This window comes from Cajanus cajan, chromosome 10 (assembly GCF_000230855.2).
Source record: "Cajanus cajan strain Asha chromosome 10, NIPB_CcT2T_4, whole genome shotgun sequence".
NCBI classification, from domain to species: Eukaryota; Viridiplantae; Streptophyta; class Magnoliopsida; order Fabales; family Fabaceae; genus Cajanus; species Cajanus cajan.
Window position 1 is genome coordinate 44,584,640 of NC_138526.1, and position 58,061 is coordinate 44,642,700.

Below are 58,061 nucleotides of genomic sequence, written 5' to 3' on the forward strand. Positions count from 1 at the left end.
CTTTTTCACAAGTGTCTCTTGTGACATTTTTATTTATTTGTCCAAATTACTTTAATATTTATTTGTCATTTTTTTTCAAATACATGTTACTTAAATCTTTTTTCATTTATATTTTATCTTTTCTATTTTTTAATTACATATTCATCTTAACATTATCATTTTTGTTACTTTCTTTTAATATATATCAAAAATAAATTACAAGCAAATTTATAGCCAAGCACATTGTATTTAACAATAATATATATATATATATATATATATATATATATATATAATTTTGAAAGTTTTATAATTTTAATGATATAACATTAAACAAAATTTGATGGTATGAGATTATTTTATAGTATTTGTTTGATGGGATATTTTATGAGAATTATTTTTATAAGATTATTACACACAACTCTACAATGATAAGATATTGTCCGTTTTGGGTTTAAGTCTTCATAGTTTTACTTTTGGCCATCACTCAAAAGGTCCCTCTAACATTAAAGTATGTGTGTGCTTTATAAGTTGTTATTTTTTTTCTTATTTTTTTAATATAAGACTTGTTTGTATCCCAATAATACTAAAAAAAATGGTAAAAGTAAAAGAAAATAGAGACTTAAAATCACTTGCTTTAGCTGCTTTATTCTAAGACCGGCATGTTCATGATACCTTTTCGATTTCGGATTCTTGCTTAGAATTCATTATCTATGGTGGCTCATAGGAATAGAAGAAAAATATTAACAGAGGCAGTTTGTAGAATTAATCCTTAGAATTGTCTTCAATTACAAGTAAAAAATATTTATTATATATATCTCTAGCTAGCTCCCACACAAGACAAAGTTATTCTTCAGTTTATTAGAAGTGGCTCCTCCTTCTTGTCCTCCCATGCTTTCAACCTCTTGGCTGCTTCCTCCACCTGCAATGAACAAGATTAATTCTCATTACACAGTAACAATACATTCCCCATTTCCTGCATAGTTATATCAAAATAAATTATTATTGCAGAGATGGTTTTTTACCTCCTTAGTCCAATCCGTTCTAAATGTGACCCAAATTAGAATAATTGTTTGCATAACGGTGCCACCTAGCATTCCCACCCATATTCCCTGCCACAAATACACTAGTCTCGTTTAAAAAAAAAATGTATTTGTTTTCATTGAAATATAGATTACTTTTAGCAAAATGAAATGCAAAAGCATGCTTAAGATACACGTTTAAAAATTTAACACACTTCAATTTATACATACCTTGGCACCAAATTTGAAATAAAAGCCGAGAACCGCACCCAATGGTATGCCAACTCCATAATAACAACCCACGTTTACATAAGCTACGAAAGCTTGCCATCCACATCCAACAGCCACCCCTTTATTCACATATATGTTTAAATATATTAGTTTCTAAGAGTGTAATAAGTAATAAACCAAGGTTATGCATGTCCACAACTAGGAATTAAAAAACCAAAATCTTGAGAAATTTTCTTCCGAATGCTTTTTGGCAATAAATAATTGAGTTTAAAGGTTTGAGCAATATGAAGCAGTAATTAATTACCAGATAAGACGGGCTGAATGCCATTGAGGACAAGAGCAAGAGCAAGCAGAGGGCAAAGATCTGAAACTGCAGCAGCAACTTCTTCACCCCCTGTGAAGGCATAGCTAATGACATCCCTTAATGCAAGAACCACCAGTGCTGCAATAACTGATATTATTAAAGAAATCAATGTCACCACCACCACCGAAAACGAGGCTGATTTTGGATTTCTTGCTCCTAGTTCGTTGCTCACTCTCACGCTGCATCAATTGTTGTTCAATATGAAACTCACTTTTCATACTTTTGTATGTTTGAAAAAGACGAAAACTATATACGTACGTGGGAAGTAAAATATGTTCTTATGTGATTAATGTTTTCAATTACGTAAGCTTGCAAAAATCAAATATAACAACCATTCAAAATCATACACTCCCTATGTTTTAGAAAAACTTACTATAGCCTACAGATTATCTTTAAAATAAGAAAGTACTGAGCGTTAATTAGTTTGATGGTTTTATTCAAAAAAAAAAGTATAAAAATAGGAGAAGAGCAAACTTAAAAAGAATGTTAAAATAGAGGGAGTATTTAGTAAGTTAATTTGATTAGTTTCATGGACTTGTATTTATTAATATTACTCATGATTTTGATTCGTGAAATGGTTAGCACTAACTGGCATATAAGTGTTTTCCTTATGTTCATCGAGAAATCTAAATGAAACTTTTTCAATAAGTGCCAAATAAATTGAAATGCCAAAAATTGAATTATATGGGAACTACATTATGGAATTTCCAGCTGTTGAGTAATATCTAATCTAATGGAAATTTATAAGAAATAAAAATAAATAAAAAACTATATTTTAAGTACCTTGCAGCTGCGTTGAACCCAACAGAGATCATGAACACCCATCCAGAAATTGTGGTACTACAATAACAAATAAAAAGAGTGCTAGCGTGATTAGATCAATTTTGAAGAAAAAAAAAAATTAAACAGTAGCTTCTTCGAAGAAAATAAATAAGCACAATGGCATGCCCAACTAATTCATCCGAGTTGGCACGTCTGATTTGGGGTCCAAAATGTCTAATAAAAGGATAAGAACTCTTAAATGCATCATAAATTCATAATCATTCAAATCATAAATGTTTCTTTTGGTTTTCCAGATCAGCATTATATTTAATTAAAAGGAAAATGAAAGAAAAAGAAAAAACATAACTAACTTTTCAATATTGTAGTGGTGACTGTCAAAAAATGGTGTGAATCCTCACAATTTCTCTCCTTTTTTTTTCTTTTCATTTCTACAATTTTAGATGTATAAATAATAGTAAATATTAATTATTATTTTAATATTATTTATTAATATTTAATGTTATTTATACACTCAAAATTAGAAAAATAAATAAAAAATAGAGAAAATCTCAATTCCTAAAAAATGGTGATCGGTGGTGGTTAAGACATTAAATTTGTGCACGTCTTATTCCAGAACAGGATGGGTGGTACCGTGGTGGTGGGGTACATTAACAAAAGTACAACACTGGCAATTTTGTTTTTCCCTGCAATCCCACCCAGTGAAAAAAAAAAAGTTTCTTTTATTTGCTTGGATAAATAAACAAATAAAAAAGTCAAAATATCTATAAAAAAAATACTTATAATAAAAACATTAATCTACAAAATTAAAAAGCTTGTTCCATTAGTTTTTCTTAATAATTTTAATTTTTATATTATTTTTAAAATAAAAAGAAAAACCTATTATTTATTCATGTTCAAGTAAGAGTGATAAAGTAGAGAGAAATTCTATGGTATCCATATTGTTTGAAAGGGTACTGGTACAGTTATAATTATAATTTTATTTTATATTTTATATTTTAATAATTTATTTTAATAATATTTATAATATTTTATTCTTTCAATTTTTAAATTATGTAGTTATTTTATTTTTATTTTATATATTCTAATTTTATTTATAATAATATTATTATATATTTATATAGTTTAATTTTAATAATTTTTTAACTATATTTTTGTCTTTTCACTTAAAATTTTTGAATTTCTATATTTTAATTTTAATAATTTTTTAAGTATATTTTTGTCTTTTTATCTTAAATTTTTGAATTTTTATATTATAATTTTAATCATTTTTTATTTCTATTATTTATTAATTATTTTCTTTTTTAATATTTTATAACATTATTGAAATCTTATAATTTTAATTTCTATAATTTTATCTTACTTTTCATTTTATAAATATAATTTAGATTATTTATTTTATAATTAAATTAATTTTTTTAGATCTTTTTATGAGTTTACATAAAAAAAAAATGTATTGAAACCCTTCAATCTTTAAGGATACCGTAGCAACTCTCTAAAGTAGATCAATCCACTTAAAGTGGAGTGGAACGGGTTAATCCATCAAAAAAACAAAGCGATGTGGAATAAGTCATAAGAGAAAATTGGTTAAAAAATGCAACTCATCTCACTTAACGGTGAGTTAATGCGTTGTTTCACTTAAAGTGAATTGGTGAGTTAAAAATAATGATTTATTAAGTTGACCTACCTTCAACTCATCTAATTTTTTTTAAAAAAATATGAATTGAAATATTATAATATACAATATCACTTCAACCTATATTTTATTATTATTTATAGAATTAATTAGAAATATTATATTTTTCATGAAAATGAATATAATAATATATATTTTTATTAAAAAAATATATTATACATAAAAATATATTAGTAAAAAATATGTGATTAAAATAATATAGTTTTATTTTATATAAAGTAAAAATAACTACTTAAAAAAAAGAAGAAATTAAACTATAAAATAAAAATATCAATCTAACATAAATTCACTATAAATTTATTTTTAAAATATTAAAAAAACTGTATTAACAAATTAACTCATCAAATTGACCAATTAAATCCACATAAGATTATTTGCTCGTTCTAACCCACCAAAATTAGATCACGTTGAATTGTATCCAAAGAAACAGTAAAAGAATTGTATCCTATTTTTTTATTCTATTTCCTTATTTGTTTCTCCAAACAAACAATGACCCAGCACTAATTGCACTTGAATAGTGATTAGTTTTATGTCCCATCGTGGAGGGTATGCTAATGGAGAAAAGAGAGAGAGGAAGAACTTGTTTATTTTATGAATAAGTTTATTTAAATTTATTCTATATAATAGTTCGTGTTTTATATTAAATTTTAATAATTTAACCGTTAAATTTAAAGTTCTTAATATATAGATTAAATTTGTAAAATTTTAAAAAATTTTAAAAACTATTTGATACTTCATTTCATTAATTTAAATTGACGAATAATTAAAAATTATTTTATACATTAATTTGAATTAATGAAATAAAATATTAAATAATTTTTAATTTTTTTTAAAATTTGTAAACTTGATCTATGCATTAAGGACTTTAAAGTCAATGATTGAATAGTAAAATTTGATGTATAACATGAGTTATTAAACGGAGTAAGTCTAAATATACTTATTCCGGGAGTAAACGGATCCATCCTCATATGAATTTAAGTTAATTTTTAAATTTTATAATATTAAAATATAAATTAATTATTTTAATAATTAAATTATTTAACTTATAACAATAATTAAGTAACAAACTTAAAATTATATGTTTAATTAAAAATACAGTTTAATTCTTAAATTGTCTATTTATAAGTTCTTTCTTATTTATCATTTTTTATGTATTATTTATATTGTGATATAATTATTAATTTATAATTTAATTTATTTAAAATATATTAGTAAATTAAATTTTTTTAAAAATGTGATGAATCCACGTGGATTTATCCAAATCCGATAAAACCCAATGGAGATGAAGATGACTTTTAAAAATATAAACACACCTTTTTAAAACTTGAACTAGAACTTGCTCCACTTTTATGGGGTGCGGGGATGGGAGAGTAAAACTCATCCTGACCTGTCTCATTGCCACCCTAATCACAAACTTATCCAGTCTACACACTATTCATAAATGAGTACACTCCCTAATGTAAAACTCTCCAACCCAACAAAATTGAGGCCAAAGATGCCCCATTAACGTCAACAAAATTATAATTAATATTACCTCCACATTATAATTAATATTAGTTTTGTTTTTATTTATAAGACTTAACATAAAATAATTATTTTATATATATATAAAACTCAATTCATATTATTTTATATATTAATTATTTTTAGACTGAAATATCTTTAATTACAATATATTTTCTTAATTTAGTAAAATATATTAATTATAAAATCTTTTAAGTGCATGCCCTTTAAATGGTTAGGAAAAAAACGAGTACTAATCAAGAATGATAAATAGTATAAGAAATACACTCTAATTGATTTAAACGATATATAAATATGAATTAAAAAAAAGTATAAGTGTAATTTTAAAAGAATATATATATATAACAAATTTATTATTATCAAATAAATTAACTTTTTTTTTAATTTTAGTTAATTGGATATGGTATATATAGAAATGAAGATAATATATATTAAATAAACTTTTAATTTTATTACAAAAGTCCTTCAAATATTAAAAGATCTTTAAAAAGATGTATAAATATTAATTAGGAAAGAAAAGTATAAATGTAGTTTTAGAAGAATATATATATATATATATATATATAATATATAGAAATGAAGATAATATGTATTAAAATAAATTGATAAACTTTTAATTTTATTACCAAATTCCTTCAAATATTAAAAGATTTTTAAATTAATTCTTTGGTCTTTAAATTATTAGAAATGTATGTATTGTCTCAGGAGAAATTTAAAAAATTTGATTAACTAAGAAAATTAATTAATATTATTTAATTTTATAAATTTCAAATTGAAAATTATATCTTTTTCTAATATCGTCGTCATTGAAACTTGATAGTAATAATTAAAAATAAAATATCATTATTTAAATGAATGATATTTTAAAATAATATTATTAAATGAAATAAAAGTAATCACAATTTACTTATATTTAAATTCTCAATTCATTAGATTTTTTATATTTAAATTCAAAAAAGTATATTCAATACTTAAAAGCATACTTCTTTAAGAATTATTTAGAAAAAATTACTAATACTTAGTGAACTATGTTTATAGTTTATTGAAATAAATTACTTACGAGGAATATTTTTTTTCTTTTTTTAGACATTTGATCAACACCCATATCATATCAACATCCATATTTATATATACTATTTTTTCACGTTTCTATTCATACGCAGACGCTTACATCACACTTTTATGGCCAAATGAATTTTGTCTACGTCTTTTTGTAATCTTTTAATAATTGATGCTTTGATTTTGATATACTTTCAACAGTCAACCCAAAGGCTAGCTAGAAAATTAAATGGAAAAGGTGGTGAATGAAGAAAGTATGAGAAGGGTAGAGATATTCAAAAGCATGTGGTTATAAGGTAAAATGATTAAGATAAGGAAGTTACCAAATAGAAAGAGAATCGAGCGCCAACTCAGGTTGAGGGAGAAGCCCGGCGAGCAAAACGAGAATCTGAAAATACCACGTCTCCAAACACAGCATAACCGCGGAGGCTGCGGACAGCTTGAAAAACCCGGGCAACCCGGAGAACGCTTGCCACGTGAAGCCCTGCCACGTGCGCCTGCAGCGCTCGCTCTTCACAATATAAACAAACTGGGCTATGACAATGATCCACCAGGAGAGGCTGAGAACGAGCGAGGCGCCCAGCAGGCCCAGCCCAATCTCGTACACCGCCACCCAACTCAGCGCCAGGTGGAGCAACAGCGTGGCGGCTGAGATGTAGGCGCTGGGCGCCACGATGCTCTGCGCCTGGAGGAACTTCTGGATGGGGAAGTTCACGGCGTAGGCGAAGATCTGAGGGATGAGACCGTAGACGAAGAGCGCCGCGGCGGAAGCGATTCTCGGCGATTCCCCGAGAAATATCAAAATCGGTTCGCTGAAAATGTATATGATAGTCAAAAGAATTCCCGCTAGGGAGAGGAGGATCGTTGAGCGTTGCATGTAGACGCCTAGCATGTCGAACTTCTGAGCACCGAATGCTTGGCCGCATAGCGTCTCTACCGCACTCCCCATGCCTAACTGAAATTAATTAATCATAGTTAGTTAAATTCAGCGATAATTGAATAAAAAAGAGTAGAGTAGGATATGATATGATATTTACCATGAGGCCGTAGGCGAAGATTTGGATGCCGGTGTTGCCGAGCGAGGCGGCGGCCAGTTCGAGGTTGCCGAGGTGGCCGGAGAAGATTTGCGTGGACATGGACATGACGTAGTTGATGAGGTAGACCAAGACGGCGGGGGCGGCGAGGAAGAAGAGGAGCTTCAACTCGATCCACGTGGCGGCTCCCACGCGGTTCAGCAAGGGTAATGAGTTATCGGTTAGGATTCTCTCGAGTTTCCCATCGGAGGCGTCTTTTGAGTCTGAATTCTCCAAGAGTGGTTGTTTCTCCGCTGAAGCCATCGGAATCGGAAACCCTTTCTAGTTTCTCCTATCAATTTTGATTTCTTAAGCGGTAGCCGCCGCTAGTTCCCACTCACCAACTAGAACACCAACATGTGTATATATATTATATGCAGTCATATCATATCCTATAACCAACCAGTCTCCCACAATCATCTGTAACATCACAGCCATTCATTCGCTACGCGTTTGTTTGAGAACAAAAAAATATATGAGAAATAAAAGTGAGTAAAATTTTAATTATTTAATTCATAAGAAATATATAAAATTTATATTTTAATTTTTTATTATTTTATTTTTCTTCGACTAGCTAATTATTCACTTTCTTATTATTACTCTCACAACCTTATCTTGCATTTATGCTTAATCAAACAACACATCTTTACATTATAACATCATTAAAAGGTGAAGCACTGTCATCCACCTTTTGTATTCACGGGCATATATATTTTTATTTTATCATTTTAATTAATTAATTGATGTTAATTATTAAATTAAAAACATTATCTAATCACTGTATCGAAAAATGTTACGAATATTTGGCTGTCATTCTTCACTATTGTCATTTTTTTTAAGGGATTCATTATTGTCATTTATATTCATCATTTAAGAATTTTTGAATTTATGATGTATCACTATTAAAAAAATGTCATTTTTTTTGCGAATTTTCCTGTAAAAAAATATTCACATAAATTTTTTGCGAATTTTTCTACAAATAAATATTCGCAAAAATTTTTTGTAAATTTATTTGAGAAAAATAATTTATAGGTATTTCTTACAAATTTTGCTACAATTTTAATAATCATCGATTTTTTTTTCCATGGTAAAAATTTGCAGAAAATATTGTAAGAATTTTATTTTGTTTCTTGCAGATTTTCTTGCAAAAATAAATTCGCAAGTAATATTTACTAAATGGTAAGAAAAAATTTGCAGGTAACTTTTCCTGCAGATTTTCCTGCAAATTTTAATCCGCAAGAAAAATAAAAAAAATATTTAAATTTATAAGTTTAATATTTTAAAAAAACTTCAAGTCCCACATCGATTGAAAATAAAGCAATTAAAGAGTATATAAGTTGGGGCAATACTTACCTTACAAGTTGATTTGTATGGTTGAGTGTTAGGCTTATAATCTACAATCTTAGAATTTAAAAGATTATGTATCACATGTTGGAGGCATGGAAACAAATGCTTCGGATGAATTCATTGTGAGCATTTGAAATTTTTTCGTAAAAAACTTTCCTGCAAAAAATTTTTTGTAGGAAACTTTCTTGCTAATTTTAAAATTTGCAAGTATATATTATCCACGAAAGTATTATCTGCAGATAAAATTTTGCAAAAAAATTTGCAGGAACAACGTTTCCTACGAATTTTTATGAAAAATTCACAGGAAAAGTCGCATGTAATAAAAGAAATTCTAGTAGTAGTGTATGTTCAATTCAACTGTTCAAGTACAACATGTCATGGTGGATTCTATTTAAGTTTGAGAATACGTGTTGGGTAGATATACGTGTTTGATCATCATTTTGAATTAGTTTTTCTAATATCAGGGGATAAACAAGTAGTTGGAAAATGAAATTAGTCATCGTTACCTTCAAACTAAAAGGATAATTTATTTACAAAAATTTAGCCAAAACAAATGATTAAGTTATATGTATTTATTAATTCTCCATAATATTGTGAAGAATCTCAAACACATATGAAGTGTAATAAATTTATTGGTTTCAAGAATATAAAAAAAATTGGTTAAAAAAATGAACTAAAAAATAAGATGGTTGAATTAAGGATATAGAAATTTTAAATATTTTTTATTACATAATTAACAAGTTTTAGAAAAATTCGAGTATTTAAAATTTATAAAATAAAGAGATATCAAATTATTCATAAATAAAATATGATAAAATCAAAGTAAAATGTTGATAGTATATTTGCATATAATGTAAAGCTAGTGGTTTAAATAATAACGAGGATTAAGAATTATATTCTATTAAGAATTGAAAATAAAGATATGATTGGCCAAAGGTTCCTAAACATATTTCTTTTGTGCAAGAACAAAATGAGAATGATGAGATTATGACATATAAAATCTAACTTGTTGATCAAAGATTTTTACAAGGATTTGACATTGATTTCGAATAAACATTCACATGTAGTGAATGTAAGTATTTTTTTAATATTTAAATAGTCAGGATTTTTTTTTGTCAAACTTTTTCTTTTTTCAATTTCTTTGAACTAGACCACCATGTCATCTATTTGAAGACTCATTTTGATCATGGTTAGTTTGACACTAATCTTAACCATTTGATGAGTCACCAACTCCACTACTCTTACCATCTTTTCACTTGCCTTTTCCTCTCTTGTTCCAGCCACTTGCACATTTCTTCTTGTGGTTAGTTTGAGCCAAGATTTATTTTTTAATCTTTTCACCATTTCTCTTTTCATTTAGCCTTTGTTCACAAGCTTCATGGAAGTTCTACAACTCCCATGAATATCTTTGGATTCCTTAATTGCCACCACAATTGATTAAAAAAAGGAGTCAAAGTTCTCAACATCTTGTCTATAATCTATTGATTTGTAAACTTCTCATTACAAGATTTTACTGAATTAACGAGGGCTTGAATTCAATTGAAATAATCAACTCTAAACTCCTATCATTCATAGATAATAATTCATATTGTCTTTGAAGAGATTGAAGCTTCACTTTCTTCACTTTATGAACACCTCCAAAAACTTTACATAAAATATCTCAAGCTTTTTTTGTGAAACTAGTTAAGCAAATTTTATCAAAATTTGCAGAATCCATACATTGATGGATCAAGAAGAGAGCTTTACAATCTTTCTTCTTGGACTCTTTGTAAGCTACCTATTGTGCCACTATAGCACCTTCTTCCATGTCTTGAATATCATTCTTCACAATTTCCAGCACTTCTTAGAAGAAAAAATAAGTAAGTTGGCAGGGAAAATCTATTAGATTAAGCACTTACCATTAAGACAAAAGTTATAGTTGTTAACTATGACTTGATCCACCTAGACCTCCGTCACGGGACAATTGATGACATCAGATAAATAATCTCCCTCTCAGTAATTGCTCCCATTGGGAATCGAGCACGTGACCTTGGCTTTGATACCGGTTGTTAGATCGAACATTTATCACTAGACCAAAAGTTATAGTTGTTAGTTAGTGCGTAACTCTTTTTACTTAACTGTAGTGGCCCAAGTGTAACGTGTTGACTATGACTTAACTCACCTAGGACTCCATCATGGGATAATTGATGCTACCCAACAAACAAAATCTCATAAGAACTGTCCATGATTCACTCTTCCAACACCACGGAAGAAAGTAAAAGTATCCACATATAGATAGAAGAAACTCACAAAAAGTTTCTCTCAAAATAAAAACACCTTGCAATCTAATGAGTTTCACACACACCACCTATAGGTCCCTTACAATCAACAAGCTCTTAATACCAATTTGTTGGAGATGACATGCATAGAAACGCTCGTACTCGTGATAGATAACAAAGTGAAAAATGAGTAAAGAAAAAACTTTATTCTCACACTTTTTCATTACAAATGACTACTTATCATTCATTATTGAGTAGTAATACAAACATGTATTTATAGAGTATATTAACAAATAATACAAACATATAACACTAACAAATTAAGGTATACAAATGATACCTACAGACTATACCATTAGACTATATCTACAAACTAAACCTTCGAACTCTATATGTATAGACTAAACTTGCAAATCATACATATAAACGATACATGCAGATCATATATTTGAATTACACTACTCAATATATACAAGCATAGAGTGAGATAAATAAACTTTAATATGTAATATAGAATTGGTGGTGATTAACTTAGGATGTCTCCAACCTTAAAAGATATGTAAACAGGAGTCATAAACTATTAGTGGTAGTACAATTTATATGAAAAATTATCATTTTATAAAATTTACAAAAACTTAGTAACATTATTAAAATGTTTTAAAATATTACTTTGATAAATTTTTTAAAATGATGCAATTAATATGTAAAAATGTTGTTAAAAGACTTTAGTAATATAAATTTTATTTTACAATTCATAAAATATCGCAAAAGTATATTTGTGAAATTTATTTATAATTTGACAATATTTTTTCAAAGTTGCTAAAAACACACTTTGCAGTGAGAATTCAGGTAGGCTTGATTATCTTCTTATATTTTGGTTCAATTACCTGCTTGGGATGTCATCTTTGGCTATTCGGCAATCCGAATACTCGAACCCTTTTAAGATATTTTATTGTCCTTGGTTGATCAATCAAGAACAGGGTATTTGAATATCAACAGTTGAATATTCGATTATCTAGTGGTCTAAATACTCAGTTATGGGTATTAATCAGGTTGCTTAGTAGTTTGAAAGCTCAGTAGTAGATATTATGCTATCTGGAATCCAAATATTCAGTGATGGGTATTTGACTACCTAGTAGTTCGAATACTTTGTAGGTAGGTATTTGGTATTTCCATCCAGTCTGATTTTAATTGTTTAACTACACAGCTCTTGATTATCTTTAGAATGATTAACAGTTAATCACTGTATTATTTGTATAACTTGGAGGTTTTAGATAAAACAAAATGAATTATTGGGATTTAAATTTGAAGGACAAGCGTTCCTTTAATTTATTGTAAATTCAATTATGCGTATGTCATAAAATAAAAAATAAAAATAAAAAGGAAATTACAATTTGGTTGGTGCATGCACACTAAAAAGGCTAGTAATCATATTTACAAGGTTGATTATTCTCGGTGTATTGCTCATTAATTTATACCATATCCAAAGACAAAGTTTGGTTCATCTTCTTTTGATGAAATTGAAGTACAAGTTTGCTTCAACAGGTAATGAAAAAATACGGCTGGCCATTTAAAATTGGTTACCAATATTGACCCCCAACTGAATCCATGGGAGATTGACCAATAATAAAGTGATGTATTCAACGTTGTCGTGCGGTGCCAATATATAACCTTTCCTGCCGAAGGAGATGTACCTCTTTTTGAGCAGTGATTAGAGGGCATCAATTTCGAGTTTAAACCCTTTTTTTTGGACTATCCTTATATCTAAACACATTATTCTATTCATTATGCTGTGACAAGCCACGGTAAACTCCAAATTGTAGCATTCTTAAAATAATCCTTTCTTCTACAAAAATCAAATGAACCAAAGTTAGCAAACGGCTTATATACTAGTAAAATATTCATAGTATAAAACAAATTGGAATCCAAAAGCACAATTCATCATGGTGTTGGTTTCAAGCAAGAGAATCACCTTTCTTTATTTCAAAAACCCGGCGTAACAACCGGATATTCCATGTGCTTTCTCTTCCTCACTTTGTGTGTGTATATATATATATATGTTGGTCTTGTGGAGTTAAAACCTAAAATGCTTCAATATTCATTGCCACAACATGTGGAACTGCTGCATGAGAAACAACCAAGTATCAGCACAAGATGAGAATGAAGAAGGGAAGAAGAAAGTTGAGGAGATGAAGGTGTTTTCATCGTTCAAGTTGGAACCGGCAAAGCGAAAGGATTGCTTGAAGAAGAAGGTGAGATTTGAATTGCAAGATAATGAAGGAGGAAGTGATGGTAATTCCAGAAGTGGTCCTGTGAGGATTAGGCTGGTGGTGACTAAGCAAGAATTGAAGAGGATGTTGAGAAATAAGAATGAGAATGATCTTCAGTACACTTCGTTGGAGCATTTACTAAGCGATATGGTGTTGAGAGAAAAAAGGGTGTGTGAGATCGGAAAATATGGTGGGAGCATAAATTCTTGGAGACCAGCTTTAGAAAGCATTCCAGAGGAACGTTGAATGAAGTAGTTAGATATGTTATGACTTATGATCATTCCCCTACATTTGTAAATAACGACAATACTTTCCCTTTATTTCATGCAGGAGTTTGTATTGGTACTTCATATGAATTGAGTAGTTTCATTTGACTAATTAGAAATGTCGAATGAAGTTTGAGCATGTGATTTTCAGTAGGTAGGGTCGTATAGAATATGGCTCTATGTTGGCCGTGAAAGAACCATTTCATATTTAGATTATGTATTTTTATGATTGTGATTAGTCTTTTATTTTTTACGGAATACTTGCATGACATCCATTAAAAACATGATTAATAATGTTCTTGGCCAGTGATGACAAAACATGTTTTGACCCTCCAAGAAAGAAAGAGTTACCATGACTCAACAAACAAGAGTACTCATGCTCGAAACTCCAAAGTAGATCATGACTTAATATAACTTTCTGTCGGTTTCAAATAAAAGATTTTGGTATATATTCTCAATATGTCAGAGTCAGACGACGATAATGAAATGGAAGTGTGAGTCCTTTTTGTTAATAACGCTGTGAAGTCAAGCTCAAACAGAACCCTCTGCTTTCTTAGCTGTGCTCTACCAATTGTTAACATTTCTCGAACCGGAAATTCTCTCTTTTGGTTATTTAATAGTTTCACTTAGATGATAAATGTTTAATAAAAAAATAATAACAAAAAGCTTTTGGCTATCAAAATTTGATGAAACTTACTTGGGTGAAACTTTTGAAGAATGTATCGACCTGACTTCATCGTCACATTAATTGGAATCATTACTATTAATAATGAAAACTAACCTATTAGAACATTTAAAATTATATGAGAAAATGTGTCAAAGGCATATATATAGTAATCTTAAAATAATCTTATATCTTAGTGTCGTGTGAGTTTACATAACATCATTATCACCAAAAGATCACACTGCCTACTAACTGTAACTCTTCTAACTTAGCTTTGATTTGTTCTAACATAACATATGATCATCATAGTTCAAACTATAATGGAAACAGAAGAATAAATTAGAGTTTGAGAACATGTAAAATGATTTTATAACCTACAACATCATAATAAGACATACATGCAAGCCAAACAATCCAAAGGAAACATGTATCTCATCCACGTCATATCCAACAAGACATTCATCAATGCCTATGAACATACCACAACATACATCATATGCAAATACCTCAATTAATACATCGTAACGCATTCATCTACGGAGATCTCTTAATAACATGAGCAATCTAAGTGACTTTACCTTATCGAATTGACCAAATTATTTTCGCACCCAAAGCATTTGCTCGATCATTGCAAAATGGGATACCAATCCATCCTCTGATTTCTCTAGTCTTGTCACTTACACTAGAAAAGCATACTTTCATCGTTAGGAGTGACATAGCTAAGTATAGGTGTACCATAACCTTACCAAGTCACTTGGATTTAGCCCACTAGTCATCCTCAAGGAATCACGCAACATTTATAGGTATTTGGTCAAAGGTTGTAGTCCTTGACCTCCTATCTTACTCAACTACTAACGAAGGACCTAGAGGAGACTCAATACACCTCAAAAACCTACTCCAAGAGACATACCTACTCAATGAGGATTTTTCAATAATGGTCTACTCGAGTACCACTCTAAGATTCCCTATGTGGAATCTTCAGTTTGCAAAACAATTTTCTCTCCTCAAGTCTTTAGTTAGCCAACATGCTTTGATGTCTTACTACAATCTCAACATCTACACCTAATCATACATCTATTATATACATAACATTTAGCCAATGCATATAGAGATCAACAACAACAACATCCATACATGACCTATCTATGCTCTCCAAAATCATACACCATACATATGTACAACATACATATATTCACCATCATCCAACACTGTACAACCATCTACTTATGTCATATCCAATCAGCATATGCAGAACAATCATCATACAACATACATCACCAAAACACACTGAACATCCAAGCATCACGCGCCCAAAGCAACTTACCTTATGTCCAACAACATTGAGGTAGGGGGCTCTTTACCTCGCTCATGCCCAACGCATCCAAATCACGCCTGACATGACTGAGCTAAAGATCTCCCAGGACCTTGTGCCTAGTATGGAAAAATCCACGTCCAACCTTATATTAGGCAGAAAATCTCTACCTAACTCACGTTCGATGTCACCTCAGTGGTGTTCAACGTCACCAAGTTAGAGACTTCACATTATTCTCACGCCCAACATTATTCAAATCATGCTTGATGTCATCCCAACCCAAGATGAGTCTCTCTTTTCACGTCTGACGTCACTGATCTTGCGTCCGACGCGATTGAGACAAAACTCTCTGGTTGGAACTGTGCCCAACGCCATGAAGGCACACCTAATGTCATATAAAAAGAATTGCACTTGCAAATCACAAAAATTGTCTTCAAGACATAAAATACAGACAATCCAAGCATGCAAAGCATCATACCATACGTTTACAACACTCACAACTTAGTTTTGACATCACAAACCACATGTAACCAATCAAGTGAATCACCCAATTCCACCCCCATAAACTCAAAACACCAAGAGTCCACACACATCAACCCCTATTTTAGATTTTTATCAAACAACCAAGAATTCAAAGTGATTCTAGATCTATCTCTCTAAGATTTTTTAAGAACAAAAAATTATGAATTCTATTCAAAACAGAAATTTTATGTACTTTTCCTTCCGATGTCAACTAAACCACTGACTAGAGACTCTTACCAATAACCTAAGCACAGTATTATAGAGAAGACATTCATGAGCTTGAAAAAATTATTATAAATATCAGTTACGACAAATAAGTGGATGTCAATCAACTATGATGAATATTCAAAAATCCAAAACCTAAAAGAAATTAAGGTTAGTTTTATTGAAAATTTTGTTAAAGATATAAAGATGATTTATCATCGAGCATGCGAAAGAAAATATTCTTAGCAACAACTCTTTAAAATGTTTGTTGCAATTTGAGAATGACAAAAGTTTTTAAAAATAATGAAATAAATTCTACCTAAATTTAAATTTACTATTTTTTTATATTTCTATTTTAATGAAACATTAATTTATGATATTGAAAGGATATATATATATTTCTATATGGATTTTTCTAACATCTATCATCTCGTCAATTTTTCAAAATTATTAATTATATAAACTGGTCCAAATTGGGGTTATAAAAATATTATTTTAAACATACATAATTTATCAAGTATTAAATTATAGAAGTTTATTCATGTACCCAAAAAAATATTATAGAAGTTTATCTAAAGTAACAAAGTAAAAAGACATCTCAATTTTGAAGTTTATCTGTGCTAATAATCTCATACATATTGACAATTACTTCATTGATTAATACTAGCACTAAAAAAATGTCCATTCGATATCAAGCAATAATCATTAAAAAATTTAACTCCATGAAAGTAATATAATCATACAAAAACTTTATTTACAACAATTAATAGTCATTCAATACTTGCACTTAAACCAAAAAAAAAAGTTATAATCTCTTTAATATACACCAATAATATTTCCCAACAGCTAAAAGTTAAATAATTTAAAAATTAGATTTCTAAATTAAATTTATAACTCTTCCAATAAATCATTTTCCAATCAATCAAAAATAAATCCTAATCAACTTGCGTAAAAATCCTTTGTCAGGCTTTGTTAAAAGTTCATTTTATCTTCATAAGTATATATAAAATTGATATTTCTAACTGCTATTCTCAGCCGTTCATCAGAAAGCAACATCCTACATAAATTCTTTCTTTATTTTCCATTCCGAATTAACAATTTTATATTTTGGCATAACAAGTTGCAAATCTTTCTTCCTGGTCTTTTCGAGCAAATCATTGTTATTAGGGCTGATAACCTCAATGATCTCCACCTTGATTCATGTTCAACTTCACAGGCAATTCCAAGGACAATTGCTCTTTTGGTACGTAATTATATTTGGTCAAAATAAAATTATTAGAAATTAATATAAAATTTACACCCAAAAAATATCGGTACGATAAATTCACTACAGTTGTAAGAAAATGAACTGGAATATTTAAATTAAAAGAATATTCACTGCCATCGGATGAAATCAGCTTATATAAAATACAATTGTCCCCATTGTTCAAATGGGCACACAACGCACAGACATCAAAAATCGAGAATCAATGCACTGGATGTTTACAGGCCTAATATAAACACCTGGAAGTGTCAAAAAATTGCCTTCTTTAGAAGGGGTCTTTCCTATTTATTGAATTTATTCTAATTTCTCACATTTTATTACCACTCGAAAAGTGTACACGCAGTGGCAACAGCATTTAACATTTCCCCTCAACGATGACTTCACTGCTTGGTGAGGTTCCTGATGACATATGGAAGTATGCCTCCATGGTTAAAGTAAGCAAGCTCCACCTGAAAATACAAGCGTGTTACACAATAATCCAAGGACGATAAAATGTTTGGAGGCAAAATTTCGAAGCGCCAAACCCCAACAATAACCAGACAAACAAACATGGAACACGGACAGCATTAAATACATGAATCATGGAATATCTTAAATTACCTCAGTGTCAAAGCGAACTGTGCAGGTGAAAGATTTTCCAGTATTGGTTGTCACAGTGACATCTTGGCCAGGCCTTATTTCGCTGATGTTACTTGGGAGGTCAATAGTGTAACGTTCGTGACCAGTCAATCCCAATGTGTCAGCGTCCTCACCAGATTTAAAGCAGAGAGGAATAATACCCATTCCTACCAAATTACTACGATGAATTCTCTCAAAACTTTTGGCTATCACTGCTTTGACACCCTGTCAGAAAAATGTAAACATCATCAAGCACGTCAGAAATGAGTCTTAACCTGTCAAGAAAACCAAATCACGGATTATATAGGACTCACCAATAGCATGGGACCCTTGGCGGCCCAATCTCTGGAACTTCCACTACCATATTCAGCTCCAGCCAAAACAATGGTGTCCTGCCCTGATGCCTTGTATCTCTGGTATAAAAGAAAATTTCAAGGGGATTAGAATGTTAAAAGGGCTAAAATCAGACCATTTATCACATTAGCCTAGCACAACGGTATACACTAGCTTTTCTTTATAGGAGGAAAAATAATATTTTACTTTTTACATTCTGATAACCAGTTGAATTTGATTCATGATCAAGATCTATCTGGCTTGGCCATTTTTTTGGCTTAAAAGCTATTTGAAGTTGAAATAAAAACTTAAAAAGTAAAAATTCAGAGGTAGTTTTTATTTCTTTTATAACTAAGAGATAATCTGAGAGTGTTGGTTGGGGAGGGAAAAGCAGGGAGAGGAGAGAGAAACATAAGTTAGTTTTTTTTATTCCTAAAAGCTTCTTATTCAGTTCTTTATTTTTTTAGAAATTACTTTTTTTTCCTCCCTTTTCTTCATTAAAAATTAAGCTGTTTAACTTTTTAAAAACTTTCAAGAAAATGCGCTAGTGTCCTCAACAGAGGAGGTCCAATAAATGGAGATATTGTCGCAATAACAAGCCTTGCAATCATTGCAGAAGGTAGTGAATTTGTGATCAACTATTTTAATTTTTAATTATTTAATAACCAGGACCAAATACTTGATATATACACTGAAGTAAAAGAATTCACATAATAATATTATAAATAAAATTCAGCAACGGTTTTCCTCTTTTAGCAAGAGGTTGTTAGCTTAAATTTTTTAAAGCAATTTAGGAAAGACGAGGTCAGAAAATTTCATATGAAATAAAATGTAAAAAGTTCAAAAGCAGTAATAAAAAGCATGCTATACTTGTTTAGTGCATCACTCACCTGTGCTGCATCAAACACATAAAGCTTCTCCCCAGTCGGAATGTGAACAGTCTTGGGTCCAACTTCCCCATTCAAGAGCTTGTTAACAAGACGAATGTTAGCAAAAGTTCCCCTTGCCATCACTTCATCATTGCCACGACGACTTCCATAAGAGTTGAAGTCCTTTTGTTCAACACCTCGCTCCAGAAGGTATTTTGCAGCAGGACTGTCCTTGTTAATGTTTCCAGCGGGAGAAATGTGATCAGTAGTTATACTGTCACCAAAATTCAGCAGACAATAGGCATCTTTCACACCATGAGCTCCAGGAGGATCCATGGTCATGCCCTTGAAGTATGGAGGTTCATGAATATATGTTGACTTGGGGTCCCATGAGTACAGCTTCTCAGCAGGAACTTGTAGTTGGTTCCACATAGTATTACCTTTGGTAATGGCTTCATATGTACTTCGGAACATGTCAGGCAATACACTGGATTGGACAGCCTATGAATCAAGTAAACCGAAGTTAATCTCACTATACACACTATCAAACATGTAGAGTAAATTTCATACAATGAGAAAAGCAAACATCATTTACATCTGCAATTTCTTGAGTGGATGGCCAAACATCCCTCAAGTAAATATTCTTCCCATCCTTCCCTGTCCCTATTGGCTCCTTCTCAAAGTCAATGTCAACCTGCAAAATTCAACCAAAAAAGTTAAGTGATGAAGGTTAAAAACAATTGTAGTAGAAAAAAATGATGTTTACAAATAACGTCCTGTTATATTGTTATAAAAAAACAATATAACAATATGTTCTCACTGTATCCTATAAAAATATTTGAAAACAAAAAACAAAATGAACACATGGAATTTTTGTGGTTATACGAGAAAACAAGAAATAGAAACAGAAAACATTTTCTCAATGCAACAGGCCCTAAATTTCATCAACCTTTGACAGAACAGTAAATAAAATATGCATCCAGCCACCTAAACAAGGTTCTAGTTTAACTGTTTAAGTTAATAAAGTAGAAGAACTGCCTAAGCCAAGATATTAATGTGTGACATGGACATGCAATGTCAGAAGGGAAAAAAATATCAAAACTGCCTAAGCCCATAGTGCAAGTCAAGATCCAAAGTTCTGGATGTGAGTATCTTAAGAAATTGATAGAGAGAATTGAGAAGAAAAAATATATCCAACAATGGATTTGAATTTAGCTTTAGTCCATTATATTACATATAGCACGAGACTGAACATTTATATAAATGAAGTGGGTGGACCAGACAACATCAATGCTAGTGATTAGCCTCCACACCATCAGTTTTAACATTTGTCAGCTTTGTTTCTGCCAACAAAGTCCTTGGCATTTATAATCTTATTATTATTAACAAGACATGAGAATCAGACAATATGAAAGAAGCATGAACCAAAAACCTTTCATATGCACATTAGAAATATGAATTAGCCAAACATACTGTGCCAGCGAGAGCATAAGCAACAACTAGAGGTGGTGAGGCAAGGTAGTTAGCTCTAGTCAAAGGATGCACACGGCCCTCAAAATTACGGTTCCCAGATAACACAGCAGCGGCGACAATGTCTGCCCAAGACAATATGAGAACACAATCAGTTTGGCAAATATAAAGCAGAATATGATCAAGCATTTATTAAAAAGTTATACAAGACAATTGCAAGAATAACACAGAAATCAGCTTCGACTATAGAAGTTATATTTGATATCACAATTACCATTTTCAGAGATAGCAGAAGCAACTGATTGGTCCAGATCCCCTGAATTACCAATGCATGTGGTACAGCCAAATCCAACAATATTGAAACCTTGTTCATTTAGATACTTTTGCAGGCCACTGCAAAAAGCATATAAAATCAAATCCAAAGTACATTACAATACAAATAACAAAATAGGTATTCTGTTATGAAGTATGAAATACCTCTTAAGTAGATATTTTGTAACAACTCCAGAGCCAGGAGCAAGACTTGTTTTTACCCATGGCTTAACCTGGCAAACAGTGAAAACATCTACCATTACTATCAAGAAAAGGACAACATAAACAGAATACAATTTGTCCCTTTAATTTGAGGCAGGAAAAGTGGACCACATAAATGTAAAAACCTAAGCATAAAACTTGGATTTTGGTTTAAAAGTAGCACAATGACAGTTTCTAACATGTATTTTGGTTTCTAACCTTCAAACCTAGCTCGTGAGCCTTCTTTGCTACAAGACCAGCTCCAAGCATAACACTTGGATTTGATGTATTTGTACAGCTTGTGATTGCAGCAATCACAACACTGCCATGCTTGAGCTCTGCTGGCTGCCCATGGAAATCAAATTTTGCAACTTTGCCTTGTACATCTTTTGGTATAGCAAATCCCTGTATTCAAATAAAACATTTGGGAAGATTAAACTGCTGCAGCTTTATGATTGCAACTACGTCAGCAAGTTGAAGGTCTACAACTAGAAACAATCAGAATGACTGATATTAAATAGAAAAATGGATAAATTTCTTGCATTGCAATTAGCAATGCTTTCTGGAATCCTGATACAGTGATTGATGGGTTCAAACAATAAAAAGATGAATAATACTTATTTGTATTGATATCAAAGGCTACTGTCACTTGATTACAAGGAAAGTGAAGAAATATTCTGATAGAATGACTATCAGCCCAAGCCAAACAGCCCCCCTCATCAGAGATTCACCCTGTGTGATCCTTCTCTCTCCTTCAACATAATTCCCTCCCCCCGCTCACCTCTCTCTTATTACTTATAATATATAACTAATGTCAACGTCACTTCTCTCCTTCCCTTGCCAACTCAGCACCCTTATTCCCTTTGAAACATTTTCTATAATAAACCTTCCAAACTTTGGTGGGCCTGTTTTCACTATTTGTCACCAACTGGCCCATTTCCTCCTCACTGTTCCTAACAGTGATCATAGGAAGTGGAAAATATGGTTGAGAAAGAGCAATATTCAGGAAATAGGTCTCACTTCAGGTAATATCGAACAAATTTGTAGATCCAAGTTTCACGATGCAAGGGCAATTTTTTTTTTCTCCACATGATATTGCCATTTCATCTACCCTCCCCTGCACATTTGTGGTAGCCTTGTGCACTAGGTGATCCTATTTAGAATGTTGCCATTTGATTGTGCAAGTTTGCAGAAACAAATCATATAATTCGCTAAAAAGTAAAGCAATTTTTGTTAGATGCAACGATTTAAACTTTTGATTGTGATGATCATTTTAGGTATGCTAGTTTTAAGCCACCATAGACACAAACAAAAAGATACCAAACTTAACCTAGTTACCATTTTAACTGAAAAACCACCAAATGGCCACACAGTAACACTTGTTTAGAGCAAATGGTTGAGAGTTGAGAGTTGAGAGCAAATGCAAGATGTAGTAATAAACTATGAAATCATTTAAACATCTTTTCTATAAGACAAAAGTATGAGAAAAGCATTTGAACATCACAGCATTGCTAACCTTAAATCCCACTTTGTTGTCGAGACAAGCATGCCAATCAGCCTTCATTTCCTTCAAAGGCACCCGATCATGAGGTCTGGAAAGAGTATCATTCAGTATGAATTATCACATATTATAAATCAGAATTTTTTAAACCCACATAAAAATACGACATGTCATGCAAAAGAGCAGTGTCTTACCTCTTGGGTCCTGAGATGCATGGTTCAACTTCGTCAAGATTCAATTCAAGATATGATGAATAAACTCTGTCTGGTTGAGGCTGAATTTATAACAAATAAATTAACACTCCATATCCTTGTGATACACACATCTGTTTTGTTCAAAAGGAGTACATAGGATATTCAACTAGTATTACCTCATTATAATCAATAAACAATTTGTTTGCCCTGAGATAGGCCTCTATCATTGCCACCTATACAATAAAAAATGAAGGTCAAGTAATGCTACAAGCATTTCACAAAATTGAAAAATAATAAATGAATTCATACTCACAGTCTCATCACTTCTTCCAGTTAATTTGAGGTACTGTAACGTAACATGATCTACAGGGAAGAAGCCCATGGTTGCACCATATTCAGGAGACATATTGGCAATAGTGGCCCTGTCAGCTAATGATAACTCACCCATACCATCACCTATAGAACAACATGAAAATTGGTAATTAGCTGGGACAGACCACCATAAATTAATAAAAATAAATAAATATATATATATATAATTTAAAAAATTAAAAAAAAAATTAAAAAAAAAAAAGAGGAAATACAAGAGAACTTAATTACCATAAAATTCAACAAATTTCCCTACAACACCATGTTTCCTAAGCATTTGTGTTGCAGTTAGAACCAAGTCAGTTGCTGTCACACCATTGCGCAATTTTCCAGATAACTTAAACCCAACAACACCAGGTAACACCATGCTCATAGGCTGTCATTATCACAGCACACAGCATTAAGGACCACTATAGCTAATCAGCTCCATGAGCTTATTTTGAGATGAAGGACAAATTATCAGAATTCATTATACTTATGGGGAATTGGGGATATAATCAAAACACATTCATTAAAAATAAACCAAAATTCAGAAGTTAATTTACTTGGCCAAGCATTGCTGCCTCTGCTTCAATACCTCCAACACCCCATCCAGCAACTCCAAGCCCATCTATCATTGTTGTATGTGAATCAGTCCCAACCACACTGTCTGGATAGAGCAAGCCTTCATTGTTGAAAACAACACGTCCAAGATATTCAAGATTGACCTGAAATGAAACATCACATGTCCCCAGTATTAACAATAAAAAATAATAAACATAAAAAAATATGTTCCATAACATCATTTTAATGCCTGGTTCTGAACTTACTTGATGTACTATACCAGAACCAGGAGGGACAACAAGCATGTTATGGAAAGCAGTTGACCCCCATTTAAGAAAAGCAAATCTCTCCTTGTTCCTCTGGAACTCAAGTTCCATATTGGCCTGCACTGCATTCTCTGACCTAGCTACATCAACTTGAACTGAATGATCAATGACAAGATCAACAGGAACCTGACAAATATTAAAGCTCAGAGTCAGAGCCGCTTATACAATAGCAAACATAACATATAGGGAAAATATGGCTAAGTGGGGATGTTTGTTAATTTTCTTCTGATCAAAATAACTAGGTTCAGATTTTTATACGTTATTTGATCTTAAACAAGATCAGATTAAAATTTTGTACACTTTATGTATAATATGATATCAATTTGAATTAAGCAATATTAGAGAAACTAGTTTTGAATTGAACACAAAAACTCTCCAAAAGTCATTTTAATAGTAGATTAGCACAGGCCGCATCAACTAAATATATCAGAAAATGGTTTTCGCTATGTATCACCCTGCTAATATCTTGTCAACTTGAGAACATCTTCAGAATGTATACAGTAAATCGGGAGAAAATGTTATCCAGATATATGAAACTTACAGTAGCAAAGCATACTTTTGTAAGACGGTCAGTTATACATGACAGTAAATAAATAAATAAATAACTGTATAAAAAACTAATAATTACTTATGGTAGCAATTACAAGTTGAAGGCTCGTATGGCACACTACATAACACTAAAATTAGAAATCTCTTTGGTAACTACCATCAAGATCTTCAGAGAACAAAAACACAGAAAAATGATAAGAATGATATATACCAGGGGATTGATCTTATTAGAATCACTGCCAAGCTTATTCATAGCATCACGCATGCAAGCCAGGTCAACGACAGCCGGCACTCCAGTAAAATCCTGAGGAGAGGAGAAAAAACAGGTAAAAGAAAGAACACAAATTACTTTATATCACCCATTCATGACAATAACACTTTTGCCGCAACCAGAATTGAACAAGGTACCTGCAGTAGAACACGAGCAGGCTTGAAAGGAATCTCAACTTGCTTGACAGAAGAGTTTTCCCAGTCAATAATCTTCTCAACATCCTCCTTAGTAACTTGGAAACTGTCACAATTACGAATGGCAGATTCAAGTAGAATCCTGATAGAGTATGGCAACCTATCTGTTAAGCACCCACAAAATTGACACCGTCAGCAACAAAGGTAGATGCAAAGAATTTTAAAGAACGAGAAACCAATCCTTCAGCATTAAACATATAATAATGGAACAAAATCACCAACACCACACATTCCACCCAAAATTCTAGCAAACAAAATAAATTAAAATTAAACCAGGCCAAACCAAGCTAGCAAATTACCAATTCTTGGATCGTTGAGCGACGGAAGGCTGTAGAACTTTCCAAACTCGCCACCACCAGGCTTAGGGAGACTCGTCAAGTTTCCCTTGAAAGGATTCTCAGTAGCTGCAATGGCACTTACGTCAGATATCCGGAACACGAAATTCAGCACCAAAAAAATCAGAAACTAAACTACATAATATAATAAGATAAAGCAAACTTCATAACATAACACACTAAACACGCTCTTAGCGGCGTTGGCAATAAAACAGATAATTCCAGAGAGAGAGGGAGAGGAAAAAAAAAAAAAAAAAAGCAAAACGGAATACACATTTTACATTCGAGCAGAAAACGAAAAAAACGTAGCTGAAATGAACGATTCTGAGCTGAACAGAACAGATCAAAAAGAAAGAAACACAGAACTCCAATATGATGGGAGTGAACGGTGAAGTACCGCTGGTGGCGATCCTGCGGTGGAAGCGTTCGATGAGAGGAGCGACGGCTCTGATCTGATTGCGGAGGCCGAGCGGAGACCTCCAATCGACGCCGTGGCTCCATCGGGGGACGGCGGAGGCGAATGAGCGAGCGGCGGTGGAGGAGCCGAGGGATCGGCGAGGAGAGGCGCGAGCAAAGGTTCTAGAAAGAGAAGCGGAGGAAGACGAGGAGAGCTTAGACCTGGAAGCTCGGAGGAGTGAAGATACAGAAGAGGCCATGATCAAAGCATTCGAATGAGAAGCGTGTGGAGAACGAACGCAAACTAGGGCTTCTAGAACACATGAAACACCGAGCAGTGACCGTTTTATTTTATGCAGACCCGAACCTATTCCTCTGCGGATGACTCCACGCTCCGCACTCCTCGTGTCCAATCAACTCCGCTAAACCCGTTGCTTTTTTTTACGCAATTTTTTTTTTTTTTTACACAAGTTTAATTCTCATTTGGTACGCTTACCTTTTATATATTATTTTAATGATACTTTAAAGATCATAATACTTTAAAGTTAAAGTCCCCTAATTCGATTAATTAATGCTTAGTCCCCATCTGGAAATTATTCTAACATATACTCCCGGTTCGCGGCAAATTTTGCGAAGTTTCGCCAAGTGGCGTGGTCAAGTTGTATCCTTCAACTATTCGCAATTTCGCATCACTGGCGACTAACGAACACCACACCATGCTCTTATTATTATTAGCTCTCCGTGACTAACGAATCATTCCACGTGCCCTCCTAGTCTTTGATTTTTCATTCTCCTCCTCCTAAGTCGTAATTCAATGGAAGGAATTTTTCTTTTTTTTATTTTTTATTTTTATTTTTTTTATGGCTCTTCATTATTCGTGTCGGTATTCACTTTAAGGTAAGAGAGAATCGCGAGGCAAGTGCCCCCTATGTGGTGGAGAGAAACTATTACATGTGATTAGCTATACTTTCTGAGAAATTTCTGTGACATGAAAATTAATTTTATTAATGATTTTAATATGTTTTAAATTATTGTAAAATATTTAAGTTTGGATTGTGATTTATTTAAAAAATATTTTTTATTTTTCTAAAATTTAAAAAATTATGTTTTGATTTTCAATCCGAATGGCGAGGGTGGATGGTAAGGCATGCATCTGCGATGTACCGTAGTTTATTATGTTTGAAAGGATTTTTACTTTTTCTTTTTTGTCCATGTCTGAAAGAGTTTCAGAAAGTGCGAAATACTAATGTTCAGCCATCGAAGCAGACCGAGAATAAATACTGGATGGTAGGCCCAGCACAAACGTTGACGATTCCCAACAGGCCAACATTTTGGATTTCTTTTATAAAGACCATCATTCTAACTTCTAAGTAAATAAATATTTACATGGAAATGTTAGTGAATGTATGGTCAAGATATTAACTAAAGAACATTATCGTTTAGTTTAGTGTATATTGCTTTTAAATAAGCTCGTGGTCTGAATAACTGTGAAGTCTTATCGACTCAATTCTATTTAATTATATTGGTTCAATTTTTTTTATTATTTAAGTCAAATTCGAATCAAATTTATTTATGTAAAAGTTAAGTTTGAATTATAGTGTAATTATTGTAATTTTAATTATAAAAAATGAGAACTTAGGTAAAAAGGTTTTTATTACTTCTTATTATAATCATTGGTTTAAGATTTTTTTTAGAATGAATTTTGAAGATAAAGTGTTTTTTTTTATAAAGTACCTCACAATTTTTGTGAAGTATAGTATAGGGGTGGACAAAATTTTGTAACTCGATTGAAATCTGACATACTGTCTATTTAGGATCATCTCGGACAGTGCATTATTAAATTTCAAGTTAAAGAACAAGTAAAATCAATTTCAAGTGAACAAAGTCAAACAAATTTAAATTCATAAAATATTTATTGAGTAAACTCGTACCTTTTGATTAAGAGTTAATTATCTATATATTATTAATGTAAAAAATAATTTACACTAACAATCAATTATATATTTTAATAGTATTATGTCAATTGCTTATTTAATGAAAATAAAAAAAAATAAAATAATTTAAAAAATTTGATTGGTTATCGGTGTAAAAAACTTTACACTGAATGTATAAATGATTACTCTTTGATTAATATATACAAAGAAAAAACTTTTTTATTCTCATTTTATTTACTATAATTGTATAGTACAATCACACACATCATTAACAATTTTCAGTTTTTAGTTTTCAATTTCCTTTCACATGTGTTTTCTCGGTATTGTTTTCTCTCCCTTCCACAAAGGTGTAGACATTCCTACCCATCAACTTACCACTAGTCTACCACCTTCTCCCCCACACCCCATGACTCCTCCCTCCTCAATTTTGAAGACACAAATCGTTAATAGTTATGAGTGTTGGTTTAATTTTAGACAATGAATAGACATACCTACTATAGATTCAAGGAGCCTCTTTACCCTCCTTAAAAATTATCATCCTTGTATATAATAAGCTCTAAAAATATGAAATGACCTTTATTATGTTGAGATTCATAGTATAGTATTTTGAACTCAACTCGTGAATTTTCACCTGTCTAGATTGATACTCGATCAACTTAAACCCAACTCACTCGATAATAAAACGAACAACAATGATTACATTAATTAAGAGGTTGAATTTGATTGAATTTTTAATTATAAAAATAATTAATTGTACAATAGTTATTTTTTTTGTCAAAACCTAATAATTAGTTATTATTAATTATAAGAAGAAAAAAATAAGAATTTTGTTAGTCAATACTTTAATGTTGTTATAATTAATATAGATGTTGTACAATGTTATTAAATGGTATTATTGATCTCGATTCAGAATGGTTAAACCATAATATGATTAAATTGTTAGAGTCATAGATATGATGGTCATGGCAATGGAGCAACAAAATGCTTAGTTTGCTTAGATGGAGACAGACAAGGTTACGGTTGAGGCAACTAGGCCAATTATGGCATAAGAAGGGAAGGATTTGGCTGAGTTGAATAAGTGACACCCTTCCTAATTAAAAGAGGATGCAAACTCATGTGTAGCCAACCACTAGATTTGTGAAATGGAGAAGATCTTTGGGGTGTTGGGATGCACAAGTGAGAGAAAGTTGGTATAGGCAGTTTTATATGCTAGTGGGAGATGTCGAGTACTGATGGAAAGACACCTGTCAAATGTTGGAGAGTAAAGGAGTGGAGGTTAATTGGGAGTGCTTAAAGAGTGTTTCTTAAGAAGTATTTTCTCGATAGCGTGAGATATGTTAAAAAGGTGAAATTTATGCGGCTATACCAAGGGAACATGAGATGTCAAAGTATGTTATGAAATTTGAGCATTTGGCTCAATTCTACTGTTAAGTTGTATTTGAAGATTGGAGACGTAGGAAATTTGCCGAGAGGTTGAAAAATGATTCAAAGTGTGTGGTGGTGCCTATAACCATTACAAAATTTATTGCCATAGTAGAAAAGACAAACACAATTGAGCAACTAGAGAATAAAGGCTAAGTGGGGATGAATCAAAAGGGACCATCTGGGTCCAAGAGGGGAGTGATGGGAGAAAGCCCAATACAATAACAACTCAATAAAAGCGCAATAATACAACAAAAATTAAACCCCCTACTTGCAAGAACAAATAAAGAGCACTAATAAAATATAATAAAAATAGATAATCCAAGCACAAAGATACACAATTTTTTAACATGAAAAATCCTTCAATGTAATGGTAAAAATTATGAGTTGTCTAAACCAAAGAAAAACTTCATTGTGATCAACAAAGGGTATAAACGAGACTCTAAAGAATGCATCAAACAATACTTACAATCAACCAAAGCAAAATCAAACACAATTGCTTATAGTTGAGAAATAAAAAAATGAAAAGTCCAAAAACAAAGTTGTTAATGCAATACGTTTTTCTCCCACTCAAGACTTCCTTTCGACGATCCAACCGTTAAATATGAAATATCACATCGTATGAACCTATTGTCCAAAAATTAGTTTGATCCAACAAAGAGCGTATCTCTAGTTTCAATTCAACAAACGTTACCTGGTGGATATGTGACCTGAACAATGAAACTTTCTCTATTATCTTCTATTTGTATTTTGCTATTGTTTTCTCTCAAAATGAGTCACCCTCTCTACCTTAACTTGACCCCTCTCCATTTGGTTAAGTGAGACATTATGGGTTTACACAATTTGGACCTATTCTTCACATAGGAAGGGGGCTCAAACCCTACAAGGAAGTCAGTAAAGAAGACCCTACGATAGACCTCCTTAACAACAAGGGAGTGTGTCGCAACCGAGATCGCAACGGGATAACAAAAATAAATTTTGAAACAATGAAGTCGTCACTAATGTTTATTTTTATAAAAAAAAACATTAGAAAAAAAACCACAAAATAGAAAATGGTCTACAAAAATCATATTTTTGAGTCGGGAGTCGATTACGTGTGAGGAAGGTATTAGCACCTCACAACGTTCATCCTATGACGATTACCTTTAATTAATTAAACAACTTATTTATAAAATATTTATCTCACCCTAGATTAATTAAAAATAACTATAACAAACAAATGTATTTTATTTAACTAATGCATTTATCAGAAAATATAATATTATTATTTTTTGATTCAACAAGATTTATTTCCTGCTCTTACTTATCTTCACATGCAATGGAGAATCAGAATCACGTAGTTCTTTGGTAAAAAATATTTGTGTGTTGATAGTTTTTAATTAATTTTTTTTTGTTAAATTTAGGATTATTGAACTGTCTCAGCTCATTCACCCTAAAAATATAAAATTGACTAAGGTGTACACTAAAGTCAACTCAATAAAATTTTAATTATAATTATTGCTATAGATATTATTATCTTAAAAGATTTTTTTGGTTGAATATTTTTGTTTTTGGAGAAAAAATTTAAAGATATCAAGTTGTTACAACTTGTATTTTAAATTCAAAGGTTAAAAAGATGTCACATCTAATTAACCATTCCTCCAATAAAATTTTTTATACAATAACTTCAAATATTTATATTGAATGTTGTAACACTATATTTTGATATTTAATCATATTTTGAATTTAAATAAGGACTTTAAAATGATAAATATTACTAATATAGAAAGAAAATAAAAAGAAATGAGTTCAATATACTCACTATTCTTCGCTCAAAAAGTGGTAACTTGCTGGTCTCTTCCTCTGGATTCCCTTTGGTCTTCAGAGAGTGTAGAAAAAGAAGAAGAAGTCCAAAGTGGAGATGTGTGAAGCCCATTTAGGAAGGCCAAGGTGCTGCTATTTATAGACTTTCAGGAGTGACCGGAATGGCCCGTTCTGGGGTTCCATCCTTGCTCACAACGGTCATATTTGGAATGACCTGTTCAGGGCTAGAATTTATAGGTCTTTTTGGTAGGTTGGAATGACCCGTTCCAGTTTGGGAACGGCCCGTTCTGGGCTATAATTTATATGTCTTTTTAGTAGCTTGGAACGGCTCGTTTTGGACTACTAAAATCACATGAAAATTACTAAATTACCATCCATAAAAGTATGAAATTTGAGGTGTTACATTTAGCTTCCATATTTTTGTCTTTTTTATTCTTTCTTGTATATATTGTTGAAATTTAAATCTGGTTTGTAAAATATTTTTATTATTAAATCATTGACTTGAAAACTTTGAGAGATAAAATAGTGGAAAGATTAATGGAACAAAATTGGTGTTTATAGAGTGCTATTGCTAGGAGAACTCCAACTGCTACTCCTTAAGGTGAAGCTCGGAGTATCATATTCTACAAGTGTGGAGGAGCTCACCTTGCTATAGATTATTCTCATGTTGGGAATAGGTGTTTCATATGTGGCAGGCTAGGCCATATCTCTACAACTGCAAGGAGAGTGTTTACCTTGTCCAGTGTAGAGACTTCCACTTCATCAGATCTTATGAATAGAAAAGGCAAGGCGGTTGGTAAGAAAGTTTTAATCCCTTTTTTTTAGTTCAGAGCTACACATTCCTTCGTCTTTGTGGATTGTGTAGGGAGATTAGGGTTATCTGTGAGTGCTTTGCATGTAGATTTGTTTGTGTTCTACTTTTGTTGTTATGTCTATAGTTACTTTTGAAGTGTGTGTGAGGTGCCCAATAGAGGTTTTTGGTAGGAAGTATCAGGTGAACTTGTTTTATTTGCTCATGGTTATGGTTGACGTAATCTTAGGAATAAATTGGTTATCTATCAATCACATTCTAATAAATTATGTCATGAGGGAATTGGTTTTCCCAAAGGTGGAAAGTGAGGAGTTTTTGTCTGCTAAGTAAATGGAGGATTGGTTGAGAGAAAGAGCTCAATGTTTCATATTGTTTGCTGATATGGGTGTGGAGTATGAGAAGTTGTTCAGTGAGATTGTGGTGGTGAGAGATTTCCTATAGGAGTTTTTGGATGAAGTGCTTGGGTTACCTTTTATTATGGAAGCAAATACTAATATTAACTTAGTACTAGGTGCAAGACCAATGTCAATGGCTCCCTATAGGATGATTTATTAGAGAAATAGGTGGTGAGACCAAGTGTGTCTCCTAAAGTGTTCCAATTTTGTTGGTTGAGAAGAAGGACGATGGTGTCAGGTTGTATGTGGACTGTTATTGAGTGTCTTTTATGCATGATTTGCACTCAACTTTTGGTACTCTTTTTGGTAATTGTAAATATTATATATGTTATTTTACCCCCTTAATTTAAAGAATCAAGTTATACTAAAAGAGTAGAGGAGTAGTAGCAAAATCTTAAGGAATTTTCTCAATTTTTGCAGTTTTTTTAGGAAGGCAGAGATCCACAACCTTAGCTGTGGATTTGGAGCTCGAGCTGTGGAAATCTGGGAAGGAATTAGAAATCCAGAAAGTTGAAGCTATAGTTGTGGATCTGGAGCTATAGCTGTGGAAATCTGAAATGCAATTTGAAACTCTAGAGAGTTGAAGCTAAAGTTGTGGACTCACAACTAAAGCCATGGAAGCACCCAGGACCCAGCAAAAACTTCATAGATCCACAGCCATAGCTGTGGCTTCACCGTTGCAGCGCTGGAGGTTCTTTAAGCTTGAAGGAGTTGCCACAGCTATAGCTGTGAAACCACAGCTGCAGCGTTGGAGGTTTCTTCACTCTAAAGGACTCTCCACAGCCATAGCTGTGGATTTACAGCTGTAGCTGTGGGAGGAAAAATCACTTTTTGCCCCTGTTTTAAAGCTCATATAAAAGGGGGAAAATCTGGAAAATAGGGGACATCACAAAATTAAGGAGAAAAACGAGATTGAGACTTCAGAGAAGAGAGAAACAGAGGAAGAACGAAGACTTGGGCAGCTGGGTCATTTGGGAACGAAGTCCAACCCCTTGTTCTCATCTCCCACTTTGTAATCTCTTCTTTTACTTCTTAGATCTTGTAATGGCCATGTGTGACTAAACTCATTAGGATTGGTTGAATGTAACTACTAACTCTTCTTCTTCTTAAATATATGCATTTTGATCTCATTATTTGTGCTTGATTATTCTCTTAATGCTTATATCGGCTTGATCACCCGTTGTATGAATATTTGGTTTTTGAATCCAGTTGAAAAATGTTTTTGAAAACCCGAACTGAATCTTGCACCTAATCATTTCTCGTTCTAGGAATAGACTTGATTTGGTTAGTCACATTGTTCAAGACATTGTTCCTAATGCGAAGTGTAAACTCAAAACATAGAGGAATCATGTTTTGAGATTAATGACTTTAGGATTCAACCTTGAGGAATCTTGTTGGATTACTAAATGAACGTGAAAATAATGAAATTAGAATCGCATTTATTTTAAGAGGATCTACGAGTTAACAAGTACTTCTGAACCAATCCTTGTTTCTTAACCATAGTTTTTACTATTTTCATTTTATTGTGTTGTTATACTCTGTCTTTACACATTTGCAATTATAACAACATTCTCATTTAAATCATTAGAGCAAGAATTACTAAACACTCAAATCCTTGAGGACAATATTTGAATAATACTTCGAAACTTGGTCCGCTTGCCAAGTGGAGAGATTGCAAAAATCTTCATCAACTGTAGGTAGTTGAACAAATTGACCATTAAGAACAAGTATTCACAACCTTGTACTTATGATTTAATGGATCAATTGAGGGGAGTTTTATTTTCTAAAAAATTGACTTGAGGTGGAGTTACCACCAAATTCAAGTAAAGGACAATGATTTACTTGAGACTGTCTTTAGGACTAGGTATGACCATTACGAGTACATAATGTCATTTAGAGTGACCAACGCCCCCATTGTTTTCATGGAGTATATGAATCAAAATTTTAGACTCTTTTTTATATGTTTGTTGTTGTGCTCAATGATGATATCCTTATCTACTCAAGATCTAAAGAGGAACATAATGAGCATTTGAGGCTAGTGTTAGAGATTTTGAGCAACAAATAGTTGTTTGCCAAACTCTCGAAGTGTGAATTTTGGTTGGAGGAGGTGAAGTTTCTTGGGTGTGTAATTTTGGCTAAAGGGATTACGATGGATTTAATAAAGGTGACGTTAGTTTTGTAATGGGAGAGTTTAAGGACAGTTATGAACATTAAAAGTTTTGTTGGGTTGATAGGTTACTATGGGAGATTCATAAAGGGTTTCTCCAAAATAGTAGCGTCTCTGACTCAATTAACTATAAAGGATCAACCTTTCATTTAGATAAACATCTATGAGGAAAGACTTACAAAGTCGAATAAGAGGTTGACTGCTTCTCCTGTATTGGTGTTACTTGATCCTAATGAGTCTTTTGAGGTGTATTATGATGCTTTTCATCAGGGTATGAGTTATGTTTTGATGCAAAACATGAGAAATGTGACATATGTTTTAAGGTAATTGAAGGTGATGAGAAGAACTATCTTACTCATGATTTGGAGTTGATGGTGGTGATATTTGCTTTGAAAATATAGAGGCATTATCTGTATGGGACAATGTTCAGTATCTTTAGTGATCATAAGAGTTTAAAGTACATATTTTATTAAAAAATAAACGATGAACATGAGACATGGGAGATGGATAAAGTTCTAAAAGATTATGATTTTCAACTGATGTATGATCCCAAGAATGCCAATGTAGTGAGGGATGTTTTTAGTTGAAAATTCATCCACATGTCTGCATTGGTGGTTAAGGAGTTGAAATTAGTGGAGAAGTTAGGGGTGGGCAAAAAAAACTGAATTGGACTGAACTAGTGGTGAACTGAACTGAACTGTACTATAAAAAATTGATCTATTTGTAAAATAACTGAACTGAACTCTTTAAAAAAAACTGAACTGAACTACACTGTTAGAAAGTTAACTATACTGAACTATAAAACTGAACTGAATTATAAAAATTGAACTATTTTTATAAAAGGATAAAAATTAAATGTGTCTAACATGTTATGTCTTAATGGATTAACTCGATAGTCTAATAACCAAAACTTAAAAAAAAAGTGATAAAAACAAATTATATCAATTTTGTCGAACCTAATGGATCAATTGAGCTATGTTAGACTACTTATTTTTAGGCTTAAAATTCACTTAGTTTGTTTAACTTAATTTTATATTTTTTTTCTTTGAAAAATTTAAATAAAATGGAAAATAAAGTAAAGTTGGCAAATGTGTCTTATTTTGATAAATTAATGAGTCAAAATTGTTCAATTCAAAATATCCTAACAGTTCAGTGCAGTTTAAATTGCAGTTCAGTTCAAGTTTTTATAGTATAGTTAAGTTCAGTTCAATAATACAAAAAAATAGTTCAGTTCAGTTCGTCTGAACTAATATTTAGTTTAGCTTAGTTCATGAGAATTACTTTTAAGTTCAATATAATTTTTATAAGTTCAATTCAGTTTAGTTCATTTTGTCCGCCCCTAGGAGAAGTTTAGAGATTTGAATATCAAGGTGGTGTTGACTCAAGATCACATTAGTTATGGAATAACTACCATAGTTAATGAGTTCTTGAAACATGTATGGGTGAAGTAGTTGCGAAATCTCAAGTTGTTGAGGATCTTATGTTTATTGGGCACAAAGAAGGTGATTGGTTTTGAGTTAGACGATGATAAGATGTTGAGGTTTAAGGGCAAAAATTGTCTATCTTAAGATTGAGTTGAGGTCCTTAAGGAAAATAGTCTTAGAGGAGGGCCACAAGAGTTGGCTTAACACACATCTCAATATGACTAAGATATATTATGACATTAAAAATAAATTTTAGTGATCTAATCTAAAAAAAAAGGTGACGAAATATGTTACAACTTGTCTAACTTGTTAGAAAGCTAAAGTTGAGTACAAAAAATTAAAGACTTCAAAATTAAATTAATAAATAAAATTAATTTCTTTACTTTATAATAAAAGAAAAAAAAAAGAGCGTGGCTGCTATAACAAATAAAAGATTAAAATATATTAAAAATTTTATACATGAAAAAAACAAATCACCTTTATTTATTATTATGGATATAAGTAATAGTTATTTAAAAAAATAAAACATAGACAATAATATTACTATATACAATAACAATCATATACAAATCAACGATATATAATGTTAATACACATGTATCCTAAATATATATATATATATTTATCACAATTGTATTATATATATATATATTAAATGTATTTTTTTTATCAAACTAATATTTTATTTTATATTAAACATTATTTTTATTTATGCACTTCAACTATTAATCCACAAATTTGATCATTGACTTGTTGAACTAGTATGTCAATTTAGTTGATAATATGATAACATTGAGTAGAACACAAGTCCCTTCAATTTACGAGAAATGATGTACCACAACACCAGTGTGACTTTGCAAGGGGTATACTCCCGTCCCCCTTGTGAGTGCTAATAGTTTTTGACAGAGATTAATCATTATTTTTCGATTATCCATGATTATCGAAAATATGACAAAACCATTATATAATAATAATAATATCATCATATTCATATAAATTAAATAGTGTCTCATTGATTTAATTATGACCCAATGTTTTAACTAAGTTTATCACCGGTCTAATTTTGATAAAATGTTTGAAAATGATTTGGTGAAAAATATGTATAAAAAGCATTTATGAAAAATTATATTCCTTAAAAATATTTTTTTATAGATAATACACCAAACATAAAAAAAAATAAGATTTCCAATTTCCAATTTATGAAAAAACAAAAAAAAAATCCCACGTATCCAGTGACGGATCTATAAATTTTAGATAGTGGGGGCAATATTTATTTATATATTTATATTATTAAAAATTTTATATATAACTTTTAAAAGTATAAATATATATTATAATTATTTTTTTAAAAAAATTATATCAACTATTATGAAATAAATTAGGTCTGACTATGTTATATTATAATTTAGTAGGTTTGAACTTAACTTTTTTTTTAAATGTGTCATAAATATGACTTATTTATCTATCATAGACATTTTTTAAATGTTTGGTTAGAATTACAATCCTAAAAATATAATTTATAATAATTTAATACTAATAAAAACATAATAAACATGTTAAATTGTATAAAAATCAAGTATAATTTATTTATGATATAAACATATTTTTATATCTAATATAATTTTTTGGATGATAATTTATTTCAAAATATATTTTATAATAAAAATTTTAAATAGAATATAAATCTTCCAATATTTCCTATTTTAAATTTTTTAATCAATGTATATAATTTTTATTATTTTGATTTTTTAATCAATGTATGCATAAATAGAAAGTATAAAAGGTAAAGCATATATGTTGCAAATTTTATTTTTATCAAAAATTAAAAAAAAAATTTTAAAAATTAATTCGTTATTAATGAGTATTTTTTGTCACATATGAGAATCGATCTCTTTTAAAAGTTTGATAAATATCAATTAAATGAACAACTATTTTAAATTTATATTATATATATATGATAATTTAAATATATTTATATATATATATTTATTTTATTAAAATATAATATTTATTTTTAAAAATATATTATTATTTTATAAAAAAATATATGTGTATAAAATGATAGTGGGGCAAGTGCCCCCACCCTCTTACACATAGATCTGTCGCTGCACGCACCCTACATGTGTTAACGTGAACACAATTTTACGTATTTTTTTAATTATATTTATAATATTTTTATTTGAAACTCAATTGCGTTTTATAATTTTATATAAATATTTTTTTCAACTTTGTATTAATAAAAAATAATTTAAAATCATATCTCAAAATAAAAGACAAATATTACTTTTAAAAAGACCATATTCATCCAATTTAAAAAGTAAATTATCAAAATAAAAACTTTAAGGAAAAAAAGTGTCCTATTTCTAGAAAAACCAAACCTACTTAAATTATTCTAAAGATGTTAACCAACTAACAGAATGAGTTAAATATAAAAATTAAGTTAAAAAATAAAAAATATAATTTAAAATATTCATTACAAATTAATTAATAAATAATATTTATTCATTATATATTTTAATTATAATATAGTTTATATATTTAATGATATAATTGATTATAATTTTTAATGGTATATAAATATAATTATTATTTTTTATAATTATATTATTGATATAAAATATTTATTAATTTTATTGATAAATAATTTATGTTGAAAAATAAAACATGTTGACTATAAGAGTGCGATGAGAAGAAGAAAATGAAAAAAATTGGGTAAAAAATAAAAAGATCTAAAAATCCCGCCTCGTTCAGCCTCTGTTTTGAAACCCTCACCCAACCACGCTCTCTCCCTTTTCCCGCCTCTCTCTCCCTCTCCCTCTCCTTAAAATCCCTAATCCTCCTTCATCCCTCCATTACCATTCACCATTCACCACTCTCCACTCACCACCACAACCTCTCTCTCTCTCTTCCGCCATGAACCGCAGAGCCAGACCAACCATCCCTCACCACTTCCACAAGTACCTCAAACCCGGCGCTCTCGCCCGCATCCGTGACTCTCGCATCAGCGCCAGATCTCACCGCCTCAACGCTCACAAGATCCCGCTCCACCGCGCTCCCTCGACGCCGCCCGCCGCCGATCAGCCTCAGGTCACCGCCACCGCCGCCGACGTCGGCTATCCTTTCTTCGCCCCGAGGATCTACGGCCCGCGCTGTCCGCAGCACAAGAAACTCATGGCCGCCAAGTCCGTCTTCTTCGTCCCGGTCAGTCCCGCCGCGGACTCGCCCGATCTGGTCATCGACGCTTTAGGCGCAGATCTTCTCCTCGCCAATTGAATTTTCATGAAAAGAAAACTGTGCGATTCTTCTCTTGTAGGACGTAGAGCGGTTTAGATGTGCAGATGCAGCACTCTTGTTTAATTCTGTGAAGAAAAAAAAACTCAGATAGGTCTGAAATTAATAAAGCGAAATCAATTTTCCTATTGCATATGTGTTTCCGCTGTTTTAGTTATGTTTCTGTTTGCGTTACTAATTTGCCTATTATGACGGCTTCATAGCTATCTCCAATTTCGGTATGTTTTACACTTTCGCGAGTTGCGTTGATCTTCCTATAAGATGCGATGATCCGCGTATTTGCTTTGTTCTGACATTAATATCTGTCTGATTAATTTGTTTGCGACTTATGGTGCAGTTTTGACCTTGCTAGAGCGTTTATTGATCTTTTTATTTCACGATTCGTGTATGTGTTCTGTACTATGGTAAGTTAATGCCTACTTTACTGTTCTGTACTTCTGTTTCAATTAGCAGTTACTGTGTCTCAATGTGTTTATTATTCTGTTTTAAAAGCATTACTATCATAAATCAATACGTCGTGTTAGTGATTACTTACGTTATGTTTTTTTTTGTTACTACTTAGGTTATGTTTGAAGATAAGAATGTAAGATGGATTGAATTTTTTGAACAAATTAAAATTAGTTTATGTAATTAATTTTTATAGAAGTTTTTTTTTTGTTTTTTTTTTTGACATAGTCTATGGAGAAGTTCAATGTATTTCTTTTTTTCTATTTTCTATACACATTATGGAAAAGTTTAAACAAGCATAATCATATTTGTGCTTCTAGTAATGCTTTTCCTTGTTATGGTGGCAAAATGTGATGCATGACTTTGGTGTTTTTGTCCTTCCATTTAACGCTATACTTGGAATGTTTGGGTTAGGGGTCTAATATATACTGTTTTTGTTATTCCGTTCAGTCTTTGTTAGATACTTTTTATGCATGTTGTTACCTGGTGTATGCATTTATTTCTGTTAGTTAAATTAGTGAAGAAATAATCTGTTCGTGGAGATTTCTACATGACTGCTTGATACTTAGAGCTTGTCCTGGCTGTGTGCATTTTGCCAACTTGGCAAGCTTTTGGATAAATTGTTAAATTGAGAAGTATTGTTGTCTTATTTACCGATACATATCGAAGATGCTCTGGGTGTCATTCACTGCTTTTCACTCATGAAATGAATATGTTCAGTTAGTTTTGCATTCTGGTAGTTTTAGTTAAACATGGATGGTCCAAGTAAGAGGCAATTGCTTATAGCCAGACTAAGCATCTCAGGAATTGCTTGTAGTTTGAAATAGACGAGTAACTTCACATGGATAATTTGGGCAATCTAAAGTTAGTGTTTGTGTAACAGGTTAAACTGTTTTCTGATGCCTCTGATCTGTTGCTGCAGCATAGCATCATAGGGATGCATCGATCTTCATCCGTGCACATATTTTTCAGTATACTAGAGCGTGTAGATTATGGTAGGTTTGTGATAGTTAATTGCGATGAATTTGTATTCTGTTCTTAGAAATGTAGTAAATACTAGAAATTGCTACTTGCTAGATCCAAGTGATGCCATAGTACCCATTAAGAGAGATGACTGGTTTGGGATATGTAGTATAGAATATAGATGGTAAATCATGCATGATTACCTCCTATTCCATATTTATTGATGGATTTTTTTTAACCTTTTTCTTAAATTTCTGATGGTTACCTTATAAGTATGAAGTTAGATTATTTGTCTTCACTTGTATTTTTATTTGACAATTATCGTAGTAGTAATTTATCACGAGTAATATAGTATTAAATAGAAGTATTTCAATAGTGTTTTACATAACATTAAATGCCAATTTAATAGCTATGTATCGTTGGCATAAGTTTTTTTCACTATTTATTTAATTAAAACTAGTTAACAAAATTGTCATATATAGTGGTTTGTGATTGAATTCTTATGCAAAAGATTTTTATTCATTGGTACAACATGTATTATTTATTCTATGTTATTTAGTCTGTGTACATTAACTTAAGAGGAATGGTTGCAACACTCTTTCAACATCATATAAAAAAGTGATATCATACTATAAAAAATGTTAAAAACAAATATGAAATTTTAAAAATTAAGTTTCGGGATTAACTTGTCTGAACTCATCATCTACTTGTTTTTCGGTGGGTTAGGTGGGTGTTGAGCTCAAAACATGAACGTATCCCATCTTGATAAGGTGTGTTAGTGGATTGACTTATTGGATTTAATTTATATTGGAAAAATTGGTGCGATACATGGGAATTGACGATTTGCAAATTAATGAAGAGGGAAGTTCAAAATGGATAACTCTCACATATTGCTCAATGTTCATATTTTTTGTATTAATAATATTTATTAATTTAATTTGTGCAATCAATAAAAAAAATTAAAATAATAAATATTTGTCATGTCATTTTATTAATGATGTGTCATAGGTCAACATTAACGTTTAATCGTCAATGAATGTTAAAGTTGACAGAAAAATTAAAATTTTATATTTTTAAAATAAAGATTAAATAAAAAAAATCAAAATTATATATTGACAAAAAAGTAAGATGATTGTAAGTACAATTTAACTTACATTTTTTTTTTCAAAATTTTAAAATATGTAGTTTATGACAATTAATTATAATTAATTTGTATTTTATTAAAGATAAATGTGATAAGAAAAATGTTTTCTAGCATGATTAAGTCATTGATTAAAGAATTAAAAATATTTTTTATTGAAAAGTTTAATAATATACTTTTTTATATATCTTTAATATGATTTTTAATAAAACTTTTTAAAATTTGATTTTTTAATGGTATTCTAAAGATACTAGTTAGTCAAACCCATGTAGTAAGTTCTATCATTTCTGTTTTCCTAATTAGTCATCTCTTTCATCTTTTTAAGCATGAAATTGTGATTATAGATACTATTTTATCTTTACATAACTATTCATAATAAATTATATATCCTTATAAGAAAAGAAAAAAAAAACTCATGTAGGAAATATTAAGAATTGTTGGATGCAAGTATGCGATATTGATGCAGAAAGAGATGACTGATTAGGCCTTAGGGAGATGTGTAGAATATAGATCGGTGCATTATTACCTTTTTCCCCGTCATATTTATTGATGTTTTTATTTTTATTTTTAGTTACTAATGTTTAACAAATCTAAAGTTTCATTATTTTTTTCCCACTTGTATCTATATTTACCAATTGTTATAATAATAATAATTTATTATAAGTACCTATCGAAATTTATCATTAGTAAATTAGTAATACGATATTATTAAATAATACTCCTTTCACTTTAAATCTTTAGTCTTTTAAGTGTTTTACATTAAAATTAAGTTATAACTTTTTTTAGAAATCTAAAGATAAATGTTTGTATTCTATATTTGATTTATATTTAAAAATAATATTTTTTAAAATTATTTTCTAAAAAATATTTTTTCACATAAAATTCCTATAAAATTGTTCTCACGAAAAGAAGTGAAAATTTAACATTTATGGATTTTAAAAAATATTGTAAAAAAATATAACGTTATCTTTATTTATATATTAAATGAAGTAATTATTTTAATTCTCAAGTAATATATATATATATATATATATATATATATATATTCTTGGACACTAAAAAAAAATCTTTTTTTATTAAAGAAGGTTACTCGTTAAAGTGAGTTACGTTGAGTTGCATGATTGAAACCAGTGACGTATCTACATGCATGAGAGTGGGGGCACTTGCCCCCACTACTATTTTATATATATATATATATATATATATATATATATATATATATATTATCAATTTTTTTTAAATAAAGGTTATTTTAATAAAATAAATATATATTTAAATTATCGTATTTATAAAATATAAATTTGAAAGAGATGTTTATTTATTTGATATTTGTCAAACTTTTAAAAGAGATTAGTTATCATAAGTGATAAGGAATATTCCTTAATAATGAATTTATTTTTTTAAAAAGTTTAATTATGATATATATATATATATATATTAATGCTTACATATATAATATAATATATTAAAAATTAACTTTTTACGAAATAAATTTGCAACATGCATGTTTATTTTTTGTATTTTTTATTTATTGTATACGTTGATTAAAAAAATTAAAATAAAAAAAGTTGGAAGATTTATGTTCTATTTAGAACTTTATTATAAAATATATTTTAAAATAAATCATCTAAAAAATTATATTAGATTTTAAAAATATATTTATATCATAAATAAATTAAACTTGATTTTTATATAATTTAACATATTTATTTTTATATTTTTATTAGTGTTAAATTATTATAAAATAGGTCTGTAAGATTGTAATTTTAACTAAATATTTAAAAATTGTTTATGACAGAAGGAAAATTAGGTTCAAACATATTAAATTATAATATAACTTAGTTTAATATAATTTATTTTCATTCTTAATCGTAATCGTAAATATAAAAACTTATAAAAAATAATTATGTTATATATTTGTATTTTTAAAAGTTATATGTAAATTTTATAATATTATAAATACATAAAAAATATTGTCTCCACTATTCAAAGCTTCTAGATCCGTCACTGATTGAAACCACTAATTATTAACCTAAACTTATTACTTTTTATTTTTATAATTCTAAAGTTAAGATGTTTATATGATTTATTATCTCAATTCTAATTTATGTGTATGTTTATGGTTGATGTTATGTAACAATGGATCAAGTTTTTTCTTTTTTAACCAGTGACTTGTCTTTTTTAATATTATTATAATTTTTTTAAAAAAAATTAAACGTGTCAATTCAAATCAATTTGCACCTCACCATAGTTGAGTAGGCCTGAAATTTCAACTCAATGAAAAAATGGCTTGATTAACTCATTTTAACACCTTTATTAACTCACATGAAAAAAGACTTAAATGACATTTAAAAGGGAGGGCAGGAGGAATTAACCACAAGCTGGTGTGACAAAATACTAAATGAATTAACACATTTTAACAACATTATTAAGTAAAAAACAAAAAAGCAAAAATGACATTTGAAAGGGATGGAGGGGGAGGGGTGGAATTAATCACAAATCACGTGAGAAAATCCTAAATTAATTTTTTATACTGCCACACGTATTTTAATACAGAATTTATTATTCAAATTAATTTAAGTACACGTTTCATCTATATTTAATGATTCAAAATTGATTTTATCAAAAATATTTTTTCTCAGTCTTAAATAGACTAGATACAACCCTGGAAAAAAAAAGAAGTAAAAACCATTCATTCAAAGGAGCTAATGATTAAGTAATTAACACAATTTACCAAAATGTCATATGTGTGGGAAAAAGAAGAATAATCACAAGTTGACATGTGAGTGACGGTGTTGGACAGTTTTATTACAATACTAATAACACGTTTAGTTTAGCTTTAAAATTTTCAAAATTACGATTTGAAGCTTTTCAGAATCTAATCTAAACATATTATAAAAAGATTATCTCTTTACATGAAAAAAAAAAAAGAAAAAAAAACAATCCAACCCTTCGATCCCAATATAAATAAGAAAGAAGAGTAATTTCTTTCAAAAAAGAAAAAAAGAAAGAAAGAAGAGTAACCAATAGCCTAAAAAAAATTCCTCTGTAAAAGAAATAGCATATTATGCATATGTTACATTATTGTCGCCATTTTTTCATTTTCTCGCGTCTACTAACTAATGGATCATAGATGCAGTGTTGGTGGGCTTATGGTAAAGAGAAATGTCAACATGGGTACAACACTAATGGGCCGAAGGCCCATAACTTTTGTTGTATATGTGGACAAACGCTTAATCAGTTGAAAAGTTCAAAATGATGTTAATTTGCTAAAGTAACTAGTGTGTTTATTTTAAATAATTAAAATTCATATTATACAAATATTTTTAAATTCATATCTGAATTTATGATATATTATTTAAGTTATAATATCAAATTATTTTTTAAATTAAATCGGATAGACGATTAATTAATAAGAGGAAATATACATATTAACATAAAAGATGACAGATTGAGATGGTTAGAAGATACTCTTTAGCTTGTTGGTAGGGTTGAAATGAACTTTCAAAAAGAGAAGAAATAATATTGACAATGTCTAATCCAAATTATAAGAGTGGACATCACTCCCCAGACAATGTATTTTAATTTACAGTATAAAAATAAATATTAAATAAGCAAAAAGAGATTGACCAATAATAATAATAGATTGGTTGCTGATTAGGTTTCCATAGCCAAGTTCATTGATTTCGCTGATGGATATGAAAACTGAAGCAACCCAAATTGAAATAGAAGAGATGGAATCCATTGCTTTATGAAGTGGAAGAAGTAGATAATGAAATATTTAAAAGATGCAACAATGACAAAACAATTGAATTGTTGAAACCAACATTATTATATATACCATATCACAACTGAAATTTTAGTTTTTTCTTTTTTGCAAAATTTCTGGGGAAGAAGTGGTGTCCCGTATATATTCTTTTTACCAATATTAAAAAAATTTATTTGAAAATTTAAACACTTGCTTGGTTACTGTTTTATTATAATGACTTTTTAAAAGAATTTTCGAGAATGTTATGTGGGTTCTAAGAACCCGATGATAGAGGAACTGTACTGTAAGGAATTTCAAATAGGTTTTTTTTGTTTCACTACCTCCTACTAGCAAGGAGAAACTATTTGATATTTTGACCTCTTTTATATTTAATTTTGATTCCAACCAATTTTACTTGATACATAATTGAGTTTTTTAATTTATGAAAAATTAATAATATTCGATTAAATATTCTACTTTCCAGAAGTTACAGTGACATTATTAAGGACCATAGCAGGAAGCCAAATGCATTTGTGAAGTCTGAGTCAAGACCTCTTATAGTCGTGAACTGTGTGAGTTGATGATGAAGATGTTAATTATGGATTAAAAAAATGTGAATGATTTTGTGTTTGTTCCCCACAATGGAAAAAAAAAAAAAGAAAGAAAAAGTTAGAAGTTGATGATTTATCCTTCAACGAATGAAACTTGTTGGATTAGAAAACTTTACTAGTTTAGTCAACGAGAAGTCCTTAATGTAGTTTGCATGTTGGCTCATGGATTCCCTTTTCAAAGTGAGATGAGATAGGTAAAAGAAAATAAAAGGATTGAGTTTGAGATATGATAATGAAGTTATTCCACAAACACATTAAAGTGTGAGGAATTAATAAAATAAAATAAAATAAAAAGAGGAGCATGATGACTGAAAAGGATGCAAAACCTTTTTCTAGAATTGCTTTAATGTCAAATTTTCTGTTTTTCTATTCGTGCAATTTTTAATTTAATATTGCTCTCCTATTATATATAATTAATAGGTGCAATTCTCATTATTATTTTTGAATTATTTTTTGTTGACTACTAGATAAATACATTGCTCAAATCTTAATTTTTGATAAATATTTCCAACACTCTTAGAATAGTGGAATGTGGATTTAGGGTTGTTAGGTGGACTTGAGTTTTTATTTTTATTTTTTATTTATATATCCTCTCATGCTCATGATGCATGTATTAACGGTGGGTGACCCATTTAGAGTAGATTTAGATGATTCTAATACTATCTTAAAATATTTTTACTTATATATTATTTAATTGTTTAATTTTTAGTCGATGTGAGATTTGAGTTTTTTTTTATAAACACATGTGAGTAACTCGTAGCAAACTCCCATTGACACGCTGAATATGATAAAAATGATTGGTTGCAAGAGGTAGTGAAAAATGGCCAACACCTTGATGGTAGTGACAGATCGATAATGAAGTTACATTTTATTAATTTCCAATTGAACTTCACCAATGTCGTAAGTGCCCCTAGCTATAAGGTATGAATGCACTATGCACTATGACAGTACCAATATTAATGACTTGGAAGAAAGAATGACCCCTTTTCTGCGGCACCAAGTGCAATGGTTTTGTAGAGGGCTTTCAATTTTAAAAGGCCCAATCACATAAGGATTGTGGGGCAGGCACATGGACCTCCATTCACGGTTCCAGATAATAATTTAATTTAGATAGGTAACAAGTAATAAATATAAATATGCAGAGTCTACTTTAATACCCGTAAGCAATGGTGTCTGCTTATCTCTTCTTCAGGGATAAATATATCATCAAAATCATATCCTTAGACAATAATTTAGTTTCTGCCACTTTTTCAACAAAAAAGGGTTTGAGTTTGATCCCCATGCAGTGTGTAGACAATGAACAGTGACCTGAACCTAAGATAGAATTTAATATCGTTTTATAATACGAGTCGATGTGTGCATAATTCAACTCTAAAAACTTGTTTATGAAATGAGAGTTGTTTAGACATTTTTTGGATGTGGATTTGAATTTTTCTAATAAAAAAAATAAAGGAATTTGAAATAGTATCAAGAGGATTTTCTTTTTGTCAATACTTTGGTTGGCTTTGTTTTGGTTAGTTGAACTAAAATCTTATTTATTGTGAATGTGAACATGTTTAGACTTTATTGGCTGTGTTTGGCCCATGATCAATGTGAACGTGTTAAAGCAATGAACTAAAACCTGGCTTTCTTTGTTTCTTAAATTAGTTAGCATATATGAAAAAAGTTGGTTGGTGAGTGATTTTATTTGGTGGGTCCTAGAAAGTAGAAACCCCTGTTTCAGTACTCTGTCAAATTTGTTTACGGTGGAATTTTATAAGAAGAAATCATGGCTCAGTGAGTTCAGTTCCTCTTAGCACAGATATGACACAATCTATGGGAAAAAAAAGTGCAATTTGAACGTGTACAATCATGCTTTGATCATAAGCCCCATTTGCTAAAAAAAAAGTATCATTTGTTATTACTGAGAGTAGAAGAACGGTCGCCCTAAAGTAGCAAAACTGTCTTTAAATTCATTTCTTTGATTATTCATTGTTGGGAACCTTTATAAGACTCCATAACACCTTTTATTTATTTAACTATTTTTTATTTGCCCCCTTTGAGTGCGTACACAAACGTGTGGAGAAAGAAAGGAAAAATGATTTGAGTATAGAGATTGTGTCAGGCAAAGTATTGTAACTAACAGAAGCATCAACAACTTACAGTTAGTAGTACTATCTCGTGCAATGGCAGCTTTGGGTACGTTGCTTCGGAGGAGAATATAGAAATAGGGGAACTTAAAAGTGACAGAAAAATCATGTTACAAGCAACTACGTAATTAAGGAATCTAGATCTTTCTTACCATGTCCACACCAATTAGTTATTAGTAATTTAGTAATTTACTCTCCTCTTGTCTTGTGGACTCAATTGAAATCATCACATTTGACATTTCTCTTTCTTATGTTTTTCATCGATCGTACACACAGGTAGATGCCAATTGCATCACTTTCAAGTAGTTTCCATTTAAGGGATAGTTAGTTTTGCTAATCGCATTCATCGGATAACATGAACAATAAATTTCAACAAACAATAGGTGGACTTTTTCTAAAGTAATTTAATGATTCAAATTATACTTATGGGTATCAATTATTCTAAGGTTTAATCACTAATAAAAATATATTTAATTTGACATTAAATTTGTTCTTATTTGTATAATTTTAAACCTTGCTATATTAATATAGCTGCATGCATGCAAGAAGATATTTAGTTGTTGCAAACTAGTTAGTATAACGTTTGATTTTGATAAATAAAAATATATTTCAGATACATATGTTAATGTAGAATATATAGTAAATGTTTACACATTGTAGTAATTAACATTAGTTGTATTTGTAAGAGTCTAATATGGTTTGGATTTTCTAGCATTAGTTACAATTAACTTGCCCTCGATCTTGTTCTTACTAATAATGACAAATAAGACATGTGTGAGCCCACTCTGTTAACTGTTCTAAGTGTTAAGTCTGATTGAAGCAGGAAAGGGACGTGTGGTTTGTCATTTATGGGACGCCAATAACAAGGGGTGACCTCATTTTGGGACTTCTGTAGTACTATTTTAAGTGCTAGTAATCCAAAGAGAAAAAAATTCCACTTGTCAATTATTAAGAAATCAAAATGTAAATTAAATCATCTTAAACATTTATCATAGAAATAAAGAGAACAAACGAAGACTAATGAAGTCAAATTAATCCAAAAAATAGATAGAGTATAGTAAACAATTTTAGATATTTTAATACAAGCATAACATTATATATATATATATATATATATATATATATATATATATATTTATTATTTTATACTATAATAACCTTAAACAAGGATTGTGCATAAAACATGTTTACTTTTATTCTAATCACTGATTTTTTTTAAAAGTCATTTTATTCAGACTTTAACTTGATTAGATGATATATATTAACATTATGTACAATTAACAACAAAATTAAAAATTAATATGATGTGATTACGAGTTTGATTCTAAATTTGTGTATAACAAAACATATTTTCTTCTTCACATATATACACATATTTTCATGTTGGTAAGATATTGTCCGTTTTGGGCCTAGTCCTCACGATTTTACTTTTGGATACCACCCAAAATGTCTTTCTACCAATGAAGATAACTGTGTGTATACAAATTCATGTCCATCCTCTTGTTTGAATGATATGAGACTTTGTTTACATCCCAACACACACAAGTATAAACAAACATTTATTATAATATTAATCTTGTACATAAATTAAAGTTTTTGGATAATTATACGATTGATAAGAAACATACATTGACTTTATTTTTTTTAACAAGATTCATTAACCTGGTTAAAAATTGGTTATTTATAATTCATTTTCACCAAATTGATCCTATTGAGATAAAATGAGACAATCTATATGCCTTAAGTATACACAAATGAGTAATTTTATTAAAGGAAATTTTAAAAATTAAACTTACTACCAAATTATAAGTCAGTATCATCCATTTCACGCTTTTAAAATTTACATAAATTCAACTTTGTTTTTAATTCTATCGAGTAAACTTGAAGAAAATCAAAATGTCAACTATTTGATATATCTAACATCTATTTTTGTTTATTCTTTTAGAAAGCCCCCATTTTGGTATTTGATTCAATTTGAATATGGTAACAAATTGTTTCATTGACCATTAAGTTAATAGCATCAATTTTGAAAAACAAACTTATGTGATGTTCCAAAAAGAATTACAGAGAATCGGATTGAACTTTTTTAAATTAGTTTGAAGCGAAACATATTTAGTCTCAATTAGTTAATATAATTTTATTAACAAGAAAGATTCAACACACAATTAACTTGATTTCGGTCCTAACGGTGATACAATTGGTTTGCAAAATTACATGAAATATCTATACCCAAATATGTATGTGAAATTTTGTTTAAAAGCAAATTTAGAGTTAGTGCACACGAGATAAACTTCATGACATGTTTACTTTAACATGATATTTTTGTATACAATCATCATTAGACCCTTAGAGGAGTTATTATTGAAATCATTAACTCTTCCTAATTCGTTAACTAATGTTAATTATTCTTAAAAAAAATCCACTTCACGAGGGTGGAGACCTACCAAAGTATTAGATTTTTCTTGACCACTTAGTATGTGGGCAGGACAAGCTGGAATGTTATGTGTGGCATATGAAGGAACAGATGAAATTATAAGGTAGTTAACTTTTATAAATGATCTTTCTATCTAAATGTTCCCCACACCACTGCCCCTATAATACATAACATGTGAAAGTTGTATCCAAACTAGTTTGAACCACATGGACTTCCTCACTACCCTACTCTGTCTTGTTAAACGTGCTTTCATGCTTTGCACCACATGCATCACTGCACATAAACTTCGTATTGGCCCCTTCGTGTAATCATTAATGCTCTTTTGGTTTTTGGAACTCATTAAAAATTAGGTCATTGTTTTCGTTATCTTATCATTTGTTTGGGTTACAACTTCCAATAGATCCAGGTGCGCGAAACGGTTTCAAATGTTTCTTTTATATTATTCTGTAAACAACAATTGCATGATTTTCAATGCAATAGTAATACTAATAATATTTTTTCTCTCCCTTCAATCAAACATATCATTCAACGTTTGATCCACAATTGAAATTATGATAATATACAATTCTATGAACATATTTTGGATGTTATCACTATTATTCTGAAAAAGATTTCTGAAGCTTTTGAGATATTATGAGTTCTTACTGTAAAGTAGGATCATCACCCTCCTCACTGTCAATTGTTTTGAGAGGTTATATAGTGGGTCGTACAAATACAGCCTTAATTTTTAATAACAATGAAAAAAGAATGAAGGTCCAAAACTTTTGCATAGAAATAGAAAAGTAAATTAAAATACAAGTTATCGAGCGGGTGCTTGCCTTTATTTTAAATTTAAAAAAGTACAAGTAAAACTATATATATGCATGAGCACTGTACCAAAAGAAAATGAAAAACGAACAAAGCCAATACATAGTTAAATCAAATCAAATAATATTACTACAAATAATTTAATTCTACTTACACGAGTGACCAGGTAACTAATATGTTTACTTAGAAATACTTTAACATATATTTTTTTTATTTACCTGAAAATAATATTTTTACTCAGAAATAATTTAACTAAATATTTTCTTTTATAAAAATTACCTGGAAATAATATTGTTACTCATAATATAGTAGGATACCTATGTGTCCTTTTGATATGGCTAATATCATGAACAAGCAATCCTAGAAGCATATATATTAAGGTATCGGGAAAGATAGTTTTGTATTAATATATCTAACATATATATTTTTTATTAAAAAAATACACCACAAAAAATGCTACATATAATGATATATAAAAATATTATTATAAATATAATATATGTATGTATAAATCTATTTGAGATATATTTATATATCATTTTAATTTTGATTTTGAATGATATTCAATAACATATTATATTTTACTATAATTAATCTACACTTTTTAGTAATTATGAGAATATAATTATACATAAAAATAACATTTTGATGATAAATATAATGTTACTATATAATATGTGTCAATACAATATATTTTTTTAAAAAATAGTTTTACTTACATTATGTCATCTTATCATTAAGTAATTAATATAAATATTTTGAAAAGATTTAAAAATAATAAAAATTAAAATAATAATAATAAAAAAATTAACCTTATTTATAAGAACTGAAATATTAAGAATTTTTATTTTTATTTTATCTCGTCCTATTATGTACCCAGATAACAAAAGATGTGGTTGGGAATCTAAATTGAGAACTATATTTAAACATCGTATGATTGAACTCTCAAACATCTTTTTCTTTATAGATAATGAAAAATAAATACAATCTTCCACGAACCCATAATAAAAAAATAAACAAGCATTTGATTCCACCCTAATTTTTTATACTTCATGCAGATTGTCAACACTAATAATTAGGAGGGGCAAACTATCCTTGGAAAAAAAGAAGATTATTTACACTATTATTTAGTCTATTACTCTATGGTTAACGTAGCCGGCTCTTGAGATATTCCATTCCAACCAATGAACATGATTATACCATTATTTTTCGAAAATTGTGGTTCATGTTAATCTAATCTAAGTACAAAAAATTCATGAACTCCAAGATAAACATTATATATCCCATCCCAATACTTGAGGAGTCATCTAAGTAGACACCTTTTTGCTTTGAGGGAATGACGAAAATGACCTCGATGCACAAAGCGAAGATGTTTCCGTGTGTCAAAGGATGTCTCTTTTTCATTGGCTGCGGAAACGTCAGATTCCGTGAGATCTCACCTAATATAGACACGTGTCGGTCATCCTTGTGATGTTGGCCACTTGATTCCGCTTTTACAGTACCCACGTGAGTCGGAAACGCAATACGTCACGTGACTGATGTCGAGGTAAGGCTAAGGGTCCCATCCAACTGGAGTGCGACACGTTGCGTGCTACTCAATCTGCGTCACGTGCCCACTATCCTTTGCCCACTATTCAATAAATTGATTTGTAATATTAAAATTTTAAAAGGTTTCCTTATTACAAAAACATTTTTTTAATTACATTAAAATATAATAAATATTTAGTATTTAACTATTTTGAAATGTTTTAACATGTTTTATGAAATGTATTTAATATTTTTTAATAGTATATTATTAGTTTATTACCATGAATACATAATGAAAAGTTTCATTAAAAAAAAAAACTAGTTAACTTTAGGGCAGGACAATTTTGCCACAAGTTCCGAAGCGCTCCGGAGTTAGATCAGGAATTAGAAAATCTGTTGCGTAGTTTAGAAAACTTTTAATTTAAAAAGATTTAAAAAATGTTTAAAAATAAAGGCAGAAAGATCAATACTATCCAGCATTGTTTCATTGTTTTGTTTGTCTTCATTTTCACTTAATTTTATCTTTTATATAAATATTAGAATATTTCAAAAAAAAAAAAAAAAATTTAAAGTTGCCCCAGAACACGATCCTCCTATTTTCCTTAATAAATTATGTATGGGATGACATTCGCACCTCGTGGAATGGTCATTTTGTTTTCACCATTCTTCTATTTATTTATTTTTTTACTAATGTTATCAACAACGAACTGATGGGTTGTCGCATTAAATACAATTTTCAAAAATAATTATTATAAAAATCATTAAGTTTACGATATATGTACATTCGTGATTAAATGAGACCGTAATTTCTTTTTATTTTGTTAGTACATAAACTATTAACTTCATGTGTGATTGGTTGTCGACTCTTCCTATGTTTATGTGTTTTTTTTATCAACTAATTAAAAGGTCTTATATATATATATATATATATATATATATATATAGTTATAAGTATACCGGTATAACTTTTATTAAGTATTATACTACTCAATAACTTTATATTAATTGTGAATTTTGTAAATTTAATCGTTAGATTGAAAGTTTATCTCACTTTATATGTGTATATCAAATTTTGTTAAAATTGAATAACAACTTAAAATAATTAAAATGTTCATATTTTAGTCTATTTTGAAATGAATATATTACGTCAAATTTGTTTTATAAAAATAAAGTATCAAATCATCTTGAATTAATATAAAATTATATATATATATATATATATATATATATATATATATAATCTAAGAGATATAAACTTTCAATCTAATGATTAAATTTACAAAACTCATATTTAATATAAAGTTATTAAACAGTATAATCACTAGTACACAAAGGGTCTTTTACGTCGCCTTTTTTGAGCCTTTTACGTCAGAAAATGTTTCGACGTTAATACGAGAGACGTAAATTTACGTCGCTTCTGAAAGGCGACGTAAATTTACGTCGGGGATTCTCACAGACTGACGTAAAAGGGACAAAAAAAAGCCACAATTTACGTCGGACATGGAGTGGTCCGACGTAAATTTACGTTGGCCATTACAAGGCCCGACGTAAATTTACGTCGGACAACGCCATGTCCGACGTAAATTGTGGTTTTTTTTTTAAAACGTTTATAAATTTTTGATATACCCAACACCTGCATATAAATATAGTTCAAAATACCAAATCTAAACTAGGCAGTCCAGAATAGAAATTCAAATTATATTTCAAAATTGAATGACAAAAGCTATTAATCCTATTATCCTAAAAAAGCTATAAAACATATGTTTGTCAATGCTATCTAACTAACTAAACTAACTAACTATCAAACTATAAACATAATATCTAACTAACTAAACTAACTAACTATCAAACTATAAACATAATATCTAACTAACTAAACTTAGAAAAAAAGTTGTCCATTGTTCTCTTATCTTGAGCAACTCATCTTCGGGCAATGAAGATGGATCTTGAAAGACCTGAAACATTAATTTAAGTGCCATTAATATGCAATGTTAATTATCCTAAAGGTAAATATAGTTAAATAAATTTTTGATATGAATTACCTGCGCCCAAGAATCAATAATACCCGCAGAAACTATGGCTCTCATCCAATACACGATGTAATAGCCACATTCAAACGAGTCTTGTTGCTTATTACACTAAAATGAGAAACAAATAACTATTATTTCCAAAGTCAATAAATTTAAATATTATTGACTGTATGAATTAATTTGCTAACCTTAGGGCATATGAAATGCAATGACTTTGATGATCTGCCTCTTCCACTTAATATATTAGCTCCAGACACGATTCTAATTAATTGAAATAAAAACAAATGTTAGCCAATATATATAATTACAGTTTTAAAACATAATGAAAAAAATTAGTTACCCTTGTAATTGACATTTAATTTCGTGGCTTGGTTTTCGATGTAGTGAACAAAACCACACCACGGTGTATTCCTTAGGAATGATTACCATTAACTGCCAATGGGACCTACATTGTATGACAAACAAATTAGTTATAAAATTACCATGATTAAAAAACCAATTAAAAAACTAACCCGTCAATGTATGGAGCCATGTATATATCTCTTCTTGAGTCACTCATCCATGTTTGCATATATTGCTGGATCTGGACCTGAGTGTTTCCTGATTTTTGGATTGATTGAGGCTCAATAAATCCATATACTTCTGCTTGTCCTTGCTCCACACTCAATTTGTCCATGTACCTAACACAAATAATTATTATAAGTTAAATGTAATTATTGTAAATTTAGACTCATAAAAGAAAATATGACTTACATGGCCCACAGCTGTATGATAGATATATTTAACATGGAGTTTTCCCCAACAATCTCTAATGCATCAGGCAAAGATATGTATAGTGGAACATCAGAGCTATCAACTCCAAAAACTCTAATGTCCCACTGCAATTGAATTGGTTTCTTCTTTAATCGTGGTAATATGATTAGAAGCTTAGATATGGGATCACCCTCAGCTTCTGCGATATTAGCATCATCAACATGAGGTTCTCTGATGACCTCCTTACCACGATTGATAAAATCCTAAAGAAATAATGAAAATTAGTTAAACAATAATAGAATTATAAGAATATAAAAGAGCAATAATATAATTACCTTTGCCCGTGCTGAAAGCGGCATGACCAAACGTTTTGGCCAAGCTAAGAATGTGCCGGTTGCCTGCCCCACTAGTTGAACCTCTGTATTGGGCAAAGGCACTGGAGCAGCAGCATCTTGAACTTGGTCAACCACAACCCGTGTCCAGTCTGGCTGTAGAGGGACACCATGGATGGTTGAGCCACCCTCAAATACTCGGCCAAAAGCCACTAACCGTGGGGGGTCATCCTCAACATATAACTCACACTGGTTTGGTACATCAGTGTGAGTCTGATCCGGTGAGGGATTTGGAGCAGCACAACTCCCTTTAATGCTGACTCGAACACCATCATGAGCAACTGCAGTCTGTTGCTGAGAACGAGCCAAAAGTTCAAACTTCTGTTCAAACTGTTTTTGAATATTCTTCAATCTCTCTTCAAACTGACTCTCCAATCTCTGCATAACCTCTTGACTGCAAGAGTCAACAGTGCTCCTCGATGACCGGGCACCAAAGAAATCTCGGTGGCTCCAAGAACCACCAACACCACGCACACGGCCTCCGTGCTCTGGCCTTCCTATGGCCGTTGTGAGGATATCATTCCGACCATCGGAAACAAATGAGCCCTGGGTGCTCTGCTCAACTAAACCCTCCTACAACATATTAACAATAAGTATACCCTAAACTACACTTATGAATTAAATGAGTTGAAATGAAGAGTGTTAGTTTGTATATTACTTACTATTTTATCCGCAACGACCCTTGCAGACTCAGAAGTCATTTGCCCATCTGATTTTGTCCGGGCTGCTATCCACATCTCATGGCGGGGAGGTGACTCCACACGGTCAGCAGACTCAACCCCTGCTGCCTCTGCCCTAGCCTTCTTCATTTCCTTTTTTTTTCTTTCATATCCCCCTCTTGACAATAGATGGGGTGCATCATTCTTGGCATATCGTTCTTGGGCAGCTATTCTTTTAGCCTGCAATAATACAAAAAAGAAAATAAGATTAATTAAAATATACCTTAAGTATTTGTGTCAATGTAAGAGTTATCAATAACTAACCTGCCACGAAGGGTCCAATCGAGTGGCACGAAATTGCATCCACTCCTCATCAGTGATCTGGTACTTTAGACAGGGAGTCTCATTTTGTCGCTCTCCAAATACATACTCCCGTGTCAAGAAAGTCTTGAAGTCTCTCCACCTGGTGGCCAGGGCAGATAACATCTTCCTCCTCATGACCTCAGTATTGGGAATGTCAAAATTTTGCTATGAAAATAACAACAATTAATAAATAATGTATTTAAGTTATATAATATTCAAGGGATGTGAAAGTATATACCTGAATATCCTGCCACATGAGGTTCTTGTCAACCTCCTGAACGTCATCCCATGATGGAATGATAATAGAAACATGTCGTCGAGCTAGGACTCCCAAATAGCTCTTAAACTTGGCAGCATTTGGGCCTGATGCCTTGCCAGAACGAGGATCCACCTCAACCGGTGTCCTCTCCTTGGCAATGCGCCCAGCTGTCAACCCAGACAATCGGGTGACAGATCTACCTTCCCTCCTTCCACTGCCAGACCCAGAATCCTCC

At 30.6% G+C, this 58,061-nt stretch overlaps 5 protein-coding genes across 7 annotated transcripts in view; 2 read left to right on the top strand and 3 right to left on the bottom strand.

The window, feature by feature from the left end:
• Nucleotides 1-709: 709 nt before the first annotated feature.
• On the bottom strand, nucleotides 710-8,181 carry LOC109817395 (protein DETOXIFICATION 40). Of its 2 annotated transcripts, none has more exons than XR_003805888.2 (7): nucleotides 7,693-8,181; nucleotides 6,979-7,610; nucleotides 2,380-2,436; nucleotides 1,537-1,775; nucleotides 1,233-1,351; nucleotides 1,005-1,105; nucleotides 710-901 (listed from the first exon to the last, which is right to left on the bottom strand). XR_003805888.2 is itself a non-coding variant. In XM_020382631.3 (7 exons), the coding sequence occupies exons 1-7, from the start codon at nucleotides 7,990-7,992 to the stop codon at nucleotides 833-835; spliced, it is 1,503 nt and encodes a 500-aa protein (XP_020238220.1). In that variant the 5' UTR covers nucleotides 7,993-8,172; the 3' UTR covers nucleotides 710-832. The 2 variants fall into 2 exon arrangements, 1 of the variants encoding a protein (XP_020238220.1); XM_020382631.3 differs by having other exon boundaries at nucleotides 1,005-1,091; nucleotides 7,693-8,172.
• A 5,042-nt stretch (nucleotides 8,182-13,223) lies between these two features.
• On the top strand, nucleotides 13,224-14,834 carry LOC109817390 (uncharacterized). The gene has a single exon (XM_020382625.3). It carries the CDS (start codon nucleotides 13,445-13,447, stop codon nucleotides 13,847-13,849), a length of 405 nt encoding a protein of 134 aa, XP_020238214.1. The 5' UTR covers nucleotides 13,224-13,444; the 3' UTR covers nucleotides 13,850-14,834.
• Nucleotides 14,835-17,904: 3,070 nt separating this feature from the next.
• Nucleotides 17,905-26,673, bottom strand: LOC109817391 (aconitate hydratase, cytoplasmic). Its single transcript, XM_083064937.1, has 20 exons — nucleotides 26,318-26,673; nucleotides 25,885-25,989; nucleotides 25,529-25,689; nucleotides 25,332-25,424; nucleotides 24,512-24,697; nucleotides 24,248-24,409; nucleotides 23,934-24,078; nucleotides 23,647-23,789; nucleotides 23,510-23,566; nucleotides 23,334-23,413; nucleotides 23,155-23,230; nucleotides 21,858-22,043; nucleotides 21,603-21,670; nucleotides 21,400-21,518; nucleotides 21,129-21,250; nucleotides 20,251-20,349; nucleotides 19,677-20,156; nucleotides 18,768-18,866; nucleotides 18,436-18,678; nucleotides 17,905-18,284 (listed from the first exon to the last, which is right to left on the bottom strand). Exons 1-20 carry the CDS (start codon nucleotides 26,574-26,576, stop codon nucleotides 18,216-18,218), a joined length of 2,952 nt encoding a protein of 983 aa, XP_082921063.1. The 5' UTR covers nucleotides 26,577-26,673; the 3' UTR covers nucleotides 17,905-18,215.
• Nucleotides 26,674-38,986: 12,313 nt separating this feature from the next.
• LOC109817407 (uncharacterized) lies at nucleotides 38,987-39,696 on the top strand. Its single transcript, XM_020382645.3, has one exon. It carries the CDS (start codon nucleotides 39,186-39,188, stop codon nucleotides 39,543-39,545), a length of 360 nt encoding a protein of 119 aa, XP_020238234.1. The 5' UTR covers nucleotides 38,987-39,185; the 3' UTR covers nucleotides 39,546-39,696.
• Nucleotides 39,697-55,483: 15,787 nt separating this feature from the next.
• Nucleotides 55,484-58,061, bottom strand: part of LOC145952678 (uncharacterized) — a 2,782-nt gene continuing 204 nt past the window's right edge. The window contains exons 1-3 of one of the 2 annotated variants that reach the window (XM_083065570.1): nucleotides 57,806-58,061; nucleotides 57,208-57,732; nucleotides 55,484-57,118 (exon numbers count right to left, since the gene is read on the bottom strand). The exon at nucleotides 57,806-58,061 is cut by the window's right edge and continues 204 nt beyond it. In XM_083065570.1, the coding sequence (XP_082921696.1) occupies nucleotides 56,435-57,118; nucleotides 57,208-57,354 (831 nt within the window). In that variant the 5' untranslated portion in view covers nucleotides 57,355-57,732; nucleotides 57,806-58,061 and the 3' untranslated portion in view covers nucleotides 55,484-56,434. Of the gene's footprint in view, nucleotides 57,119-57,207 lie in introns of both variants that reach the window. The other variant, XM_083065569.1, reaches the window with a different exon arrangement.

Excerpts from the sequence above, each read along its gene's own strand:
- LOC109817407 (XM_020382645.3), top strand. The coding sequence starts at position 39,186 with ATGAACCGCAGAGCCAGACCAACCATCCCTCACCACTTCCACAAGTAC.
- LOC109817390 (XM_020382625.3), top strand. The coding sequence starts at position 13,445 with ATGTGGAACTGCTGCATGAGAAACAACCAAGTATCAGCACAAGATGAG.
- LOC109817395 (XM_020382631.3), bottom strand. The coding sequence starts at position 7,992 with ATGGCTTCAGCGGAGAAACAACCACTCTTGGAGAATTCAGACTCAAAA. Across the intron at positions 2,437-6,978 it reads CTCGATTCTCTTTCTATTTG|TACCACAATTTCTGGATGGG; the intron begins GTAACTTCCTTA and ends TTGTTATTGTAG. Across the intron at positions 1,776-2,379 it reads GGGTTCAACGCAGCTGCAAG|CGTGAGAGTGAGCAACGAAC; the intron begins GTACTTAAAATA and ends CAATTGATGCAG.
- LOC109817391 (XM_083064937.1), bottom strand. The coding sequence starts at position 26,576 with ATGGCCTCTTCTGTATCTTCACTCCTCCGAGCTTCCAGGTCTAAGCTC. Across the intron at positions 23,231-23,333 it reads TGCATCTCAGGACCCAAGAG|ACCTCATGATCGGGTGCCTT; the intron begins GTAAGACACTGC and ends TACTCTTTCCAG. Across the intron at positions 21,519-21,602 it reads ACAAAATATCTACTTAAGAG|TGGCCTGCAAAAGTATCTAA; the intron begins GTATTTCATACT and ends TGCTTTTTGCAG.